We start from the raw sequence: 67,443 nt of genomic DNA, 5'->3' as shown, positions 1-67,443 counted from the left end.
TTGTAAAGCACTTTGAAAATGCAAGGCCAGTGTATTATTCCTGGTCCTCTGGATGCTTTCCACATTATTAAAATCAGGATTTCAGAGAGGCTTATAGGGGATCAAAACAGCATCCCAAACTTGAAAGACGCAAGATTGTTAAACCATCAGCTGTCCCCTCCCCCTCCAGCCAGCTGTTAAGCCCTAAAGAACCAAAGCAGTACAAGAAATTACTTTCCCAAGTTCCCCCAGCTGGGCTGACAGGCCTTGATCAATGGTTTTAGCCACAGTTAGTGCTATGCAGATGGTCTACCCAGAGCAAGGTTTCTATGAAGTACAAAGGGAAGTCAAACACCATTTCTAACTCAGCTTGTAGCATGGCACACTTCCTTTATCCTCTGCCTGAATGTAGTGAATAGGAGAGCAGTGTGGGAAACTCGAAGGAACTCCAAACTCACACAGTCTGAGGGTCTGTAAGACACTCCCGTCCTCAAACCACATCTGCCTGTGACAGAGAGGAGGAGAAAGAGTGACAGAATGAAAAATCAGATTATAAAAACCTGCACAAGAGGAAAATAAAGGCCAGGTGAAAGGAAAAAAGTGAAGGAAGCTATGGGGACAAATAGAAAACATGACAGGCTCAAGTAGGGAGCTGCCAAGCAGCAGAATGAGGAACAGCTAGGAGGAAATGACAGAGAAATGAGAGCTGCAGGAGCAGGATCTTTCTCAACAACGAGTAAGGCCAAAGAAAGTTGCCCCAGCGAAGGCTGAAGAGGTGCTTTCTGAGCCACGGGAAACAGGGACCCTTGACAAGTGATTGTGCGTTTATATAAACTAGTGCAACTAGTGAAGCTTGTCCAGTCCTAATGTGCCATGGTATGTTAATCTGATTTGCTATTTGTTGTGGCTTAAACATGGGTTTCATTACAGGACTGATTTCCTCCTGCCAGCTTGGAGATCCTCTACTGCAGATGAGGTATTACCACAGTTCAGCTTGGCCCAGAAGAATAATGTGCTTTTTCCCAGGACCATCCAGGCAGTCACTGGCAGATCCTAAGAGACTCTGCTGTCATGTCTCACTTGACATTCAGACACCACATATCCCAGGCTGGTCAATACCTCTGTCCCACTGTTTTTTATCAAAGGCCGGCCTGCTCGGATATGCTGGCAAATATTACAGGTCATTGCCAATAATGGGACAGGAAGACATTGACTGTCTGTCTCCATGTGTCAGTCAGTGGGCTTGTTTCCTCAAGCGAACTTGGAAATGTCAGGCTTTGAAACTCTGTCAGCGCAGGCCCCTTTCAGGTAGCCGTCACTGCGGTTCTGCAATGGGACTTTCGCATCCCTTTGGTGCATAGCGCTAAGGGCAAAAGATGACTCTTAAGGAGCATAGGGATATCACAATACTTCCACGTGACCTGTCTACACTCACCTGGGCCTTGTGTTACCTGAAGAGTTGATGCCAGCTTATGTGCAGATGTTACTCTGGTGCTTATTAAAGATCACATAGGGAACTGCATGTCAGTTGAGGCACTTGTGTCTTTAGTCCCCCTGATTTTTTTACTCGATGAACCTATAAGAGCTGGGCTTGGCTTTTAAGAAAATAAGGAGACAATCCCTAGTTCAGAGGTTATGCCAGCAATACCATGGGGAAGCTTTTCTCCTCGTTAGGTCATTATTACTTCTAAACTGTTCTGTGTTGTTTGGATGAAAGAAATTGGAAACAATAGACCAGATTCTGGTAATGGCATTTGGCAGGTGAAAATTCAGGCTGAAATAGACATTGACTTCTATTTTTTTTTTTTTTTTTTTTCTGATGAAACTTTGGACTAAATCCACTGCAGGTGAAGAGGTCATTTGTGTTTACCTCGTTTTACCAGAGATCAGAATATAGCCCTTGAAGTAAAAAAGGCTACAAGCCAAATTTAGCAGTCCTTTTCACCCTTTATGTAGGCCCATTGCCTCCAATGAGGAGTTGAGAAAGGTTGTCAGGATTGGACCCATTTTGGTTTTCACCTCAATATGGTCTTTAGGACTCAGTGCTGACAGAGTCTCCTAAATCGTGCTGTCTTTCCCATTCTACATTCAGCATCTTTGCTCTGCCTTTACTCCCAAGCATTTTGGCATTGTAAGTAAGTGACATTAACATAAGGCTATGGAAGTTTGTGTGCGTCTGCGTTTCCCACACCATTTCTTAACTATATTCATTCTTGTCACAAAGGAAGTGTGCCTGACTACAAACCACATTAGCAACGGTGCTTGCCTTTGCATTGTATTCAGTGGGAAACCCTGCTCCCAAAAGGCCATCTGGGCAGCAGTTATCAGGAGAGAAGCAATGGGAGCAATGACCATGTCTCACGACTTGGGAAAGCATCAGCTTCTTTAAGTCTTCCTACAAAGTTATCACCTGGCAGAGATTCTGGGGGGAAGCTATTGCTGATGCCATATTTTGGACATGTTAGCAAGATCCAAGATCTTGGGATCCCAATAAATATTCTGTCCAATACTGTGTATGTTTGGAATCATAGCAGAAAGTGACTAGTTAATTGCAGATTCACTATCCTTGCTGTAAACTCCACTGTCTCTACTAACCTTATATTAGGGATGCATTTTTGTTATTGTTTTTTCTTTGGGATTTCCAAGTGAAGCAGAAGTAAAGTGTTTAAGTATCTAATTTGGATAACTCTTCCAAAATGGTCAGTAATTGGATAGGTTTCTTTCCCTCACAGACTGCAAAACCACAGAGAAAATAAAAAACTATTTTAAATATATATATACACACACTTATCTGAGATACTTCAGAAGCCATGTGTGACAGACAGAGGAGCTAGGAACCTCAGTGGACTTATCCTCTGGGGGAGATTTTGCAACATTCACCATTTACAGATTGTACAGATTTAAGCCTCACAACAACCCACTGAATGTAGTAATTTTTATTACCACACACATTCTAAAGCTAGGAGGCCTCTGGCATGAAGTGGGTAAGTGAATTGCTCAAGGCCACAGAAGAGTGGCTAGCATTCAGCCTGCTCAGGGGCAAGCTTCGCGTCAGTTCCTAGTGGAGAAGAAGCCTTGAATATTGACATGTTGAGCGTGCCAAGAGCACAACCACTATCAGCACAGCCAGGCAAAGTGTTATCACAACTTTCTACTACTGTGTTTTCCATATGGTTGGTAAGTTGCTGTGGAATCTCTCCCAGGAAAGCGGATACTGCCTTTACTGTGTGACTATGTTTTTGGTAAGTGAGTCTGTGGCAGAAAGGCAGGAAGTCTGAGGGCTTGGGCTAGAACAGCAGTGCCCACCCATGTAGTTACTAAACAGTATGAGAAAAAAAGGTCCATCACATCTCAAGTACACAATAACCAGACGTGGAAATGGGGGGGATTTTTCCTCCAGGACTTGATGCTTAGGGTCCTGGAAAAAATCAAACAGACATTTTATCCCATATAATTCATTCCTTCAAGTAGCTATGTGGAATTTACTTTCTTGGAGCAAAAAAGGAGGTAGGGGTTTTCATCCTCTTTTCCTTTGAGCTAAATGTCACAATACTGAATGAAGCAAAATTTCCACCAAGACCAAAGAAGTAAGGTGGTTCAGATTAGCATGACTGGTCCCTTAGAACCGCCTTTGTAATTCCCCTGAGGACTAAGTGGAAAAATAAGAAGTTCATGTGGAAAACCCTGCTCTAGCGATCCCAGGTGGAATCATCAGTGGGAGACACGTGGGCATCCTGCTCACAGCAGTGCACACTGTCATCTGGCTCAGCTGAGGAGCAGTAGCTGGCTGCCCCGGCACAGGCAGTGACAGTCTTTCTGGGCTCTCACCTCCATCTGTCACAAACATCTCTTCAGAACTAATGCACAAATCCCAGAAACCTCCAGAGCTGACTAATGTGACAGAAGAGAGGCAAGTGCAGTCCAAATCACCTGGGCTTTACACACATCACTTCTAATACAGTTTTATCATAGCAAGGTAGTTTGTTTTCTCCTAAAATAAAAGTCCTAGATGCAGGAATGCTATAATGCAGAGATTTCTGAGAAGCAGGCTTAATTTTGTTGTTCTGTACTGGGGGTTATTGCAGGGAAGGCATCAGACACTTTAAGCAGCTTTGTTAGACTTAATCTGGAGCGTGTGTTCGTGTGAGTAGGGCTGGAAGGGGAAATTATGGCTCTTCTTATAGCTGCTTATTAGTGAGCTAATATGGAAAACAGAAAGTGTCCTAGCAAAATTGCTAGTGGACTCTGCTGATTGAGGGGTTGGCACATTTCTTCTTCATGCACTTGATTAATGAGCTCAAAAGATGAGTTTACAACTCAGGAGTTTCTGTTTCAGAGAATCGCCCCAAGAGAGATGCAGAGAGCGAAAGATTGGTTTCAGAGGGGCTCAAAGATAATCCACAAGCTTTGGGGAAAACATGTGAAATGGTGTCACAAAAACTTTCCCACAACTAGACATAAAAGACACAAAGCTCAACAGCTGCTGCTCTGTACAAAAAGAAGGGCGCCTATTCAAGGGCAGTACAATGAGAATGGAAAAGCAGATCCTGGAAGAGGTCATTTAAGCCTTACCTGGTCTTAAGAACAAATAAATTGGAAAAAGAGTAAGAAATGTATGCATGCATATATGTATTCACATTAAAATACATACATGAACACAAAAAATATATATATTAATATGAACACAAGCAATGTTTATTTAGAACCCTCTCCATGTCAATAAAGGATCCCTAAACACTTGACAATAATTTATCTAATGATTACTATTCCTGTATTGCATCTTATAGACAGAGATATCGTATTGTATGTTATAGGCAGAGATAATGAAGCTCACAGAGAAAAGTGAGTTGCACTCATTAGGTCACACAGCACCTCTAGAATAAATCTGGTACCAGAACCCATGGTTCTAGATGTTTGGTTCATGCTGCAGCCTGTTCACTCTGTCCTTTTTGTAGTATAACAAGGGCAACATTGCTGTCAGCCTTTCTCCATGCAATTCTAAACTGCATGTACAGAGGATGCAGAAAACACTGCAGCCAGTCCTTCTCTGCTTTGTGTGAGTTCATTTAGAGCTCAGAAAAGAAAGCAGTGCTTGTGTGGGCAGAAACAGGATAAATGTAGGCAGATCTGGCTCAAGTTTTCCCACATGAACCTCCTGGTGTGCGCTGATATGCTGCAAATCGTAACACCATTAACGCTCCCAGCTGCAAGCAGAGGCTCTTCATCCCAATACAGATAGTGGCCTAGTGGAAGATACCGACGACTCAGGAATTCTACTGCTAACGATCTCACCGGCTAAAGTGAATTTGTTCTGCACCCCAATTTTCCGGTGTGCACAGACAAAACAAACGTAATCAGAGTAAAATGAGTTGGGTGGAGGACAGGGGGAGTTAGAAAGCAGCATATGAGACTGAGCTGATGTTCCCAAAACATGCTGAGATCTTTCCCCTCTAAGACTTACCTTGCATTTATTTGAAAAAAGAAACCTAAAGTACTTGTGACATGTTTTGTGAGTGGCCTAAAGAGGTGCATAAGATCTCACGGGCAGAGAACAAAGATCGGAACAGAAAGCATTTTGAATACCTGTGTGTGTTTGAAATTAAATGTATGATATCTTTGTAGTGATCCAAACTGGAAGCCGTTTTCTGTTTCACTCAGGCAAAGCTGGTGTAGCAATCACCAGAGAGGGAACAACTGACTCTGGGTTACTGTGACAACAGGGCAAGGGAATTAATAGAAATTCTGCTCTTTAGTTCAGAAACCCAGAAACTGCTTGTGCGTGCGCACGTGCATCTGTGCACGCGTCAGTGCGTGCCTCTGCGGTCCTCAGGGAGGGAGGCATTCCCCCCCCCGCAGTAAGGCTGCGCAGTGGTTTATTTCCCGCCGTCAGCCACTGACCTCTCCCTTCCCAAGCGCGTGTGAAGTGAACGCTGTGTTTCGAATGCTATTGATCGGTGGCGCCGGTCAGCAGCCTTTTCTCACCACGGGCCGGCTCTTTCCCAGCCTCGGACGCGTAATTCTCGTCCCAGTCTTTCCCCTAACACACACTCCCCACCTGCTCATCTGGGAGAAGGTCATTATCGCCAGGCTATTCACTGGCAGTGGAGCATGCAAGACGAGACGCTGCTTCTTTTGCGTCGCCCAGCTCTCCGATTGGCCGCGGAGCGTGGGAACCTCAGCCAAGCCGGAGACCCACCGGCTCTCCAGGAGGTTTCGCAGTATAAAAGTGCGGCAGAGCTGGCTTCCCGCAACACGCTTCTCCTGGGCTTCCACACTTCTGAGATCTTCCTTCCTTGCTCCGGACAAATGGCTCCCAGCACTGTTTTCATGGCGCCTGACAATCTGCTGACAGCAAAAGAGAAGAATAAAGTAAGTACAGGCACAGCAAGGCAGCTTGGAGCCACACTCTCAGCTGTTGTGACAGCAGTTTACACTTGCTGAGAAACTGGTCCACATCATTTAGGAATAGTGATGTGCAACTAATAGTCCCGTGAAATGGCAGAGAAAAGATCCTTCTAATAATAAGTCTCTTTTCCATTGCTTTTTGCAGCTCAGGAAACCAGTGGTGGAAAAAATGCGCCGTGACCGGATTAACAGCAGCATCGAGCAGCTGAAACTGCTCCTGGAGAAGGAGTTCCAGAGACACCAGCCCAATTCCAAGCTGGAGAAAGCCGACATCCTAGAGATGACCGTCAGCTACCTGAAACAGCAGAGCCAGCTGCAGATGAAGAGTGAGTACTGAATTTTGTTGCTGTCTGTAGCTTACTGTAAATTCATTACAGTTAATGAAACTCTAGCCGTGAACAATTGCTCTAAACTATTCTTTCTTTCCTCTCCCTCTTTTCTTCCCTTTCCTAGCTGCAGGATGCTTCCGTAAAAGTTCTCAGTTTGACTTCAGAGAGGGCTACTCTAGATGTCTGCAAGAAGCTTTCCATTTCCTCTCTCTCCATAAAGTCCAAACAGAAACACAAACCAAACTTTTAAGCCACTTCCAGAAGAGCCAGTCAGCTGCTTCAGAGCTTACCTTTTCTTCTGGCAATCACAGCACCCCGAAGCAAGGATCTCCAAAAGACACCAATACCCTCTGGAGGCCCTGGTAGTCAGGGAAGTCCTTACTTAATGAACCTTTGCCTTTTAGAGTCCAGAGGAAGGATCTGACTGCATCTGATAGTCCAGCTCTGATCCTCTCTTCTGTAGGGAATATTATTTTCCCATGTATTTTATTTATGTGTGGAAAGAATGGAATACTTTTGAATTTTATGGAATCCTTTGGCAAAAGTTCAGGCATTCTGTTGAGTGGTATTGATGCTGTGTAGACACTGGTGACAGCAGCACACAGCATGTCGCCCAGTCAGAGGGCAAATGTCTTCATAATGAAGGAGGTATTTTTGTAGATGTTACAGCTGTGACAGACAGGAATTCCTGTAGGAGAGATTTCTCTAATATTGCTTGTAAGAGCCATCAGCTTTGCTCTGGCTTGACTAGGAACACTTGTTTGCTCAGTCACTCTAGAGAATAGGTTTACCCCGCCTTGGTTCATGCACACTTGATTAAACACTGTTTCCCCCCACTTGCTTACAACTTATAAAGAATCAAAGATCATTTTTGTTTTGTTATGGTTTTTCCCTAATGACCCTTTCATAGTCTTAGTATACAAAGCATGATGGATGAACAGAGGCTAGGAACTACGTGGAATATTTCTACTGTTTTGCTGCTTTTTCATTTTAGAAAAAGAATGTGTTACTGCTTTATGTTAAAGAAAGGATAGTAGATAAAAGGCTTGATTGGTTGATGTTATACATTTGGGGTATAAGCTATGCTTTTTCTAGCGTTTTCATATTAATAACGACTTTTGTCTGTACTGAGTGGTTTCATTCACTGTGGATGGAGTTTCTCCCATTACTGGGACAGCCCTATGGCTTGTATGCATACTGTGTATGTGTCTCAGTGTTTGTAGAGAGCAATAAAAATGCATTTGTGTGCAACTTCTGCCTGGGTCTTTTCCCTCTGAAGGATATGCAGTCACTTGGGCCTTTGAAAAACACTAATATGTTACCTCTAAAGAAGCAGTTTTTTTGTAAATTGAAAGGAGCTCTTATTCTTGTCTACTGTATACATTCTCATAACACCCATCACAAGAGTCCCTTAAACCTTTAACCCCATGGAGTAAGCAAGTGCTAATCTCACACAGATTCTATCAGCTGAATCAAATGAAGATCTTCATTAGGCATTGCCCCTCCTTTCATCAAAAAAAACATAACAAATCTTCTTACCTGAACAGTTAAGCCTTAAACCTGGCCATCTGGTCTTACTGCAGACAGCAGGTGGAATTAGAGCCCTCCTTTCATGCGATTTTTTTTTTCTTTTTCCACCTGCTGCTGAGAGGAAACAGACTAAATCACTGCAATGCTGCGACTCCTGTAATGCCTTCCGGGAGCTCGGGGGGGCAAGCGAGCTTTCTCACGGGTTGCTGGGAAAGAGCCATGCTGCAGCTCTGCTTGCTGCAGCACACAGCAGTGAGGGTATGGCCATGGAGGTCCTGCTGACATGGATGGGTAAGTGCTACCCTGGTGAGGACACGCCAACCTCTTGTTGCAGTTGCGCCTCTCTGAATTATGACTACTTGAGTGTCCCCTGTCAGAGCTTGTGCAGATGCTCCTGAAGCAGCAGTTGGTCATATCCTCTGGATGTCTCTGACCGTGTAGCTCTAGCAACCTGGACCTCAGCACCACCTGCAACCCCTCTCTGCTCCTGCGTGCAGACATGGGCGGAAAACAGGTGGGAGGCAGCTGGCCTGCACACAGCTTTGTGCTGTTGTAGTTCTGCTCTCTGCCAAAGGTAGCTATTTTAAAACTGTTTTGGGTATCAACACAGAAGCAGCAGACGCACCCGGAGCAACAAAATGCACTCTGTGTATCTACCTGGCCAGAGATCACAAAGGAAATCTGTAGTGAGGTGAGAAATCTGTCTAGCTCAGGCTCTCTCATCCTCCCTCAGCAATTTTTGTCATTAGCTTGCTTCCTCAGGTAGCAATGTGGCTGTGTTGGCAACACTAATGCACCATCCTGGGCCCTCTGACAACTCGGGACCCTGATTCTAATCCGTGATGGCAGCTGATCTCTCCCCTCATTAACACAGAGCGTTAGAGTGGAAAAAGGACTTGTGGTGCTTCTTCTTTCTGGGTAGTAATTATTGAATTGCTAAATGTTAGGCACCTAATATTAAAAAAAAAAGTCTCTATTGAGTATTAATGCAAACATATCTTCAGAAATGTCAGGATCTTGGTCAGCCGGAATAGCCAAGATCCTTGTCTTGGTTGCGTGTCTTAAATGAACAGCTCCATTTCTTTTGTGTGGTGGACAGGGACTTGCAAAACTGCAGTATCCCATTGGAGGAAAAAAAAAAAAAAATCTGTACACCATCGCAATAGGAAACATCCATATTCTGCCTCCAGGGAAATTATTTGCAGCTCAGTGCAAACTTCCCTCATGTAACATTAAACTGATTGTGATAATAAACTAAGCTTGTGTAAGTACAACTTGTAGATGAAAAGCATTACCTTTCAATAAAAGAAATGTGGTAGTTCTGCAATTTACATATGAAATTATAGGATGTCTTGGCTAGGAATACCTAATCCAGTTATGTTAGCTATATTAGTTATGTTAGAAGTAACCCACTGCTTGCTTATCCAGGCTTCTTGTTTGCTTTTTGTTATGACAAAGAATGATGGGTTCTGTTACATTTTATCACTAATTTGTCTTTTATATATGTATATATAATTCTTTATTATTATTATTATTATTGCACTAGGGAATTTGGGTTCTGTGGTAGGAGATCCCAATGAGTGACAGAGTCCCTGGGCAGTCTATTCCTCTGGAGTTCTTGGCAGTATCTTGTAAAATGATACCTTAATTTCATTTGGGTGTTTGAGATGTTACTGTAATGGAAATGGTAACACTAATAACAACACAATGTCGTTGTTATCCAGCAAGTGATTTGGCTTGCGATACTGAGATCTTGCTATATAAACTTCTGTATCATGCAAAACTATGGTCAGCATATTTATGAAATTAAGATGTCCTTACAGCAAAATATTCATATGATATAGAAAATTTTTATTAATGCAGTATGAATACAATCTTACGAAGCTAAAGCACTTGCAAAGTTTGTAAATGATATTTCAACTCTCTTTATATCCACCAGGGGTCACAATTACTGTAAAAACATTTCCCCTTGGGTCAGTTATGCTCAACTGCAAAAGCAATAAAGAAATCAGCTCAAGCAGTATTTTAGGGTTTTCCAAATATATGTTTCATGAAATTTTTTGTTTGCTTGATTTTAATGTTCAGATATCAGATGTCAATGATTGCTGGAGACTTTATAAACTGTCTTACACCCCCCAGTTTCTATGTATGACATTGCAGTTGTTTGTACAGCAAACAAATAAATAGGACAACTTGATGAGGCATGAAAATGACACACAGAGTTTATTTTTTCTAGCAGTACCAGAATAGAATTCTTCAAAAATTCACCTGTGTAATCTTGTATATAGTTCTTGTCTAAGCTATTTTCTATCACTTCTCACACTAGTATCTGAGCTGCATATATGCACGATAATTTAAGCAACTGCTCAATGTTGTAAAACTTGGGACTTTGTAGGTCTCTTCCTTGCACCTACACTTAAAGGTTTCGATCTAAGATGCCCCCACAACTCAACATTTCCACGTTTAAGGTCTTTTTGAAAAGACACCATTGATTAATACATTTATATCACAGCACTTTTAGTGATGCTCGTGTCCAAGTCAGAGCTTTAGAAATAATCAAAGTTGGCAGAAACACACAGTTTTCTGTCTGTTGCCTCCAATACCCCTAAAATTGGGGCCATTTCATTTCACTATGTATGCTAACTTTTTCTTTTTGTTGGCCACGTTTTCCCAGGTGGCTTACGCAGGTCTGTCATGACATTAGATAAGATATAAAGCACTGGAAAAACAAACAAATGGGGAATGAAATTTAAAAGACATGAAGGATGACCACAGACCAAAATTATATTGGAAATGCATTTAGAATGCCCTCCCCCTCTTTTCTGAAGGGGCAGAACTTTACATTGACTGTGTCTTTTTAAATGGAGGTTCGGCATTACCCACAGCACCTTTGTAGCTGGTGCATCCTGTTTTGGAAGATGAATGTCTGTTCGGTTCTCATGCTAGTCTGTATTCTCCAAACACAGATAAGCTGCCTGCAACCTGCTTGCATTAGAACACTGATGCAGAAGTCTGTTGTTCTTTCCTGAAGCAGCTAAGGTCTTCTGCAAAGACTTCAAGCCCAAGTGTTAGGCATTTGGATGCTAAACTGACTATACAACAGTGTCATGGTAACTGAACCAATTTCCATCTTCCAGCCAGAAAACTAAGTACGAGTCACCAGCCTACATACTGAGATATTGGTATCACAGATGGTTGTCCAAATCTTCCAGTGCTCTTAATGCAGAAAGCAACCCTGGCAGTGTTCTGTAACTTCTGTCCCAAAGCATACATGAGTATATTACATATAGGTCCAGAATTAGCTGGACCTTGAATTGCAGTGGATTCAGGACTTCTGACCTGGGATCAGAGCTTTGGACTGGAAGCAGCGAGAAGGTTCAAACAGCTACAGATGGGACAGTGGCTCTGGCCTCTGTCAGCTCAGTGACTAAGCAAAAACAGTTGGAGAAGCCTTACCACAAACAGATGAAGGTGCTTGCAGTCCTGTTCATTTTTAGTTCCCACCTGCAAGGGAAAACTTGAACCTTCCTAAAAGCGTCAGACCTGGGCAGATCAAATACAGTCTGCACCTATCAGAAACATAATTGGGAGTCTCTTCTAGGATGTTTTTTGCCCCCCCATTAACAAGGCCCCATGGAATGGACTTCCCTCTTGCTTAGTCTTGAACTAATCCCTTCTTATCCCCTGCCCAAGTAGTTTTAGGGGTACTTTTTTCCCCCTCCTCTTTCTCTTCTAACAATGAAATCAGATTCTAGCCTTGACTTGGGCTCTGCCTTCCATGTGCCAGAATGCCTTTGCTCTAATGAAGTTCCTAGGCAAGGAGATGCACAAAGGACTTCCCAAACACCAAACTGGAATTTCTAGTTACTGGACTGTGGTTGTCTTACCTCAGATATCAGATGCTCTTGTCACATGGCTGGGTCATAGGACCTACTGACTCCAGTGTCTTGTGAACTACACAGCGTGGTTCGAATCGGAAATTACTCAGTATTTTAGCTTGTTGCCTGAGAAAATAATGCATGTGCATCGGCAAGTAGGAGTTAAGACATTAGCATAAGCTGAGCAGGGTTATGACAGGCCTGTGGAACTAGGCAGTGGTTCTGGGGCAAGGAGGAAGTAGCAAACTGCAGTAACTACTTGCAAGAGTTGTTGATTGGGATGTTCACTGAAAAAACACAAAAGCAGGGGAACCGTCACCAGTTTGCAACTGATTGTCTGGTCCCTGCAGCACGCTGCAGCATGCCTCCCTTGCCCTCTGATCTGTCTAACAAAGATATCCTATCTGTCTCAGTCTCATGTTGTTTGCTTGGGGAAACTGAAATGCACAGTGCTATGCTGGCGCTGCTATCAAAACAGGAACAACAAAAAAAACCCGCTGAGTCTGACTGGCAATTTCAACCAAACCTGAGGGAGGGCTGGGGGTCTCAGGAATATTCTGTTTCCTGAAATAAATTTCAGGAAAAGAGGCTTCTAGTTAGAGAGGGAGATTCCAAGTTGCCATTTTCCTGAGGGAAAGCCTGAAACTGGAAGTCGCCTGTATTGTTATGTACTAAAGAATTCAGAGAGCAGAGGAAATGTTACAAGTCTTTCCACCACAAGAAAAGCTTTGATCAGCGCTTGTACCCAGTTAGGCACAAAATAATTCAAGCACGAGATATAAAGCCACAGGAAACTTGTCCTCATAAGTTCCACTTACAGACCTGATAGGAAATGTATCTATTTTTGTTCTCAAACAGAGGCTGCATCGAGTTTATTCATTTTTTCGCAGGAGAGATAGTTGCACTTAAAGAGCACAGCTGTTGAATTTTGCACCAAAAAAGCAAATAGGCTAATAAAATTACAGGCAGCTAAAAATAACCTGAAAGCATAAGAAGACTGCTGCTATGTTACCTTTCAGGTGCCCCATGTCTTCTACCAATGACAAAAAACCCTACAGTGTCAGACTGGTGGTTTTTAACTTCTTGTCAGTGATCAAAGACACATAGGAAGCTAAATACAACAGCTCTGTGTTGCCCTTCGGTGCACGTTTCCCTAACTGTGCACTTATGATGTTTCCTTACAGAAGTTAGCTGACTATTCGGATGGAGGTAAAGCACAGTTACGGTACGTAACTTTGAAGTGTGTCTTTGTCTTTAATTCTGTTGCACTTAATCATGTGGAGCCGGAAAGCATCTCCTCCTTTTCTTATGAGAAATACACTAAAGTCTTTGACCAAAGAAACAAAAGGCCTAACAGCTTTACAGTGCTAGCTGTAAACTAGCTAAAAAAGCTAAACAGTGTTTACCTTTTGCTTCCTTTTGCTTTTTTTTTTTTTTTTTTTGATTACTTATCCTGTTTTGTGCATTAAAACCAAGGAAAGAGAATAAGTTAAATCTTACTTAGTATTTTGCTAACCACAAAGTATTTCCTTTGAGACATAAGTGCAGCAGGGATGTTCAAGTTCTAGGAGGTTTTATACTTGCATTTGTTACAGGTCCAAGGTCATGTTAGGCGTTGTACACAGGTGGGGGAAGCTGCTGCCCTGTAAGGCATAAGATCTAAATGTACAAAAAAAGGCAAAATGAAGGAAGAAAAGGTGCGTTATCTCTGTTTTACAGGTGGGGAAATTGAGGAACAGAGATTGATTTGCCCAAAGTCACATATGAGAGCTAAAACCAGAAAAATGTAGGTCTCCTCAATCTCATTTTCATTTTTCCTCTTCAATTAAAGCAAACTCCCTTCAGAATCCTGGCTGGGATTGGAAAAGGTGAATGTGAACAGCCAAGCTGGCACTGTTTCTTGCCAACAATACTGCCAAGAGCAAAACCCCTCAACCTCCTCAGTTCCCTAGGGTGTCACTGTGCTTGAGGTCTTTATGGTGCAGCAGATGTTGTCCGGAATTTTAAGAGCGGTGCTCTCTTTCTGTCCCTTGGTTACGACTTTGTCCCTTACACTTCCCGTTTTCACAAACTATGCCAAATATCTAGGTGGCTTCTACGTTTTGTGGTGTCTGTGTTATCTCTGGCTGGGGTTTTCTGTGCTTGAGGGCTCCACCCACACTTTACGGATATTCACTTGGCTGGTGCATCACTGGTTCGACAAACTGCAAACGAATCCCAGTTGCAAATGGCTAGCCAAAGGCTGTGTGAGTCTGCATTCAGCCATTCACACAAATGGCCACCTCTGCTCTCTAGGCCTTGTCTCAGAATTGGCTACTGAACCAGACCTCAATTACTGCCCTTAGAATCACCACTGAAGCATTTTTTTGGTCTCATTACTTTAAAGCCATCAATTCCAAGTGGACTTTCCATGTCTCATCAGAAGAAAGGATGTGCCTTTTGAATAAACATAGACAGATCAAGAGGACAGATCAAGATCAGACAGATCAACATGTCCTTTCACCAGCTCGATGAGTGCGGGGTAACCCTCTGTATTGACCGTAGAATTTATTAAGCTGGTGACTTTCCATTTTTCAAAGTACTGCAGTGTACTGATGGTGTAACCCCCCAGTCCCGCCTGCCTCACTGGCTGTGCACTCAGACATGCTCTGAACAGGGTTAACTTTCCATCGATGCAGAGGCCATGTACCCTGCCCGGTACTGTACTGCGTTGCACTGAGCCACAGAAGGACATATAGAGCCTGAGACACTTTCACTGAGTTGCATCCCCTATGGAGTTCTGCGGGACTTAGAGGGATGGTCCCTGGCCTCTTTCCCAAGAGCTCTGGGATACCTTGGAACATCATCAGTACACATGGCACCTTCAAAGGTGAATCCTTGAATAAGGATCCTGGTGTCTTGTGTGAAGGAAGGGATAGCTGCGTGAAGAAGGGAAGTAAGGCCTTTGCCTTCCTCAGAGTCCGAAAAGGCTCCTCTCGGGACCTCTTCTTTCTTTTCACTTATGCCCTGCAAATCCGTATTAAATCATGTGAAGACAGTAAGTACTGTCCTCCAGCACTTTAATGCAGCATTTCTCTACCTTTAACATGGGGGAGACATGGAAAGAAAAGGCTAGAAAACCTTGGTCTGCAGTTAGGGAGACGATCAGGAATGACCTGATTGCTGGAATACTGCTGACCTAAATATGTACTTCCCAGCCAGCCATGGGGCATTTATTTAGGACACCCTTGGTTTTCCAAGATCCTGCCAGATCACAGTAGTAGGCAGCGTTACTGATTTCTTGCCTAAAAGGTCAGTGCTACGCTAGTGCTGAAAGCCACAGCCTGAGGGGATGCTAACACTGAAAACCCTGTTGTAAATACAAAAATACCAGTGAATTTCAACTGTGAAACTCATGCCAGGGCAAGGCTAAGCAGGCTCAGACCCCTCCCTGTCACCTGAGCAGCAGCTTTCATTTGTGAGAGAAGCACAAACCGCAGTGTCAGATGAAACCTGGAGAAGTGGAAAAGCAGTGATGCGTAAGAAACTGAGGAAGCTGCAGCACAGTAAAATCAACTCATGTCAAGAAACCACCTGTGATGACATTACAGTGGAGAAAAGTAACTCTGTCCCTCAGCTACCATATCTAGAAACCCCCAAGCTCTGTCATTATGTAAAAAGGGTTGGCATTAATATATTCATAATTGTACTTCTCCATTTTTTAAGTATAAGCAGATTTCACCTTCTTTCAGCTTACTTTGTCCACCCCAAATAGCAATACAAGTTAGCATAATCCTCTGAAAATCAGAGGAAAAGCTGAGCAACTGGTGTGTATGGCCCCCATCAACGCTAGGAAAAATCTTCCTGCAAACCACCTATTTATACAACTTGAGCATTCACCTACTGAAAAATTAAAATGGCAGCAACAGGATTTTGGCACATAAACCCTTAAGGGAATAAGTCATGACATTGGGAATGCTAGTAGTGAGCAGCCTATTCATAGAAATGTGAGAAAAAAGGTCTAAACTATGGCCAAAGAGGAAGGAACCGACTTTTTCCCTAAATGCTGTGCTGTCCTTAACTGTAGATTAAGGAAATCCTAATGGTGGAAAAATCCCTTTGTTGGCCATTTTCCCTTGTACTCTGGCCATCATGTGCAGGCCTATACTGGGTTGTTAGTACTGAAAGCTTGAGAAAAAATTTACATGTTTACAGAGGTACCTGGCATCCAAGACAGTTTCACCCATAAATAACTGAAACGGAGCTTGCCTCAATTCTCCCGGTTCATCAAATATTAGTATTTCTCATCTCATAAGGATGGCTTGTATTTGTACTGCAGACTGTAGGTTAGTGGGAGCACCACCACCACCACATGCTATGCCGCTTAAGGTCTTTGGGAGAAGTTTTAAGAATACGCGCTTTCTCTTTAAACGGCCTACGCAGCTCATCCTTTTCAAACCGGTCGGCAAGCAAACAGCAGAGTTAGAGACAGGAGTGACGAGAGTCGAACTAGGCTTGCGCCTTGCGCGCGGTACCGTCGGCCGGACACGCTCGGCGCCCTGAGCGCGTGCCGGGGCCTGCCAGCCACTGCGCTGCCAAAGTCACTCCGGTCTTCGGCGAGTCACCCCACCGGCGTGAGCGCACGGCCTCGGCCCCAGGCAGGCGGCACTGCCGGCGCCCCGCCGCTGCCTGCACCTCCCCGCTGCTCGAGCTGGCCGAGCGGCACCGCCGCTGCATGGGGAACCCGGCCTGGGAGGCCAGGACTGAAACTGATGCTGTGCGCAGCCCTCTGACCTCCCCACCGCAATTAATCCCAGCCTCGGGCGCTTCGCTTCACGTGTCCCTGCTCTAGTACAGCAGCACTGGCAGAGCGGGACCGAGAGGAGCCAGACCTCTTCTTTCAGTGGCGCTTTGGTTGGTGCCAGCCCAAACTGGCTGGGGGCCTCACGGCTCCGAGAGGTTTAGACAAAGGTGTTAACGGAATTACGAAACGCTAATAACGGAGTCTGAAGCCTCTCAAGAAAGCTGTCTTTGGTATCTCGCTCTTAAAAGGTTTGGACTAAACACGCAATCCATGAAACGTTCAAGCAGAGTTGGTTTTAGGTGCTAACCATCCTGGCAGAGGAGCAGGCGCGCGGCTCCCTCCTTAGCCCTTGCCTCCGGCGCCAGCTCGCCTGCTCTGAGAGGCTCACTGGTGGTCTGAACTCTTCAGAGCCCCCATCTCCGTCCTCACACTAGTCTCGCTATTCCCACGCTGCCTGCTGCTTCAAGAAACGCTGTTTGCTCATTTCAGAAACCTGTATTTCCACTTGTCTTTCTTTCTTAAAGAAAGAGGTGGAAATTTGTGTTTACATATATTGCATCCCTGTGGCATTCAAGGAACAATGACCCATTTCAACAACAATGCACGTTTAATATTTGCGGCAACAGCTGTTTTAAAATACTCCCTACACTTCTGGTAATCCAAACATCTGCTGAGAGGCTGAAGCTGACTAAAAGCAAGACCCTTAAGTGGTTCATAAATCAATCTTGCAAAGGCTGAAAAGCACATAAACAGTGCAAGAAGGAACTTGACCAGTCGTAACTGCAGTCTTTTCCTTTTGCTCTTAGGCTAAATAATTTATCAGTTACCCATCTGCAACTTCTTTTTTCAATAGCTATTTTCCAGTTAGTCTTGCATATATTTGCGAACACGTTTTCACAAATGGAGAGAAACACTCAGCCGCCTATGTCCCCGAGCCTCTTTCTGACAGGCTTGCCAGCTTTCGGGCCTGATGGTTTCACTGCCAAAAGCTTTGCTGGCTTAATCGTTCTGCAGACCGAGAAAACGGCGCTGCGGGAATCGGGAAGCGCAGCGGCCCAGCTGCTCGCTGCTCTCCGGTGCGCGTGCAGAGGCCGCCCGCCCCCGCGGCGCGCAGCCTTTCCTCTCCCGCCCTCCGCTCGCAGCCGCAGAGGGCAGCGACGCCGGGCTGCGGGCAGCGGCCTCCGGGCGCCGCCGCCTCCCCCCGCTCGCGTCCTGCCCGCCCCGCGGGGGCGGAGGCGACCCGCTGTCCTCCCTCGGCGCCCGTCCGCCGCGCTGCGCGGCCGGGCCGGCTCCCTCGCTTTCGCTTTCGCTCTCGCTCTCGCTCGCTGCCGCTGCCGCTGCCGCTGCCGCTGCCGCTGCCGCCGGGGCCCGGCCGCCGGGGCCGCGCGCAGGGGCCGCGCCGGCGCCATGGGGCGGCGGCGGCGGGCCGAGCCGGCGCCGGGAGCGCCGCGCCGCCGGGGCCCTGCGCGGGGGGCCCTGCGCCTGGTGAGTGGCGGCGGGCCGCGCAGCTCCGCCGGGCAGGCGCGGCCTGGCCGGGGTCGGGGGCGCCTCCGCGCGCCGCGGGGCTCGGCGCGCTGCGGCGGGAGGGGAGCGCGCGGGCGGCGAGCCGTCGGGGCGGCCGGGGCGGCCGGGGCCGCGAGCCGTCGGGGCGGCGGTGTTAGCGGCCGCCGGGAGGGCAGCGGGGGCCGCGGGCGGGAGGAGCGGCCGGGCTCGCTCCCGCCGGGCGCCGCGTTCCCCGAGCGGGGCCCTGAAACGTCCGCCCCGGATGTATCCTGCCAGGATGCGAAGGTTGGCTGGAGTTACGGATACGGTTGGCTGAAGGACGGGACGGGTTGTGAAGCGTCTGCTAGGAGCATTGGCAGTGGTGATTTTCAGGGCAGGGCGTTTCAGATAAAAGCGTCTTATTGCTGGTCAGTGCCATATGTTACCAAGAATCCCATGCTGAAGATGGCAGTGGTTTTGATAGGTGCGTGTTTTGTTGGCAACCTGCAAAGTGGAAATCCTTTCTTGTCTTGCCTAAAGGTTTTTGCAGTTTTCCTGGTAACACAACCGGATCGTGTGGATGCTCTGGACTGTGGGCTAGGAGAATATCCCATAGGTGCTGAGTGCTGCCCAATGTGTGCTGCTGGTATGTTCATGTGGGTTCTTTGTTTACAGTTGTATTCTCTGACTTTAAACTGTTCATTCACCATGTCCACTTCTCAGGAAGCTGCCCTGATCCCTGCTGTGGGTCATCGCGTTGATCTGCTTTCCTTACTGTAGCTGTCTATACCTGTTGCACCCTGACAATAATCTTGCAACTCACATCTGTGAGCATCACTCCAGAATGTCCTCTTCAAGCCTGCATTCAAGCTTCACTTGAAATAGCACTTTCATTTGGGGTTTTAGTTTGTTTTAGGATTATGTTTGCAATTGCTACTGCTGTTAGGATATTTCTGAGGTGCTTGCATTTTATCTATAGTAGTTATGCATGGTTCAATGCTGGTGTCAGTCCCTGGCAGTGTAAGCTTTGCTTACAGAGCCACTTTTTTGGGTTGTTTTGTTTTTTAGGACTTCGGGTTTTCAAGCATTGTACTGCAAATTCCAGCACAACATGCATACCTTGTGTTGAGGATACATACACAGATCATCCCAATGGTCTAGAACACTGCAGGAAATGTAAACTGTGTGATCAAGGTAAGGAGGATGGTAAAGGGCCAGTTGAGTTTGAATGGGTTTTTCATGCCTTTCTTGGGTATGTTCTCCCCTTCCCATTTCTCCCCCCATTCTCTTGATGCTTTGGTTAAAGTATGAAGAGTAGAGCGGCTCCTGTCACTGTGCATACCTCAGAAAGTTTTTTACCTGGGGACTGAAGGCAAAACTGGCATAGATCTGAAGTTGGCACCATTGGAAGTATGGTCTGTAGCCTACTTCATAAAATTTGAAGGCTGCTTTAGACTGAAGCATGGTATCTAAAGAGCTGTCTTGGAATATTGGGATAAGGTGGGCTGCTCCCTCCGGGACAGCTAATCTAAAAACCTCTGAATTGGGAGTATTTTGCTTTTGCCTTGCAAGTCACTTAGCACAGATGTAAATGTGACACAAGATGCTGTGTCTGTGTGGGTGTGAGGAATGGGGCTCCCTTTATACATCAAAAAAGGAGTTACCTTCACTAATTCTGTTAGTTCTGGTACTTTCCACCAGTAGATCAACGTGAGGCTGAATGTACACTTTTGTTCTTCTTCTGTCTGTTGAATATACTTACGTTAATGCTGTGGTTGTACGTGTGAATTTCTTTTAGGAGCCAATCTGGTGCCAGAAGTGGTATGTACCTCTACGAAGAATACAGTATGTGGCTGTCCCCCGGGATATTTCTGCAGTTATTTGGGGACTGAAGACTGTGAATTTTGCCAGCGCTACACTGTCTGCTTTCCTGGCACTATGGTAAAAGACAGGGGTAAGCCAACATAGCATCTGTAATGACCAAAAGCAAAACCTTTCTCTTGCAGAATGTATTTGGAGATTGATTTTGAGGAAGCTGGCTGTCAGTTGATCCAGAAAAGAATACTGAAGAGTCAATGAGAATGGGTAGGGCCAGCACATGCTAGGGATGATGTATACGAGTCCACTGTACTGACTGTAACTCTCTTTCAGAGGACCAGTGCATGGCTGAAAGCTTGCAGAATCCGTATAAATCCTAGATGCTGAGGTAGCTGATGTGGCCAAGAATCCTTTTTTCCATATGCAAAGGCAGAAGTGTGTGAGCTTTTGTCTATAGTGAAGAGTCTGCAGTAATCACTTTGTCATTTACAAAGACCATGCTGAACTGAAGCTCCTTTTGGTCACACATGCAGGTGGAAATCCTGTTGTCTTCTCCCTCATAGGCACAAAGACCACTGACAACGTATGTGAGACTTGTCCGCCTGGAACCTTCTCAGCAGCCAACATGTCGTATAGCTGTACACCGTGGCCCGGGTAAGTAGCTCTTACGCTTTGTGGGTGTGGGACTCTTTTCATTAACTGTTGAGTCTGCGTTGTGCTTTTTCTGAAACAGCAGTTTCCTGCTTCAATAAGCCCCTGAGTATGCAATGCTGTTCCTGTGTCCCTGCCACTCTTTCCTGGGGACAGCTTAACTTCTGTCTTACTTACAGAGTCACCAACACGACAGATTTAGCCTTCAGCCCCTTGTCCCAACTTATCACTGCAGAGAGGACTCTCAGAGAGCTCCCGCAGAGCTGGATTTGGACCCAGGAGGAGCAGTGCACTCCTCCAGGTACCTGGGTTTCAATAGACATGTCCCTTAGCTATAGTGGAACAGATGAGAGTTTGCTTCTGAGGAGAACCAAATTGCATTGACATGTATTAAAACGAAGAGGTAAAAGTCGGCTCCTTCTTTGATTAGCCACCAAGTCAGACAGACTTTGTGAATGTCCCTGGATAGGGGTGTGTGATGAAAATAGTGCAAAGTATGCTGATGTGATCCACTGTGAATTTCTTTCCTCACATCAGGCTTAAGGAGAATGGCCTGGTACAAGAAAAGGAAGGGATGCCTTCTTCAGGTGCAGTTTGTTCAAATTGCCTCCCTGTTATTGCTATTGTTGGTGCTGTTGCTGGAGTCGTGCTAGTTGCTGTTGCAAGTGGTCTTATATATATCTGGCAAAGGAGGAAGAGGAAAAATTATGTGCCACGTAAGTAAAAACAGCATATGTCTAAAGGGGTAGTTTTGCAGTAGTTAATATTCTGAAGAGTAGTCTTTGCTTCACTAGAAGATGTTGAGCTATAACCATAACCTTAATTAGAGATGATCTATAAGGAAATTGCACCATCTCTGTGTGCCACAGTTAACCTGTTGTATTGATGCCTCCCCTAGAGGCTGTGCCCATGCGGGCTCACCACTGAATCACTTGCACGTACATCTAAGGACAAGCTAACATGATTAGAAAATGCATTAGTATAAAATTCATCTTACTGCATTTTGATGGGACTGTTACCTTTTCTTTGCAGCGGTGCAGGAATCAGGGGTGAGTAGCTCTTTTTTTCGTATGTTGAAATCTGAAATAGGTTTTTGTTTAGTGTTTGCATGTGCTATGCGTTTTGTGGGCTCAGTGTGTCCTGGAGGAGCTTGTGGATAAGGGGAGTGTCCAGTTCCAGAATCTCCAAGGCAATGCAGTATAAGCTCATTTTATGAGATTCTCATTAGGGCATTTGCGATCTAGTCCCAGTGCTGTCATTATCTCATGACATTGTCTAAGAATGGATGTCCAAGGGGATTTAGGAGATGGACTCCTACTGAAAAATAGGAGTTTGTCTTATACAACTGTTTGTTTCTCTCTCCTTTCCTGACATTGGATATCCTCTAAAAGTTTGTAATAGCTATTTACAAGATCTGAGATTTGTGCAAAAGATGGGGTCATGTTTCGTAGGAAAAATGTTGAATGGACTGTATAGTTTGCACTTCTGATCTGAGAGAGGACCAGCAATAACTCTTGGTCTTAAGGAAGGAGCAAATGAGAACTCAAGCTGTTAGTAGTGAAAATAGCAGGCATTTGCCTGATAGAAGCTGACTCTTCATACTCTCTGTTTTCCTCTGTCATGTTTTAAAGAGTGGACAGCAGGGTCAGGCATTGATATTAACCGTGGAGAATGGGGATCAAACAACCGTTCCTGTGCAGGAGACCGGTGCCAATTCTGAAGAACCCAATTCCTGAATAGCCATTTTTGTCTGAACTGTTGTAGTCAATGGAGATGGCAAAGAAAATTTTTCCCAAACATTCATAGGGAAAAAGACAGCTTACTGGCTTGAAAATAAAAAGGAGGACCTACAAAGGAGCTAAGGAAACAGCCAGCTCTAATGGTATCTTCTGATGCATCAAAGCTGAGTGATCAAGGACCCAGCACTGGTCGATATCGCCAGAGGTTTTAAAGCTCCTTCCTTTTACAGCCTCACTTTATGGAATAGTGGCCTGTGTGGTGCTTCAGGCATTTCTTGATTAATATACCTGGAGTTTCTTTCTTTCTTACCAGCTTGGACAGTAATTACTTGGTATGCAGGTAATTATTCTAAAATGTCTCTGTGGGAAAATTTTTTTTTGTTTTACAAATGTAAATATGTACAATATGTACAAATGAATTTTGTACATATTTTACTTTTTAAAAAATGAAGATTGATGGGAAAAGGAATCTAGTACTGAAAGAAACAAGTAGCTTTTAGTGACCCTTCATAAATGAAATGTACACACTCACTGTCTTTTGCTAATCACTTCTGCTCAAATCTGTGATCATGTGTTACAAAAAAAGAATCTTAAGGTCTCACATGAACATTATGTCTAGAAATAAAGTTATTAACAATGAAATCGCATTGTCCTTGTAAAGGAACCTTCCTGTTAGCTGAACAAGTGAAAACCCTGAGTTTCTGGGTTATTGGCATTCTATTAGGGAAAAGTATTATACTTAGAGAAAAACATGATGGAAGTAGATTTCTGAGGAAGAATTTGGTGAAGATAATAATGCTTTATTTATCAGCTCAGCCTGAGGTGAAGACTTGCGTATGAAAAGAGGTGTGGAAGAGATGCAGAGTGGCATGGAGAAGACAGATGATGGATGCAGTGGGAGGCCTGGAGGAAGTCCTGGGGCTGATGGTGTGAGCAGTAGAGGAAGAGATACTGAGCTGTATTACGAAAGCATCAGAGTGACAGGGTGAGAAGCTTGTGTTACACAGAGTGCAAAGGGAACTACTGGCAGAATTACAGAGAGGCTGACATGGGAAATGTCTTTGTAGTTTCGTTTTGAATGGCTCTAAAGAAGAGTAGAGGATTATAACAGAGAGAGGAGAACAGCTTGCACTAATGGAAAGGGTTTGCCTGTGTTTTTGCTGCACTGAAATAATCTCTCTGAATTCACGTTCACCCATGCTGTGGATCTAGAGGCCACTGCTCTTCAACCAACAAACTCGCACACCACTTTCCCATATGATTATGAGGAATGGAAGAAAATGGGAGATGGTAGTCTATTTATTTAGGGAAAATATGTGATAGACAGCTCCCTTTTTTTTTTCTTTGCTAGTTCTTTCAGCAGAATTAGTTCTGTATCTTTTCATAAAACAATGACATTTCAGAAGTGCACTCAACATTACAATTTCTAAGAATGCCTATAGGTAGCTATACAAAAGTATAGCAATATTGTAAATCAAGCTGCAAGCAATAGACAGCTAAAGGTTTTAGAGAAACACTTTAAAATTCCTTAAAAATTTCTGCTCAATATGTGCAGATCTGTCCAATGAAGAAATTCAAATTCTAAGAATGAAAATGTTTTCCTGCTTTTTTTTTTAAAAAAAGACTTTTTAAGGCCCAGTAAAAGTCATGTTTATGCAAACCTTTGCCTTGCAGTATTCATGGAAGTGCGAACTGTCCACAATTTCTTTTACTCCAAGCTATTTTTACACAAAAAAGAATGCCTATGGTATATACAGTTCCAATGTCAAAGCTCTGAAAGTGACTAACATCAGAAGCAATACAGGCTCATTGATTCTTGTGTGTATGCTGCAAGCCATATAGGAAGAACTTGACTAGCCCTGACTACACGGCATTTGAGAGTCAGTCAACTACTTTCAGTAGCTAAATATGTGACTAGTCAGTAAGGCAGTTCTAACATACCATTCTGAATGTCAGTAGTATCTGACAAATGCATTATTAGTTTTGTATAATGTTTTGCCACTTTTGTGGCAGGTCTGAGATGACTTACTGGATAGGTCACAATGAATAGTAAGGATATTCATTGGGCAAACAGATTTTTTTTTTTTTTAACCTGACCTTATATCTCTAAATTACTTCTTTGGTAGCTGGTTTATGTTTCATAGGGTTAAATGTTTTCCACCGTTTGGCCCACTGTAGAATGTGCTAACTGTTAACCACTAGTAGGTCCTCTAATGCATGTGTATGAAGAGTTACTTCCACTGTTGAGTAAAAAATTTTCTTTAGCAAACTGTCATATAAACTCAAAACCCCAAATGGAAAGAGTTCAGAAAACAGCATCAAGAAAGTTTCAGCCCTGTCTGTGGCTACATGCCAACCATGGGGTAAGTACTGGCTGTTTTTCATCTTCTTATAACTTAACCTCACTATTAAAGACCTACTTTGGCAGTGGTAGCATCCTGCTTTTGCACATGTACTAGTGATATGTGTGGCTTTGAACAGACTTTATATCTTAGAGCTTTGCAACTCGCAGTACTACTTTCAGCTCATATGTAGCAGGTGTTACTCTGCACCTTGGTGGCTGACATGTAGGTTGTTTTCTTCCTTAAATGCAAATTGTGAAGTTCATTACCTGGCAGTAACATTTCTGACAGGATGCCTGAATTTTTGGCTGGCATAGATCTTGCTCAGAATATGGTGGTATTCAGGTCTGAAATTTCATTGCTGTTCATCTTTGTGTAATCCAGATCTGTTAATTCTCACCTTGGGTTAATTAGAGTTTGTAAATCACTTTGTAAACCTCAACTGAAAGGTGCTAGACATATGTAAACCTTTTGTAGGTGTTGCAGGTATGCTGGCAGGCTGATGGACTACGGGCTGTCTGGTTGCTTTACAGTTTGTGTGTGTGCGTGCGTGCGTTTGTTTGTAAGATGATCATGTTAGCATACACCAGATCTTAAGTTATTCAGCATTCCTTCTTCACTGAGATGAACTTTAATTAAAAAGTTACAAAAGCAGATGAAGATCTTCAGAAGGGAGAGGAGCTAAATATTGCTGCTATTCAGTGCTGTCATTTGGAGAAGGGATTTATCATAATGTTTAGGCAGCAATAGCTCCCATAATCTCCTTACAAGGAAATATCTATCCTCCAGCCCAGTAATTATTAGGTGGTCAGAAGCTGGAGACAAATAATAAAAGGGAGGATTTCCTGTGCTTCTTTCTCTCCCTTGCCCCCACCAGCATACTTGCTATTCTCTTACACAGGGTTCAAGTTCAAGTCCTGAATCAGCTGGAGGTGCAAAACACAGTGTCTCAGCCAGGCCCTCTCCACTGCTTGAGGCACTTGCAGCATAACTCTTCTGACCTGCTGTCTTTCAGTAACAGGTACTACACAGACTCTTATGCAGCTTGGGCATGCCTTTACAACATCTGACTGTTGCAAATGTCTTAGAATTCCTCTTGAACAGACATAAATTATGCCTCTCTTTTGCAAAACTTGCTGGATCTTTATTCTTGCATGCCCTTATTTCACAGGTACTCAGAATACTTCCTGATTCCAGTACAAATATTCCTATGTGAGCAGTCCCTGTTCATTCATTACCCTCTTCACTAATGATGTCTTTTTGCAACCTTCCTCACTGCTTTTTGTCTCATGACTGAAGTCCGCCTTAACTTACTCCAGGATGCTGCAGGCAACTTCTTCCACTGATTGTTCATCAGCTGCTCCTGCTTGTTTTATGCTGTCCTTAGGATATTGCATATGCCCTGCATGCTTCTAGCCTGCCCCAACTCCTGCATTCTATTACCTAGCTCTGCCCTCTCCCCTCACTACAGGGAAGCTCGTTGCTGTTTGAAGTGTTGGCTAACTTTTATCTCATACAGATGGATAAGGAGGTGCATCCTGGCTTCTTGACTCATGCAAGTCCTGGGAGTGCAGGTGATGGCCTTAGCAACCCCTGTGGAAATCCAGAGGGGAAAGGAAAGTGAGTGCCTCAGAGCTGGTGTGATTGTACCTGGGCATAGCTGCTGTGGATCTAGCCAAAATGGCAACTAATAAGCTGGAGCACCAGGACTATCAGGCGAAAACAGCTCACAGGAAGGCAGGGTCCTTGGGTCTCCATTCTGCAGAAGGGCAAGGGGTCCCTTTCATATTTGCTTCTCTCTATAGAGGTGAGCAGAGCTCTGGGACAAAAGTTCCTCTTGGAGTTGTTTTGGGGGTGTTATTGAAGTACTTACAGGTATGACTGTTGGGCATATAGCAGCCTTCTTCAGAACAGGGTTTCTGTGATCTTTCCCCTACCCCTTCTCTATCCACAGAACAGAGCTTATCATCAGTCTACAGTGAATTTTCTGGTCAATTGGGTTGAAGTGTGGCTCTGTGGTGTCTTTTCATTAAGTTGTGATGTGACAGGTGTCCTAAGCTTATTGGGTATATCTCTGGATCACCATTAGATGCCATCTTTAAAACAGCCTGGAAACATTACTCCTTCATTACTCCTGAGACTGGAGAGACAAGACTTGTAGGGAAAAGTAACCTATGATTAGATCTCTGGGACTGACACCACAAAGAACATTTCTGCTTGTATCTCCTTGACTTGAGAAACTAAGTTAGTCCTGCTGACCACTGGAAAGAGCCTTTAAGAGATACTGTCAGACAGTTGGGCCTGGGTAGGAACTCTTGATTTCTATGACTGCAGTGGAGACAAGACAATGTAGATAAGCTCAGAGCTTTGCACCAGTAACAGGAGAAGGGATGTGGCATCAGATGAGGATCAGCAAATAATCAAGCCACAAAAAGCGTTTTGGGTGCTGCCATCAGCGTGTGTAATATCTGAAGCAAACGTGTGTGTTTGATGTACCTGGAGTCTGAAAAACTTTATAAATGTTTTGCTGTGTCTTTTCATGTGTTCTAGAAGTTGGGGCCTGATGTGCCACCAGGTGGCAGCGTGGGAGAAGGAAATACTCCATTTCCTCTCATTCTGGAAAACCTGCTATCAGTATTTCTTCCTCCTAAGTGTGTAGCAAAGCTTCTCTAAGGCTTAATGGTTGCCTAAGAATCTAGAATGGAATGACATCTGTAGCCAAACACCTCCAGGTACAGAATTTTTCCACTGGGGTAGAATATTTTCTGCAGGAGCTTGAGATTTCTGTCTAATTGCATGTATCTGTCCACCACTTTAGTTGCTTGAGGTGCTATGTTGTGGCTGGGAGCGAGGGGCTATTAGAGAGAGCTAAAATGCAGGCTGTTCCCCAAAGTCTCTGCCTGAGGACAGATACAAACATATGTTAGGCATAGCTTAGCCTGGAAGTAACTTCTAGGAACAGGCTGTAAATGACAAACAAAGTACTTTGTGTGTAACTCAGGCTTGCTGGCTGTCAGACTTCTTTGGCTTGGGTAGGGCACAGTATATGGCTGGAGAACACTGTATCTGAAAGCTCTGCGGATTATGAATATGCATCTTGTTACTTCCTGGAGTGCATAAGCTGTTTCAGTAGTGGGAGCTCTGGATTATTGGGTATTCATTTTGAACCAACCAGTTGCATTCTTAACTAAACCTATATACACTATTTCCTTTGTAGGTGGAGAAAAGATGGTCTTGTAAAGGACTTCCCAAGTGACTACGTTCCTTCGAAAACAACTGTGAAAAGTCATGATAAATCTACAACAGCTGAAGAAAGCAGGAAACCTCAGGTAGGAGCAGTTGTTGCTTGTAGCTGAAATTGGTGTCCTGATTTAAAATGAGGAAACTAGTTGTAGCCTAAACTTTACCTGATTACAGGATAAATGATGATTAATGTCATATGAGCACAGCAAATGGTTCCTGTACCACCAGAATTGGGACTCAAACATAGAACGCTTGTAAGGCTGTGCTCTGCCCACTCTAAAGCTTGTGTTCGCAAGCTGGGGATGTACCTGCTGCCACCAGTAATGTGTGACATAATTGTCAGATGCTAGACTGTCCATTCTGCTCATCTGGATGTTTGATTATACCATGGGATATTTAGCAAGCTGTGCTGAAAAATTTTATGCGGCAGACTGGAGGCTTTTGAAGCTCGGTCAAGTCAGCACAGGCATCTTGCTAGAAAGGCGTTATCTTTGCTCCAAGTTTTGAATTGGCAGTTGAGTTAAACTTATATGCAAGGGAAGCTTGCAGATAGAACAGATGTCAGACACCTAGAAACCTGATGCCATAAAGTGAACTAAGCACACAGTAACAGACCTTGCTTAACAAGCCACTGTCCTCATTTGGAAGAGCCCTCTGCATTTATCTCTTTGTAGATGTTCACTCACTGATAGTTTAAGGTCAGTGAAACTGCACTGCTGACTCTGTCCTCAACTCGAATCGTTTCTCACTTACGGTAGCAGATCTCCTCTTCTTCTGACCTTTGTTCTCTTTTCAAGAGGCCTCTGGACAAACCTTTCCAGATATGCAGCTTTCATTTTGTAAATAGAGCTGTGGATATGGAGCTTGTGTGTCAGCTTTCTAGCCTTTCGGCTATTTGGATTTGCAGGGTGGACTCTTGTCATTTTAGTGTTGAATTCTGTATACATATCTGTCTTAATACTACAATATGTAATTAGCACTGTTTCAACCTACTGCTTAAAAGGAAGTGCCTCTTCAGATGTATTTGTGCCTAAAGAAATCCTTGGTAAAACTGGTTTAACAAAAGCATGCCTTGTGATTTAGCATTTCTTCCCCCTCACCCTTTAATCTTTCCCCGGAGCACTCAAACAAGGCTTCTGAGACTTGTCAGTTGCTTGACAGAAGCTGAAGAGGAAATGTGTCAGGGACGCTACAGTTCTTAACTGGACCTTGTACTGTCTCCTTGCTTCTTCTGACTTGTGCTCTGATGTCTGTGCTATGTAAAAACATGTGAATGATGCGTGGTTTTTTTTACGCCACACCTATAAGGCTGCCAGTCAGATACTACCTCAGTCTTGTGTTCAGTCTTCTCTGTCCAGAATACTGTGGCATGTCAGACTTTGGATTAGGAAAAGTTGTTGCAACTACTGAAGCAATGCTCTCCAAACTTAAGAGAGGAGAAACAGCAGCTTGTTGGACTTTGTATGTATATTCTTTATTGCTCCTCCGAAAGAGTGTGGTATGTGTAAACAGCTCCTCATGAATCACTTGAACAACAGCTTTCTAAACTAGTAAAATTATCTGCAGTTGTCCTTAGCTGCTCACTTACACATGAACTGATTTTAAACTAATTGTATACACCTCCTGAGGCTGGGGGATGTGGGAACAGGACAGTAGTTAGTGATGTACCCTTGTCTTTATTTGTCATTAAATTTAATAAAAGTCACTGACGTTTTGCTTATCGAAAAGGTAAGGTTTTTTTTATCAGGTTAACTAACATTCTTAACTCCGAAGGTAGAGGAGGAAAATCTGTTTCTTAGTATCAGAACTAACTGTGCAAATGCCTGGGAGGGAATGGGGGTAACTTGAAAAGAAATTTGGGGGGGGGGGGGGGACTCTTTTTTTTTTCCTGGCTTCTCTTCTCTTGCATTTAGATGTAATTTGAAATAGTAGAAGTTCTCCTTAAATAATCTCTATTTTGCCTTGTAGAATTAGAAACACCTCTGATTTACCTTTTGACTCTGGACACGCCACACAGTCTTTAAGAGAAGGGTGTGGACATCACAGCTTGAAATGACTTGGGCTGTTCTCTTCCTTGCTAAATTCTCAGATAACACAATTGTACCAGTCTCAATGGTGTACACAGCAGAGAGGTTAGTAAGGAGTGAGAACAGTGCCTTGGCAGTGACTACTGGGGCCCCAGAGAAGTGCAAAAGGAGCTGTTTTTTCAATTGCTTGGTCTGGGAGAATGGGGCTAAGCTTCTGGAGGAAACATGATGAGTCTCTGTCTTATCTTTAATAACTTTGTAGCAGGAAATAACTGACCAAAAGGAGGTACAGGGGTTTATCCTATATCTGTTTAAATACTTCTGCATATAAGAGCTGTATTAATTGTGCTGAAGGAAATGCTTTTTTCTCCTCTTCAGCCTGTCGTGTCACTGGCGTGCTGGCTTTTTGTGCCCTTCTCAAAATTTTGGAAAACCTCCAATCCTCAATCATCTTAAGTGCGGTAGCATCCTACCAGCTTATGCATAATGCTGTGGGGCAGTAGGACTAGCACCAGACCCATCTCTGGCTGGTACCTGATAGCAGAATGCACTGAGGACAGCAGGATGCTCTCCTTACTCATCTCTAGACAAGTTACTCTGTGATCCATTAAGCATCAAAGTCTTATCAGGCTTTGCAAAGGCAACCTGCTGTAATGCAGCTGATGAGGTTTGACAGTGGATCTCTAGAGTTGTCCTAGCATTAGTACCTTGCTATAGAGCTGTTTCAGTGTCAAGGATCCCTGCTTGGAAGCTCAAACTGAAAGTTTCCCTCCCTTTGAACCCAAAGGGACTGACATAGCAATACAATGCTTGATTTCATTTAATGTGTGTTGCAGGAGGACAAGACTGTAGGCATGAAGTGTCATTAGCACATGGCTTACAAGCTTTCAAGACTCCTATTTTGCTGGTTGCTGCCTGCACATGATTATATGCCATGGAAAAGTAACACAGTTGTCAGTAGGGAGTGCCATTTCCTAGTTTATTTAAACCAACTGTGAGCTTATCTCTGTTCACATTTCATCAAGGTCACTGGCAGCTAGTGTGATGTAGGGGGCTTTAAATGTGGAGGGGAGGCGTGACTGTGGAGCCAGCAATAGGGATAAAGTAGAAGGGCATGTGTAGGACTTTAAAGGGAGGTTTTAACTTATGCACTTAGGTTGTGCTGGCACAGACACAAAGTGACAGATGGAAAGATTCTTCTGCAGGTGGGAGGCTTAGTAAACTTGCATGAAAAAATAAGTAACTTCCATGTGCTGTAATAATAACTTGGAACAAACCCCCCCAGGCACATTTTAATTATCCCTTTAGCAGTTGCATGTGCCAGAACTTCTAATGGCACATCTCCAGAGCTTAGTGATTTTGCAAAGTAATTAACTTATCAACCATGTGAACCTCCTCCACCTGACCTCTGCACAGTTGTATGCTCTTTCCCTTTCTTGGCATATATGCAGTGTTGTTGCTTTCCTGAGTTTCCTTGTAGTAGGCAGCTACTGCCTAGCAGTCTAGTATCAGAGAGTTTTATAGTTCCTCTGCTAAGACTTAAGTGAATGAATACAAAATATGTGATTCTCAAGGACAAAACTGTCCCATGAATATGGTAACAAAGAACAATAGCTTCTACTTTCAGATAAGGCTTATGTGCACATCTTACTAGCCCTAGGAGCATTTCTGATAACTATATAATAAATCCTAGGTTAATATTACTGTAGTAGTTATAGTATAATTATAGCTGTTATAGTATTGTAATAACTGTTAATAGTACTGTATTACTGGTCAAAACTTTGGTAGACTCTTCCCCTGTAATCTCATGGTTTTGCTCTTTCGCTCATGATGCAGTTCAGACCTATGCACGAGACCTTTCCAGCATGTTAGGGACATCCTGGGCTATATTACCTGTTCCCCAAACATAATCACTTCTGTATTTCTTGCAGTGCAATGAAGAGGTCTACATCAGATGAGAAAAAACAACAGCATGAAATATCTAAGCAAAAATGAAGCCACAAGGATGCTTTTTGTTCGGTTACTCTCTATTTGCGGTAAACTTGCCTTCTTGCATTAATAGTCTTGTATCATAGCTGAACCACTGCAAATATGAATAAGTATTATATGTAACAAGATACTGTGCCAGATCCTATCTATGAATTTTTGATATTGTTTATATTGGCAATCAACAGTGTTATTGATTTTTGGGGGGTTTTATTCATATGTTGTCTCTTGGATTTTACATTAAAAAGCTCCTCCTCAAATTCCCTTTTCTTTTCAGATCTGTTGCTAAAAGATATAGGCTACCTGATATTTCTGTCCATAAAGAATTCTAATTGCTGTTTGTCCATAGGTGCAGTTACTGGTGACTTATTAGACATGTTACACTACTGAGCGGTCTAGTACTTAAAATGTCACTCTCTTCTTAATAACATCAGAATAAAACCCATTTTCACAAGGGCAGGCAAACTGCCTGAACCTGTTACAAAAATCTGTGTTTGTCAGGCTAATCTGGACCTGATTATTAGGGTGAATCTCTAAGCAGAAACTGGCAAAAGGAACAGTATGTTCACAGCATAGCATGACTCCCTTGAGGAAAACTCTGCAATACCTTTTGCTTCAACCAGAAATGATGCCCACAGGGTTTGTAGCTCAGACTCAGTCCTTCGGGGTAGATGTAAATTAACATCATTTAAACTTCACATAGACAACACACTGGGGAAAACTTAATCCTAGGATAACTTTTTTTTTCCTCAGAGAAAGCTGAGAGCATAGGTGTCTATTACTATGATAGCTAAGGGACAAAGATTAAGGGCATCTCAAAGCTAGGACACTTTTCCCTGAGAGCCCTGTTGTGCTGTGAACACCTGGCTTTTGAAGGCTTGTGAGGACAGAGGAAAGAAAGGCACTTTAGCCAACTTAGTTTACTGGAAGAGTCACATGAAAATATCAGATACACAAGGGAAGTGGTCTTTAATTACCTGAATATGGAATTTACTTATATTGTGTGCACACAAATAATACAGCATGGAAAATCTGGGTAAGTGAAGATAGTGAAGTGAGGCAAAGCTAGTGAAGATAGACAAAATGCAGTTAAATACACTTTATTTTGCCTGCAACCATACACAGATAATTAAATAATAAAAGCTGATTTATCAGAGCACTTCACTCTCTTGTAACCAGTCATTTAATGTTTAAAAAAAAATTAAACTCCTTCAAGTAGGAAACAGTAGTCAAATGATCTTTCTGTGAGCATCAGATTCTTGTCAGATGTGATAAGAAAGGTAAACCTCACTTAATGGTCAGAATAAAATTTAGACAGCATTTCATTCAAACAAGGGTTGCAGATCATATTGAGTGTTGTAGAGATACAGAACACTTTTGAAATACAAAGTTCCTACCTCAATATATGTATGATCCAATCCAGGAGGAAATGCAAACCTAGTCTGTATGACAATCAGTTTTACAACGCATGGAACAGGCACATTGGGTTAATTAAAGAGCAAAGCCACTTTTGAAGTGAATAAAAACCAAAATGGAATATAATTAGACTTCTCTTGAACATCCAGGTTCAAACATCTTATAGCACAGAACTTAGTCTTCACAATTCTCTCCAGATCCTTGATATGTTGACATCTTTCCTCTTTAATGGTTGTACATAGAGAATAACATAACTGGCATGAAGCCTTATAGGACATCAGAATCTTACCAATCCACTGCTACATCTGTGATCTACTTACATGGTTCTAGTTCTGGACTGAGTCAAAAGCTGGTGGTTAGTCACAGTTTGAATTGAACCTGGATTATTATCTAAATTAGGTACTGTCCATTTCTGCTTTACAGAGTCTGTGTTATCTCCTAAACTAGCCTTTTCACTTGTATCAGTTTCCTAAAACTTTAAATAGATGATTTACTATGATATTGCATGAAACTGTTTCATCTCTTGTTGTTTTGCTAGCATCCTTAAGGAATCTGACTTCAAATGACTTTGGTGGTCAACATTAGAGAGAACTGGAACTTAACCAAAACTGACAAGTAGTAAAAGTAGTGCAGCTATTGTGAATTTTGGGGGTTTCGTATCCTAAGCTAATCTAGCACTGAGTGAAAGTACCAGGAATGCACAGTACCTTATCCTACTATCCAACAGGAAATAAACATCATCTTATGCATCTCAGTAGAACCACAAGGATTAACATATGAAGCCCTTGAAACTGTACGGAGGCATGAGCAGGACACCTACGTTCCAGGTTTTTTACCTCCAGGTTTCTTTTAAGAGCTTTTAAAGTCACTTAGCGTGAGCTTAATCCTAGTGCAGAAAAATGTGATTTTTTTTTTTTTTTCAAAAGAGGGCTCTTGGAGCTTGTTAGTGCACTCCCCTAGTCATTTCTTTTTTGTTTCCAGTGCAGATCAGTTCTTCTAATGTCATCAGGCACTTACAGCAATTCCTGTCTGAATCCTTTTTGCCCACTTATCGGCCTTGAATCTGAATCTTTGTTCGAATTAATGTGGTCAAGTGCAATTCTCCTCAGTTAACAGATCTAGCTGCAATTAACAAAAAAAAAAGTGTAATTCAGGTAGCATTCCCTTGAGGAGGTCCATGTATATAGTCATCTGAGGTGCACCACAGAAACAAATTATGTTTGAAGCAGTTTTTGTATTACTATTAACTGAGGTGAAGGCCAAATTATGTCTGTGCTTTGTGTAATATTTGTTTGCCATAGATAGCACTATTGGTGGGTGCTGAACAGTCTGTTCAGAGTCTTTTGGGGAAATATTAAATGAGCATTCAATAAACTTGCAAATAAACCCTATGTACTACTTAGTCTCTCTTCCATATATCACTCAAACTTTGAAGGGCATAGAAGAGAGGTTAATCCCTGAGGTAGTGCCAATTCTTTGAGAAAATAATCCTCTAAGATTACTTCTAAGATAGAAATTAAATGTAAATGAACTATATGTTCTCACCTGCAGTAAGTGCTGTAATTAATTTACAGATTGATTTCACTTTAGCTGGTAAAACTAACATTCGTGCAAAAATTACAAGGACTTCATTCAGTGATCTAGCTAGTTCTTATTGTCAAATGGCCAGAATACTTCAGTGGATCCTCTCTTGTGGGCCAAGCTGTTACCGTTAAATGGTCTTCATTTCCTTCCATGGTGTTTAGATAATCACACATTTTGCTAGTGGTGCACTAACTAAAAACTTTAAGCACTTGAGTAATGTGATTTGGCACTTCATAAGCTAAGCACTAGTAGTGATCATCTTGCTTTCCAGTGATTTGTGTGCTAGAAAGAAAAGCATTTGCAAGAAGAATATTTTTAATCCACTATTAAGGACTGGCAGTTTAACATAATATCATTATATTAGAGCACTTACTGAAGAAAGCCACCTAAAGTTTTCTATAGTAAAACGCTTGCTGCACTGGTAACTGTGATTTTTTTTTTAAATTAAAAATTAATACTTGTTACATTTTCAAGTATAAATATTGAAAAATAGCCTATGGCAAAATGAAAAGGCACAGGTTTAAAAATAGTGTAGTTGTTTCCATGGATACGTTTGCTCTTTGGCAAAAGGTATATTATACACTTCTACAAGAATAAGCATCATCTTAAATATATCTCTGACGGGAGGGACCCTGTAATTTTAACCATAACAACAGAATTTGTACTTTTAAAAATGTGATCTTTCTACCTCACTTCAAGGTCATGTTACAGTTGCTCTTTGGAGCAGAAGAACTCAAGTGCAGTAGGAGAGTGCAGCTTTGTGTTAAGTCAGCAGCCGACAGGTATTTTAACATACAGCTCACTTTGTAAAATATCAAGACAAATAGCTCTCTCTTACAACAAAGCAGTAATCAAAGTGAAAGTGGACAGTGTTACACAGACAGCACAAGAATTTAAATTACGTCTAGCCTGAATTTGGGAAAAAGCACCAGAGACTGAACCAGACAACTGAAAAATAGTTAGGTGAAACACCTCAAACAAGTTTGCTGAGTCTCAGAAGGTGTAACTGAAAGACACATTAAAATTATTGTTTCTTGCTGAAAAATAGATGTATAGGGTTTGTTTGTTTGTTTTTAAGAACTAGTCTTTGTAACCCTGATGTGGTGACTTAGTAACAGTCAGAATGTCATTTGAAACAGTCATATTTATTCTGGAGCATACTGTGGCTTTCAGCACAGCCCATCAGTCACTGAGATACTTGCATACTTCCCAGCAGAACTGTAAGAGCTTCAGTGCTGTAGTTTCTTTGATTCTCACTACAGTAGCTGCACTGTTAGCCTTGGCTGTGACTGAACAGGAGACCATCAGGCACATCATTGGCATATTTTATCACCAGAATATCTGTCATTCTTGCCAGTTTTCTATTTGGCTACCACACTCTACATTTCTCTGCAGGATGCATGGCTGTACCCTTTTTACAATGGAACGCCTCTGAGAAGGCCTCAAAGTTCTGCAAAGATCCCATCACCCTAAACAAAAAGAAGGAACTTATTTACATGGATGCAGTGCATGGAGACCATTGCTCTGGAAAACAGTAAGCCATATCCATGAAGTGAATTAGAATCTGATACTTCAATTACAGTCTCAGAGTATGGGACATTCTACCTCTATGCAAGGAGAACACAGCTAATATGACTAATGAAATCCTAGAACAAGCAGACAGCCTATTAAGTAGATTCTGGTGCATTCTGTGTAGTTTGGCAAATTTACTAGGCCAAGTAAAGGAATGTACCCTTCATCAGTTTCCTGGAAGGTATCAGAGAAGTTCTGAAAGTTAGTGTAGTTTTACCTTGCCTGTTAGAATACAGCTGCTAGCAGATGAGCCACTCTATCCTTTTGCAGTATATTGGTGCAATGGGTTGAGCGAAGTAATGTCATCTGTTAGTAAACCAGTTAGTAAAACCCACCTGTATTTCAGAGGGCTGTGGACATCTGTCTTTATTGACTGGCTAGCATATTCTGGTCTGTAGGAACCACACCAAACCTAGACAAGGAGGATTAATAATTTGTGGGTCAGCATTAAAGGGAATTCAATTTGGGAACCATCTCCCTGTTTTTCAAAGTTTTTTCCCAAGAGCCATCCCAATTTGTTACAAGATAGTTGGAGTTATGTTTTATAGAGGAGGCAGACAAAAATACAATTAGTTACTAATTAGTTTAGTTTTTTGAAGTTCTTGGATCGGGATCTGGGCTTTGTGATAGATATATTAGCTCATGGTTAATGTCACCCATGTGCCTGCTGTCAGATCAGACAGCCTACAAGCTGCCAGGCTAAGTCCCCTGCTGAGAAGTATTTCCTACTCTAAGAGTGTAAACACACAGGTGTTTCTTGTCCGGGCCAGAGGGTGAAATTCAACTCAGCAAACTCATTGTTTCTGCATTGGAATAGAATGGCATAGAGGAAGGTAAGTGGAAACTGTGGCAACATCTGTTACCTGAATATGAATTCAGATTTCAGGGTTGCTGACTTGGTATTTCTCAAGCATAAATCTACTCCAGCACATATACATAACACATATGGCAATAGCAATTGCAGAGAATGGATGAAACCCTGCCTTCATTGAAAGCAAAAGCATTTTTTCAATCAGAGTTAGTGGAAAGAATGCTTTACATGAAATGACAAGCCCTTGAAAGTTGATGTCCCCCATATGTTGTTGTCTGAGAGTCCTTTTGGTTGCTAGGTGCCCTATTTTCCTGTATCCTCCCTCCAGCGGGTTTCAGTAATGCCCTCAGATAAGTTACTGAAAAAATGTTTCCTCTAATCATTAAACTGTCTTTCACTTCTGTCTTGCAGACCTTTTGATGAGTACTGCTGATGGTGAATCCCTTACCAAGTGGAGGTCAAGACTATGATTTTCTCCCTAACATTAGGATAATCTAATTTATATTTTCATGCATCCTGTGGTGGGTATCCATGTGTTCTCACCTGGGCAAAGTTGAGGAAGAAAAGCTGTTTGTGGGACAGATTCAATCCAGGTAACTTTGGTTCCATCCCTTCCCGTTCAAGCCATTTCAAATAGGCCTAGATATGATCAGAGAGTCAATTCAGAAGAGCAGCAGGTTTGCTGGTTCAGACACGATGGGTTTTTGAATATTATTTTTGGGGTGAGAAATTCCAGTCACAAGGTATGTGAACCCAACATGTTTTCCCTTCAGTATTTTTATAATTTTTATCTGTATAATGTAACTGGTATGGCTAATTTTTTGAAGAACCTGTCATCATAAGTATTTTGTTGACTTTTCCATTAAAAAAATTAAATACACAAGTATAATTTGCACTCATGTTCTGAAGTACAGCACTCTGAACTAAAAACTGTTCAGAAAATAGTAAAAAAAAACCCCATAATCTAAAATGAAAGTGGAGGTTTAGATTAGTGGTTGTTATTGGCCAGTGGATCCCCATTGCAAGTATCTACTTGTGTTCTTTAAGGAGTCACTTGGAAATCTATTCTGAATTTCTGTAGAAAGGTGGCATACACTGTTTTTCCAAAATATAAGACAGTAGCAGTCTGATGGACCATTGGTTTGCTATTGTGTCTCAGCAAGCAAGCATAACAAAGCATGACAGCTGTTGACAATTACTATCTTCTTGAAGTATCAGATCAATAAAATAACAGAGTGAGTGCCTGTGATCACAGTTTGAAGGAAAATCATTAGCTTGGATATGACTTTTTCTGTAAAAATTTGTATCTGGTAGTAAAGTGTTAAGTCTTCTCCACATTTTTATGGTGATGATTTCTGTCTCTTCAGGTAACTGCTCATAACATAGCTGATAATAACCTTGCTCAAAGTTAAAACCATTACCCTTTATCGTTAGACATTAATTGGCCAATTTTCTTTTTTTAGAAATATCAATATAATGGAGACAAGTTAATGTGTCCTCATGCTGGTTAATTTCAAATGTTTTATTACCTTATCCTCTTAGTTGCTGAGATAGTCCCAAAGCATACAAAGCACAGGAAAGGGTAAAAATACATTCAACACCATAGAGCCTCAGAGGATTATGTATTCAGGCTATTTATGTCATACCACACTACTTTTCCACATTTGTAATACGTTTTAGAGCCAAGTAAGTATTCACTTGAAAAAAGTAATTAATTTTAATGGTATCCATCAGAGTCAGAATTGTCATTTTAGATTTCTGAAAATTAAGGATGTTCTTCTATAAACACCCTTAACTGTTCCCACATTCAAAACCCCAGAGGTAAAAAGTTTTACCATGACAACTATTAGAATTATTCAGAGAAAAGAACATTCCATGCTCCCACCTTAACCCCACATGGAAAGAACCTTACTGCTGATAAATACTCTGTTCTTATTCAGTGTGAGGGTTTGTAAGCCTGGAGGATTAAAGGTATTGGGCTTCCCTGAGGCTGGAAGGTGACTTCCCCTGTTATAGCAGGAGAAATAAGATGACATACCATAGTGTTTTTAAAAGATAACACCAAGATGGACAACACAGTTTTTCAACTTGCAGCATGGAGGTGGTGCACTGAAATATCAATTGCATTTCTCTTGTTTTGAAAATAACTGACTAGTTGAAACAACCTTTTACCTTGGGAAGAAGCAGCACTTCTGAGATTATCACTCCTTGCACTTTTATTCTACTTACTAGCTGCATGGAAATAAATAGTAGCAAGCTAGAGGAAACTTCTTTGTGTTATTTTCCTGTAGCTTATAAGACACATAAAGAAAGCAACAAAAGGAGCCAGGCTTTCAGAGGCAAATGTTTTAGTAGATACAATTTGTATCCCCCTTGAGGAGATGGTATATCCATCAATTCTTTTCATGTCCTACCTTACACGTCACTTTTGAGATCAAAGATGAAAAGCATGAGAGAAGTAAACTTGGAAAAAAACAGCTGCTGTGCTTCATAACATCGTCAGACTACGTTGCCAAGAAACTAGTATTCTGTTGCCATGTGAAAAACTGTTTGAAGCTGTAGCTCCCATTTTCAGAATTAAAGGCTTTTAAAAATAGAGGGTCTTTTACCCTTTCTCCTACATAACACTGTGCCTGTTTATGAACACAGCCTTTGTTTACCTGAGAGATACATATGCAGCATCAAGCAATGTGGGGCACCAAACTATAGCTAGGAGAATCAGGTGGTCTTCTTCCGAGTGCAAGAATGCAACAGTTCTGCTCTGTGATTTGATGCGTGGGGACATAAGTTTCCAGATATACAACTGAGGCTTTAAGTTTTTGAATATGGTAATAAAATGTTAATTGTGATATTTTCTATGATCTGCGATGAACAGGTGACCCCGCTGTTGAATCCCAGGGAAAAATTAACTCATAATATATTTGAAAGTTACCTTATAAGCCTGTCGGACTCCTCCATTATCTGCAATATTTTCTCCTAATGTGCTTATTCCACTGACCTGTAACAGAATAATCATTCATTTAGTCTATAATCAGTAACTTCAGTCACCCTAAGAATCACAAGTTGAAGCACAATCATAAACCACAGATAGACAGTCACATCTGGAACAGAAGGCAACAGTGACTTTGTGCTAGGACAAAGAAAAGAAAGAATAAAAGTAAATAATAATTAATAGCTTTAAAGTTGTAGATTAGAATAGAAAATATAAGAGGAAACACCAGGTTTTTCTCCTCCACCCTCCCCAACCTAACAGGGTCTTTCAGTAAAGCACACATAGGCCCAATTCACCATTAACCCAATTGCACACATATATTATTGTTTTTCTAGGCTATATTAGCATCCCTGATTTAGGGCAAACAACCTTTGTATTGCATTTCCAGAACACTTATCATTTTAGTATTTGGGGCTTTATGCTTACTGTCTATAGAGATTCTCCATTTTCATTCACTTTTTTTCGTATTAAAATCCAGTAGCGTGGAAGTGGTTGCTTTCAAAGGCAGCAGCCTGATAAGGCTGGAAAGGATGTTGATGAAGCAGGGCAGGGAGATGCCCTGATTCAGCTTTTACTTTGTTTCCTTTTTCTGAGTCTGAAGAAGCAATATGGAGAACATTTCACAGCAAAATCCTGCTTTTAAAAATGTAACTTGATGTTCTGCTATTTAGGTTTACCTTTTCAGCAAAGCATTCTGGAAAAAAGTAGACCTATAAATATGTCTGCTCAAAGCCAGCTGGGGTAATTGAGGCTGAGGGTGTGGATCCCCCTGATCCAACAGGGGATTTTAGCATTAGGATTAGACCTCAACTTAAATTTATAGCTTCTATCTGTAAAAACCTTTGGCATCTCTCTTCAGAAAATTTATTTTAGCCTTGTTTTCATATTGTGTCAAGACAATTGTTTCAAATCAGCCTTTTTCTAAAATACAGTTTTGTTTCCTTTTTTTTCAAAAAAGGAAGCTTTTACTGTCTATTTTACTCAGTGGCTAGCACTGAGATGATTCTTTCTAGCTTTCTCTTTCATCTCTCAGTACTTTTTCAGAAACTATTATTTTAAATACTAGAGAAATAGGAATCTGTCCCTCACTACCAAATTGAACACATTGTCTTTCTCTTATTTTTTTTAGACAAAGCTATTTAATTGCTTTAGTGAAGATAAGATTAGAAGTTTTTACTTCAAATCATAGTGGGAACTACTGAATTATCATCTTATCTCTAGGGACTAGTTTAAACCCTGTATTACAGAATTTGAACCAAGTGTTTGAAGCTCTGTTGTTTTCAAAACCAGCAGCAGCTTCTGCTCCCTCTGAATGTTCTAAACAGTACTGTTCCTGGGGACTATACTTGCATTTTGTCCTCCAGCCAGCTCCCATGTGTAGTTCCCATACTGATAAACCATGCAACGAGACTGCTCCTTGAAATGCATAGCCGAGAAGTTGCTCCACCAGTCAAACATATTTCCATCTTTATCAAAATTCCGACCTGTATGTGAAGTCAAGAAAAGTGGAAAGCTTTGAATGACAGCATGTTCTCTGAATCTGAGCAACCACTCTTCTACAGTAGCACCTGTTTCCTTTTAATGTTAGAGCTACATTTCCTCCCACTCTTTCTTCCTTTGATTTAGCTGATTTAATGCACCCTCTTGTATTGTCTGTGTTCCAGAGATTTACCAGAAATGTTTTTGGTAAGGTTGGTATTGCTACAGGATAAGGGAATGGACTAGATCACTTGTGGTCCTTTCATTGCTGCTCTCTATTTTTCTATCATTTCCTCTTCAGTCAGCAGTCCTGACTTCACTTATAGCACTAAGGCCTAGTTGTAGTTTCAATTAGATTATGCAAACATCATATAATAAAATTCACCACCTCAAGTGTCTAAGGTACTTATTCTGTGTGTCCATGTGAGCAAAATGAAGATCATAGAGAAATAATGACTTTGCCATGAGAGGAGAAAGCTGGAAGTACAGTTCTGGTGTTGCTTTCTCAGCCATGTGGTTAGAGCATACTTCTTACTTGCTATGGATCTAGATTCCTGAGGCTATATTGTGTGCTTATATATAAGCTGCACAAGCTTAATTAATGTAAAAATATTCAACAAAACTCATGTATAAGAAATTACTGACTTAAGGTATCAAAAGCGAGTTTTTGCCCAAAACTATTTTAGATAGTGTTCTAGAGGAATGATGAAGTCAATTTATTTTGAAAGTTTGGGTTTAAAAAAGCCTCCTGCGATTTTAAGACACTACTGAACAGCTCTTCTATCCCAAGAATGCAGTTCACACACTTCATTTTATTTTAGGAGCTAGCATATCTGCTTGCACTGACAGTATTTCTGGTCTAATGATGTGGCAAAAGTAACAGGTTTTCCTAAGAATTGTCATTAACTCAATTTATTTTTAAAAATCTGGTCACTTCTTGTGTGACCTGCTAAGTTCATGAAACATTCACTGCAAATTGTACAAAAGAATGTTAATACAGTGTGATTGCATTGTTCCCCGATAGTGACTTATTGGGCATCTGTACATGTATGCATGCATACTTCTGTCACAGCAGTGTGTAAATTTAATTTCCTACAGAATAATGAGTGCAATTGTAAAAAGAGTATTTCCTCGGATATCTTCTCACCGTTGTCATCAAAGCCATGAGTAATTTCATGCCCAATAACCATCCCTATTCCCCCAAAGTTTAGTGCTTGTGGTTGATGTTTGCTGAAGAAGGGAGGCTGTAGAATCCCAGCAGGAAAAACTGCAAAGAGAGAGAGAGAGTGTGTGAGACAGCTTTATTTTTGCATGGTGGCAGACAGTTTGGTTGTTCGGTTTAAGGATCAGGAAAGAACCTAAAATATGAGGTGACTAAAGACATCATCATGTCTCCTTACGTGAAATTGTTTCTCTCTTGGTAAACAATGACAAGTTATTAGTGGTTTAGTTCAGCACATCTGGAACTACAGCATCTGCCTGTCTGAGAACCAAGCATCATCTACATTTCAGCTTTAGCCTAATTTGGTATATAATGTATGCTGAAGTGAGTAAAAAGCAAAATGTTTAGTAACTGTCCTCTGAAAATATGTACAGTTTGTGTTTTAGAGGCATTTTATAGGGAAGCTAATGGATGTTTTATTGCTTTATTTTGTTTATGTTAAATAAAGGTTAGCAATCATATGCAGGTCACCAGCAATACTCAGTGTGTAAAAACATGCTCAGCAGTAATGCGTAAAGACTACCAACTGCACTTGGATGCCACTCTTGGATGGGGGGGAAGGGGGGAGGAGAGGGAAAGAAATCTCTCTTCCTTCAGCGTACTGAAAAAAGCCTCAAAGAGAGTCAATAGGGTTTAGTCTTCATCCTATATAAGTAAGATGAAATGCAAACAAGCTTCTAGAGAAATTAAGATGCAAACACTTCATTCTAACAAGACATTCTCTAAAAAGTGAAATATTGAAATTATATAGCAAATATTCCATTCAAAGACACAAGGTTTTTGACTATATAACAGGTTTTATCCATGGGGTAGTGGAGTGTAAAGCCAGACAGATTCATCATGTCTTACCATGTCTGAAGATCTTTTTGCCTGCTAAGAACAACAGAGGTCAGGCTAGCAGCTCTGCAAAATCTCACATATCTGACATCCTGTCTGATGTCCTGCAGGTTTCTTTAGTCTAGTGTGCCTCTTATCAAAATAATTTCAGTTCTGTCTGTACAAATGGCAAACTGGGGAGCTGCTCACATGATTACCAGGAATGTGGAAACATGAGTATAAGTAGCTCAGAATACACTGTGAGCACATACTAGTGTCTGAAGCTGGCACTCATATAATACCAGTTAGTGTCTCAAGGTCTCAAACATAAGGCTGTTTCAGTTACAGTAGATGAACTGTGCCTGCCAGGTCGAAAAAAGCTGAATTTTCATCAACAAAGAAACTGCTCAAACAGAACAGCCTGTCTATCTTGCTCTGAATTTCCATAAGGGCAGAGGCAGGACTGCCTCTGGGTAGCAGATTCAAGCCCTTGTGGTACAACAAATGATTAATTAGTTCCATGCAGCTGTTAAAATGGTTGTAAACCTACCTATCTGGTTCCGATTGGGGGAATAGAATGCATTGACCACTGCAGCTCCAATTATCCATCTAAAAGTAAATATTGAATGCAAGTTAGCCATGAATTTTTATAAGCATTCTTTTCATTGAGTTATTCTTGTTCAAAATTGCAGGTTGCACATAAGGAAAGGATTGGGGTAAGGAAGAAGGATGCTACTGGACACAGTCATAAAGAGATACTCATACTAGGAAATAACTGAGCTCTCATTTATTGAGATCCTTCATGCAAGAGAAATCCAAGTTAAAGCAAGATATATTTTTGTGTTTCAGTGTTGAATAGCCACATTAGGGTGAAATGTGGTAGCTGTTTACCAGGTCATCTAAATGCTATGGGAGAGAGGAAATGAGTAATATTACATTCAAAACAAAAATTGGCATTTAGAGGACATTTTGAGGGGCAGAAGGCAATTACTCAAATTGGAAGTTAGGACCAAGCTTATCTGTTGAAAAAAATATCAATTAAAACTGAAAAATCATAATCATTGCAAATCTGCAGTCAGAAATACGCAAGTGTCTATCTATGAAATATCTGGATTTCAAATGTAATGAGTATTAACTTTGATAAGTAATTTTTGTTTGAAGTAAGCCACTTTGGGAAACTCTCTGTATTGGCTATCAGATAATTCTTTGTCCTTGGTCTTTCTCTCCCCTTCCTTCTCTTCTGTGCACCTCAAACACTCACAGCCAGGCTGCTTTACTAAACAGTTCAATAACAGTCTGAAGTCCTAAACTCAGGATACATGTTCAGCAGCATTAACATAAGACATTCCTCTTCCCACACCTCTTGTCCTTACGGTACCTTGTGGTGTGCTGGTTGCTGTATCCACCATTATCCTGACATAACTGCTTGTGCACTGCTCTGGAATTGAATGAAGTTCCCTGCTTAAAAAATACATAGCATGTTCATGTCTTTCAGGAGTTTTTGAAAAGCTGTTTAAAGCCTGGACTGTCTAGCAAAATAGAGAGGATGGCTTAGCACAGCCTGGGAACAGGAATAAGTGGCAGGAATAGGTCATTCTGATACTGCCACTGAAATAACACATGCACAGAGAGGCAGCAGGAATCAGCACCTAGGTTTGAGGGGGGCCTTGGGAAATTTTCAAGACAGTTTTGCTCTGAAAGCCAGTCTGTTGTCAGAATACTTTCTGTCTTGGTCCATAAGCTTGCCTTGGCATGCTTGACATGAAGTATTTGTAGCTGGCTGGGTAGCTTGCAGTAATTAACCCTTCCTCTTCTCCCTATGAAAGAAGGGTCTATGACTGTGAATAACGGCTTCTTTTTCTTAATTGTAATAATTAGCTAATAGCATCACCAATATTAGTTGTACACTCTCCTTCAATTTAATTAATTAAAAAAAAAATCTGGAGTGATAAGTGGTTTTATGTCTTCTTGGGGAAACCTTTCAAGCCTCTGGGTAGACATCTCTAGAAAGCTGCAGATCATTATATGAGAAAATGCAAATTACTGATATTTGACATATCACCAAACTACCAGGCAAAGGCGGCCCAATTCAGAGCTAAGAGAAAGCCATTAAAAGACTCCTACAAACATGCTTTCAACCACATCAGACTGTAAAAGGCACTGCTGATCTAGAACAGAGTTCATGGATGAATAAAACCAAGGTTATGCAAGAATTTTTGCCATGAAGAGCCTTGGGGTTGGTTCAGTCAAGTAATGAGGAAGTATAAAAAAAGTGCTCTCTTGTTCAGCTGACTGATCAGAAAACTCAAAATGTGAGCAACAGTATAGACACTTAAAAACTTCCAGTTAATTACTGATGAATAATTCACCAAGAGTTAACACCACCATCACAGGAAGAGGGACAGAAAAGACAAACAGGCTTTGCAACAATTAACTTGACCAGTGCTTCTCATAAGCATCACATAGGCTTGGAGCAACACATCTAGTTGGTGTTAGCTCCCTTGCTTGTCATCACAAGAGTCTCTGTCACTAATGCATTCAGCAGTAGCTTTGCTAGATAGCTGTGTTGGAGGTGTTCAGGTCAAGATACCAATTAGACTAATAAAAATTCAGACTGGCTAGCTCATAGCTCAGAAATCAGGTCAGATTGCAAGGCATTTGTGGTTGAACATGCAAGTCAGGGCTTCTGGATATATTCCTGCCATAGACTTGGCAGGAACTCATCTACATTTGAAGGACTGGAGGGGTGGTCCTGGTGAAGCTGTGCAGTAATGCTTCTTACTGGCTAGCAATGCCTACTCTTCTCTTTGGAGCTGTTTGTTATAATTTATAAACATGCTACTTTTATTTGATTGTTTTAAAACAGAAACAAGCGCTAGCCTAAGGCTCTGTCTAGGAGTAGTGAACTGTGAGGCAAGAGCCAGGCAAATACAGGCACAAGACCTAAGATTCACTCAGGATGCATTCAGGGAGTCAAAAAAGGGATCATGAAACAGCCAAAACTGCACCTATGACAATCAGTTCCTGAAAAATACATTTACACCTTACTAAGTGCAGACGGTGAAGTGATTGGCTGGAAATGTAGCTATTTAACTTGAAGTGCTGTATCACGGGATGCTGCAAACTGAAGATGGTCCTGAACTGGATACAGTGCTCAACTTCCCCAAGATTGGACATATTTCCAATAGAATTTTGGCCAGAGTATTTTAAGCTTTTTTTCCTCCTAGTTATTAACTTTAGGGTCGCCATAATACTGGTTATCTCACCTCCTCCTTGCTGAGTTGCTGGAAAGACCTGTCACTGCTTTTGTGTTAAGTAACTTCAATGCAATATATGAATGTGAAGCAGCTTGATGAAGGATTAGAGAGAGTGAGAGAACTGGATGAACCTTACTGCTACAGGCAAGCGAAGAACTGTTTAATTTGAGGAAAAAAAATGATTAGGAAATTTAGGGAAAAAAATAATTAAGAGATCACAAACATAAGCATTCTCAGTTATCCACAGCATATTACTTAAACATATTAACCATTATTTCAGAATTTAGGATGTGTATGCAGTGTGCAGTCTGGACACTCACATATCTTGGTCAACTCTCTCTCGAAGTTTCTTCAGGCTCTTTTGGGCTCCAGCTCTCAGGTTTTCCAGGATGTTTTCAAAGTAGTTGTGCTCACTGAAGTTTAACTGAAGAAACAGATAGCCCAGTAGCTTAGTAAGCTGTGTTGAATGAGGAATTCCTTGTGCCACTGAATGCATCTTCTAAAAATGTTTTGATTGCAGTGTATCACTTAATAGTCAGCACTTCACAGGCATTTATTTATAAAACATTCAACACAATCAAGTTTGTATGCTGCCCATCCATTTGGAAATGACAATCACATAGGTATAATTCAAGTAGCAAGGCAGTATGTTTATGTTATTATATGCACTTACTGAGGTGCACATAGCATACTTACATTAGCATATTCCTGATCTAATTTTTCATTGTGATCTTCCAAAATATAATCTGGATAGCCAATTTGTTCTTTAATTGCCATTGCCTAGAAGAAAAGAGAGTTTAATTTTTTAAAGTTTCAGTGCATATAGTGGTTCAAATTCCTTTTTACTGACCACCCACCTGTTTGTGAGAATTTGGATGCAAATATCTGTTGTACTCAAATCTTGATAAAATGCACCTTATTGCCTAGTGAGACACTTTTTTACATGGAACAAACAGTCTTCCTCTCATCTCCAAGTGAGTCTAGCCACTATGGCAGACCTGCAGATGGTAAAGCACCATACGACAGGACTTGGGCTTAACCCTCATTTAATGCCTCTTCTCTTGCTATTACAACAGTGCTGATAGTCCTAAACTCAGTGAAAAGTTTGCTTTGGGAGACTGGATTAGATTCAGTTGTCATTTTAGTTGATGCATTGGGCATCATTTTTCTCCTCATTTCTGACTTGGTTCAAAAGACTCATTCAAGGAAATAAGAACATTTGTGAGCTATTAAAGGATTAAAAAAAGAAAAAAGGACAATTTAATAGGATAATGGATAACAAAGGATAATGTCCATAGAATGCTAATGTTTTTTCTCTCATTTGAAGAGGAACTGGGAACAGTGATACTACAAAATTCCAAAGATTTCATATTCACAACAGAATACTGAAGTTTCTTGTTATCTCTGACCTTCTCACGAGCTTTTTCTTTAGATGTTTCATCCATCCACTGTAACTCATCTAGGGTCTCAATGAACACTTCACGGATTTTGTCTATTAAATCTCGGACCTAAAAGAGAGGCAGTAAAAAATTAATCATTTACTTGCTATTTTCTCCAGACACAGCTAAGGAGGTGAAAGGCTTCCTACTGAAAGCTGATCTCCCCATATTCTTTGTTCTAGAATATGGTACTCAACATTTAAAAGAGCATCCCAAGTGTGTTCTTATGCGTTGTAACTCCTGGCTGAGGGACACTCCTTTATTTGTGAGATGCTAACTAGAGGTATTAATATGGAGGCAAGGGAAATACTGATTGAAATAGAGCAAATTAGTTTTTGGAGTATATATTAGTTTTGGGGTTTTTTTCAGGGAATTTGACCAAAGTTACATGATCATATGGTTGCCTATATATTTTTGTTCTTGATGGAATATATTGTGTACTGCAAAAAGTGGAGGAGTATTTTTCATAAGTGGAAAACATCCTGGTACTGCTGATCAGAATATTGAACAAAAGGAATTTGCCTCCAGCCCTGATGAACAGTAGCTTCTCTGGAACATATAACAGGACAACACGTTGGGTTTTTTCTGTCATCATATGGCTCTGTTGGTACGTATGCCGGGAGAAGGGGTGAATAACTCCCACAAATATTTCTTATGAGTTTTTACACAGATGTTCACATGAAACAAGTAGCGGTAGTTCCAGAAACACTGGCCCTGTAATGTTCAATTTCTTTTTGCCATTCACCCGTTGTTACCTTTTCTCTTGTGAACTGTCCCAACAGCAAGCTTTTAGAAATGAAGAACCCTGTGAGGAGGCAGCTGAATGGATTGTGCACCCCACAGCCTGAGCCCATGGTTCTTGCCATTCAGAATGACTTGATTACAGATGCCTTTGGAAACTATACTCCACATCTTCAGTGTATATAAAGGAAATAGAAATGCATCCTGGAAGATCTGGACAAGGTCCTGGGCAACTTGCTCTAGGTGACCGCACTTGTGCGGGGGGGGGTTGGACTAGATGAAAAGTGTACAATAGAATGAAGGGTAAACTACATACCATCCTCTTACTCTCACCAGCAAACGTCTCCCTGACATACAGTGCTCCCACTGCATTCTCCATGTTGTTGTTGACATAGCTCACACACTCCCTCCAGCGGGCTTCCTCCAGTGTTGTCCCATAAAGTGCCTGGAATATACAACATCATAGCATTAATTATGCCTATACAACTTTTTTTTCCAGATCCTCTGCCAAGTCACTGCCTAAAGAGGAGGCTAACCTAAGACAAAGGTTTCCATTCTTGTGATTGCTATTTTCTCAGAATTATGTTTTGGGATTACATGACATAACCATATCATTGTATTGACAAGGGCTGGATTTGGTGACTGAGAGAGTCTCTTTCAGTACTATGCTCTACAGTCTCTTTAGGAAGAGAAAAGATACCTTCCTGTAGCTGGCCCGAGCATCCTTGAAACGCTGACTCAGGCTGCTGACTCGATCAATTACCAGCCGCCAAATGAGGTAGTTCTGGATGGTGCTGTGTGGGAAAGCAAAGCTGACTTTAATTCCCTTTAAAAAGCAACTCTAGTGCAGTCAGTTGGAGAGAAATCTTAATTTTGAATAGAGATGACAAAGCAAGCAATTGCTGCCAGTCATCAGTTTCATAGCATCTACAGGTGTCTGCTGTTATTAGCACAGGCTGGTTAACTGTGAAGGCATCCAGACTGAGGACTGTGCTCCCTGGTCTGTTCAGGGACTAAATTTCTTATTTTTCCCCATTTTTTCCTTCTGGAGTGTAAAAAGAGCTAAACCCCATGCCCTATTTTTTATTCCAATGTAACCTTTTCTAAGCATTCACCAACTAGATGAGATGCCTAGTACATGAGATCTCAGGAGACATGAATGGAATTTTTCTTCTAGTGCCCTTTGGAGAAAGGGAAGCATTACCCCTGTTTTACAGTGAAGTGGTATGATTTCTTTTCAGAGAAGCTCTGGCAGAACTAGAAGGTGGATCCAATAATTTACATTTCCACAATACTTCTGTGACTCTTGTCCTAGATCTTCCCCAGTTTCTTTACCTTGCTGAATACTTTGAGATAATTGCTTTCAGCTCCTGCAGGTAGGGCATGCCATATACAACCACCTCCTCTTCTGGGTAGACCTGAACACTTACTGAAGACATGACACCTTGGATGAAGAAGGTCCAGTTAAACTCCTAGGCAGAGAAAGAGACAGATACACAGATGCCAGGTATTTCAGTGCCTCGTAACTGTCATGCCTTTCTACATTCTCTGAGACTGTACTTTCTACTGTTGGCAGTAGACCCTACATATGAGTAGAGCGAGCCTACTGCATATACACATCCTTGCTTACTGTTCTAGCAGCACTGAGGTCCAGCTGCTCTTAGAGTATCACGGTAGAAGAATTTACTGTGTTCAAATTAATGTTGACTGATTATTTGGAGGCTTGGCCATGTTATTTCCAGAATTTGATACGGAAACACTATGAACCAGAGATTTGGTTCACTTGTTTCTTTTAAGCATAGGACTTTCAAGCATTTCTTTCTCCTTGGGATTCATGGATTTCATTTCCTGCTTCGTGTAGAGACAGAAAATACAGCAAATGCTGTAGCTGTAGTGTTGTTCAACAAGAAAATGATTTTTAAGAGACTTTTAAGATTAAGAATTGAAATGATTTTATAGCCATTTTTGTTGCATCATTGTGATGAATTCACAAAGCCATTTCCAACTGAAGTGATAATAAGAGGAGGCTGAAAGTGGTGGACTACTCATTAAACACTTACATTCAATGCAAACTTTTCCTGTAGCTCTGTTAGAGTCATTTTGTTGTATAACAAGGTCACATCATGCCTTTCTTCTGCAGGGGTAGTCGCCTGAAGACATTCACAAAGTTATTACTAGAATCAACTGACACAAGTGTCAATGGCAGGAATCACATGAATGCACATGCACATGTACACACTTAAACAATACTGAGAATAAACCAGTTTCTTTTGGAAAAGAAAGCTCATTTAACGGTGTCCAGTATTGCTTTCTACATTTCAGTATGGCAATTCATGCCCCACTGATTAACTCAATAAGAAGTTTCAGTAGTATGTTGAGCCAAGAGATTCCCTCCATCCTCTTCAGAATGGAAGACAACACTTTTAGGAGTCTACAGAACCCTAAAATCACTGGGGATGCAAGGAAGTTGGCCCTGGGGTTACCATAACATATGCTTAGCAGAAGGTAGGTCATCCAGCTTTAGCAAGCTCCCAAGAATAAGCATGGCTGGAACTAGAACAGACACAGTAACAGTGCATACAGTAGACATAATTTTAGACATAACTATACATACAGAAGCTCTGATTTCTGGACTGCCCAAGCCATAGCAAGTCTCCTTCCTTCTGCTCTCTTCTAGGCTATGAGTTTTGTGCTGTGTTGAAAAGTTCTACACAAAAGAGCAAGAGAGACTCTTTTTCCCCGTGCATCCTCCCAAGTTCTTGATTTCTATACTCACATTTGCAATCTCGGTTTCAAGCTGCATAACTTTTGCCATTTCATCTTGGACGAAAGAGTCATCTTTAGACATATTCTTGTCTTCTCGGATCATTTTGGCAATGGTGATCATGAACTGCAGGTAAGCTTCTCTGACCTGTACACACAAGAAATAAAACTTGAACATCTATCATCATGAGGAAAAGGTATGCTGCCTGTCATTCCTCATTCAGCAGTCAATTCATGTTATTTTAGCTTTTACAATGTCCTGTGGAAAAGTTTGGCCCAGTGCAAACGACATGGCACAGCCTTTGTCCTCACCTCCAATGCCACCTTCTCCACTCCATTTTCTTGTCTTTTTTCTACTGTACTGGATACTACTGCAATACCTAGGACCTCAGTTGATCCTTGAATACATCACAATGCAGTTGCCAGTTTCTAAATACGTAGTGAATGTGACACTTTATGTCTCCCTATGCAATCCAGCTCTCTGGAGTTCTGGGTTAAAATTACTACTCAAGCAAGTACAGAAGGCTCTGTGCTTTGAAATACACTATGGGAATAGTGATCGCTCCTAGCTAAAATATCAGAGTAAAAAACGAAGTTTAAAGTTCTCTGATAGTAATACCATAAATCCTCCAAATCCTTTGTTTTCAGTGGCTGAAAGAAAAGCGTTCTGTCTCATGGTTCCCAGAGATGCCTTTGCTTTATTTCTAATAGGAAGGTATAGCTGTGATCTATGCCTCAGAATGGGCCTTGGAAAGATATTTGGCTGCTGAGGGAGTACAGTTTTTTTGATACAGGAAGGCTTAATATTACCTATTATTCTTTCCTCCTCAATAGGCCTTGGAAACCAGATAAACAGAATAACTGTTGTGAAATGGAGTCTGGGCAGTTACATGATGATGATTTATGTTTTTAGTCTGAATGCTGAGGCCTTAATCAAGCCAGACTCCCACAGGCCTCCGTAGGAGTTTTGCCAAAAGATGCTGGACTAAGCACAGGGGGAGTATAGGTCATCAGAGTTTGGTTCATTATTTATGGGAAGTGAGCTGTTAAATAGCAAATAAAAGGGGGTTGTGTCTCCTCTTTATTCATTAGGGTTAAAAACAAATCCTTAGCACTCCACCACCACCACCTTTTTATAGCTTCAACTTTTAACTATATTAAATACTATTTGTTTTCTTTTGCTAATTTAGGATCCTCTATGTATTGTACTTGATTTTCTACTTCCTACAAGTCCTTTTAAGTCTGACTTGCATCCAGGGATGCATAAATATCTCTACTTTCTAATATAACTGTTACTATAAAAGTGAAACTTGCAGAACAGAATCCTGCTTCCAGCAGCTAGCAGCAGACTTCGGAGCAGCTCTCTGCTGTTCCCAATGCAACTATATGTGGAGATTGTTAATTTGTCTCATAATGTAAAACCCACAGAAAATGACAGTTTACAAAGGTAGCCAGAAGGAGAAGGTGTTAAAACACAATCCCATCAAAATTTCATAGCACTATATTTTAGACTATATTATATTTGGAAATATATTCAAATACATTGGAGTCAGTGGAAAGACTCCCACGAGTCTCACTGGCTTTTGGATCTATCTTTACAACCACTAGACAAAACAGAGTCTGAAATGCTGACTGTTGTCTCTCTGTATTCCCTTCCATTCATGTTATGAAAATTATTTTAATGCTAGGTTGCAAATCCTCTCTGTTAGCATGACATAATTAAGAAAATAAAAAGTACTAAATCTGTATTTTCAGTTTGGAAACTGATAAATTTTCTAGCTATGCTTGCAACAGTTTACTAATTACAACCTTCCCCCTCCCCCCAGCAGTTTTGCTGGCAGAGATGAGCAACTTGAACATAGTCTCTCACAACTTCCATGTAATTGTGAATGTCACCGTCTAATTCTGATTGTTATGTAACATGAAGGTTCATGTATTTGAGTTTTCCAGAACACAGGGATAAGTAATAAAAGCTGTTTTAGTAGCATGCTGTAAACAAATTACAAGGAATACTTACCCTTTGATAGTTGCCCCCATTAAAGTAGTAGTCTCTGGAAGGCATTCCTAAACTCGGTTGGTCAATCTGAAGAAAATTATATACATTTCTTTAGTTAGTGTTGATCAGGGACTGGTGTTGTCAAGGGGTCCTTGAAAGGCATCATGAAACGCTGCACATGCCATCCTTTCAGTGTCAGAAGGATCAAGAGTACACTCTTACCAAACAATCAAGGATAATTTTAGCCTTCTAGAAACTGGGGTGAGATGGAAGCTACAACCTCTCTCTCTGGATTTCTAAATAAGGACAGGATGGCTACTTAGTATGAGTTATTAAGCAAATCTTTCAGTAATCACTGAGGTTTCAGAATAAATTTGAGCAACTTAGAAAAGAAGCTGCTTCTCTCCAGGGCTAGATTTCAGGCATAAGAATACATGAATGAGCTCTTAAATATTATTTATGTACCTATTTGAAAAACATATGATGTCCTGCTATATATTACACTGCACCAGCATTTTGCAAGTCACAAGAATTTACAACCCTTTAATGTTGTAAATTAGCAAAGGTCCATTGATTTAATTGAAACCAAAACAAATTATGCTACCACAAAATGTCTCCCAATCTGAATTTGAGACAGATCTGCAGCTTGGGGTAGGAATTGCTGTGTCCATTTTACCTGTATTGTGCATACCCATGGATTTATGGAAAGTTAATCTGTGTGCAGTGCAAATAACTATCCAATATGATTTTGGGATACATAAATAATTCCCTGTAATTTTTTTCTTACATAAATGATATGTCTGTTGGAATCTCGGTCATCATTCCATACAAACATGTCAATCAGGACACGTTTGTTAAATCTGGAGTTCATTATGGAGAGTTTTTCTTCCATGCTCCAATTTGGCTCTGGGAGATAAAACAGAAAATACACATTATACAGCAATCTATCTATCTATCTATCTATATCAGGACTGATTAAGCTGTCTATCTATCTATCTATCTATATCAGGACTGATTAAGCTGTATAGCCTGCAAGCCTATTGCTGAAATCACTTAAAACTAGATGGGGCATCATGTGAAGATATTTGATTTGTAGAAGACATTCCTAGAGCGGCTAGAAATGGCTAGACAATGTTCTCACAGGCGTTTTCTATCTCAATGATATATTAATCATTTACTGATTACTTTATGAATGCCTATATGTAGCATAAATCACCATGACCTTGCCTAGTTAGGCAATGATGCTGCAAACCCTAATTAGTATGCAAGTATTAGAACATAGTTATATTGGTTATATTCCTTTTCTTTTCCATGTTCATCCTTCAGTTTTCCTAATAGCATCTTAAGATGTCCAGTGCTCATGAATGAGATCTAATATGGGTATTAAATTTACAGTATCCTATTTACACGGGTCACTGCATGCTGAATGTGTCCGATACTCTGAACTTCTGTTTATCAAGAAAAAAATAAAACTGAGGATGTAATATAATGACATCAGCCTAGTTAGTGCAATAAATAATTCTGACTAAACACTACTGAACTTTTTTGGGCACACCATTACCTTTGGTGTTATGCCAGTCTGCAGAAGCCACTGGCCAATCTCCAACCATTGTTAAGACCTCTAGTAGGGGCAATGAATCTCGCTGTTCTATAAGACCTGAGAGAAGAAAAACAAATACTGTAATTTTTTTCATTGAAAAAGATGAAGAAAAATAAGTAATGTCCTTAACATATTAAATCTGCAACTGAAACTGTCATAGCAGAGAATAAGAGAATAATCTGCATACCATGAAATCATCCGTCTACTTCTGAAGACTACTAGTCTTCAGAAAAGCAATGAAAATACTTCTGTTCACTTCAGCAGGGACTTAGATTGAAAGCCTTTGGAAAGAATGAAATGGGACATATTTCTTCATTCAGAAGAGAAGGCTTTGCATTGTTACCAGAGGTAGATAACCAACATCCATCCTTTCAGTGTCCCAGAATGCATATACTAAGCCTTATAGATGTACCAAGGTATCTTCATTCACCTGAATGAAGATTAGCTTTGCTGGCAAAGCCATGTGGGTTAGATAGATATTGACTGGACTTTTGCTTGAGCTGTAGGTTTGATATTGAACAAGAGTACGAATGGAAGAAGAGACTCACTCTCATTCATGCATGACTTGTAAAGTATTTTAGCTTTCTGAAATGCTTCTCTGTCCCCTTGATCTGAAGTCTCCAACACACCTGGGGAAGGAACCATCGCAGTGAGATTTTGCCCTGAAGAGCTTTGATCTTTCCATAGAACTAACTGAGAATTCAGGGCTATGATAAACACTTTTTATCTGAGGCTTTAATTACTGTGAAACCAGAGTACTCTTTAAAGGTGCTATTAACAGAAAAAAAGTGTCAAGAAGGACTCGCACACCGCTTGTCCTGCTCCCTCTGAAGTCAGTACCAGATCACCTATGGCTAATATTTTAGTGGGAACAGGATGTTTCCACAAAATTAATGTAGTAAGAGATTAAGAGATTAAAAGGACTAGAGGATTTCTCTGTATAATGTGCAGTAGACAACATCTGAAACTAAACACAAGTGTATAACCACTTCCTCATTCTTACCTTTCAGGATGATCTCCAGCTCATCTCTCAGGATGTCAAAAATGCTGTATCTGGAGCTAGTTTCTGGGATAACATGCCGGTTGAGCCAGCCCCCACAGGCATACTGGTAGAAATCCTTGCAAGGTTCAGCTGTTGGGTCCATATTCTGAATTATTCTAGCAGCTATATATCAAAATCAGAGAGTTGAGTTCCACAGACTGCCCAATAACCTCTGGGATTACCAAAAACTGCCAAGAAGGTGCTTGGCAAGAAGGCACCTTGCATATACTGCTCATCTTGGATAAGACTCATTCTCATTGTGAAGACTCCAAGAATCCTATTCCCCATTTATAGATGCAGGGAAGCGTCTGACATCAGACTTTTGCACTGGGATCATACTGCTTGCAGAGGGAGCCTCTGAATGGCAGAGCAGTAATTCTCCCATGGAACACTGCCTTATAAGCATGTTCATGGGGCAAGGCACCTTTCTCAGCCTGAGCTCTTAGTTTAGGTACCTAGCTGTGAAGTCAGTGTTTCCAGGGGGCAATTGAGAAAACCTGTGTTGCAGTCTTACCTCTCTTGATTGCATGGGAATGTAATAGTTAGATGCCAAAAATGAGACGGTGAATAGCCCTATGTGTATAATGCATTCTCTTTGACAGAAAACTAGGTCTAAGGGCTATTGTGCTACTTTATGGATGACTTATGTTGGTTATCCACATCCTTATGGCTCAGACTGAAGCCAGAGGACTGTTGACCACACTGGAAATTTTCATGTACTACTTCTTTATGTATGATATTCCTGCAATAATGGAAGTATACAATGGAGAAGAAAAGACGACAGCTATACTCGCTGCCTGAGACAATAATAACAACGTGCATCTGGCCCAAGTGAAAGTTTCATTCATTACAAACTTCTTCAGTCTTAGAGCCTGATCTATTGTTTATCCAAGTTAGAACTAATCCCAGGTAGAACTAATAACATGTAAAAAAACATCACCTCTGCAGCAATCATTCATAGCAAGAATCATTACCTGCTGTAACACATCCAGGTGTGGTGCATATGCTGCCTGAACTGGTGACATAGTGAGTGTCTGCAGGGAGAGGAATAAGAAAGCAGATAAAATTAGTTGTTTAGGAAAGATATCGCTGCCAATGCCATTCACCAACAGCCATTCACCAACGTTAGTGACAGGTCTGTTTAATTTTAGAGCAAATGAACGTTACTGCCAGTAAAAGATCCAGTGACAACTGTGAAGACATTACTTATTTTCAGATTTATGAGGAAAATTTCTGTGAAAGCAGTACTACAACAGCCCTGACACTGAGTTTCAGTTCACCTGGAAGGAGGATAAGAACAGGTTGGTTTCCTGCTAACTGTCTCCATAGTCTCTCTGACACATATTGAAAGTATGATGTCAACTTCTATACAATATACTAAAATGCTTTGAGCATCTGAGCTTTTTCTCGACTTTCAGAGCCACAGTGACTGAGAGATTTAAACAGGGTAGAAAAGCTCATAGCTGGATTACTGATTTCATACTGTTTTTGAGTCACAAAAATCAAACTGAAGCAAAATTATTTTCACTTTTTTAAGCATGAAAAAAACAGACCTGCAGCATGGCCAAAATTTCAGGCATGCCCTGTAAGGATACTCCTTAGCTGTTCAGCAGGAAGGTTGTTCCCTATTCAGTAATGCTTAAGGCTAGTGAAATAGCGTGTACTGGAGCTCTCCCTTGGGAGACTGTGGACCCACGTTCAAGTTTGTGTTGTGCCTCTTGTGAGATGAACTGAAAAGCCAATTTCCAGTGATTCCAATGCAACTCAGCACTCCAGAAAGCATATCTGACTAAGTGTAGAACAAGCTGTGCTAAGAGCTATGATCATACTGGTATCTGCTATTTCAGCTGTGACAAAAGCAAACCCCTCTGATAAAATAGGAGTTTTGTTCCATTAAGAACTAGGATCAGCTCCATTTATCACTTTCTTCAATAGTCTGAAAGCAATCAAACTTAGGAATTCTAGAGATCTTTATGATTTGCCAGTTTCTGCCCATACACAGGGAGTGAAAGAAGGAGAGTGAGAGGGAGCTTGAGAGGGAGCACAGTCAATGAAACCTCAGCAGAAGCATTTTGCTGTAACTTCTGGAAATGATATATGTGTGCCTGTATCACACAGGGAAATGGGTCTCTCTCCTCATTCCAGCAGAAGCTGAGAGGCGTAACTTGTTGGAGTCCTTTTCTCCTTTTGACCACTCAGTCTGTGAAATTCCTCCAGTAAAGAAGATACACAAAAAGCCTATGTGCTGCTAGTGCATCAGTGGTGAGTTGAAACTGGAACTGGAGAAGTATCTAGCTCTTAACGCTTAGTCCTCTATACTAAAGGTACTGTTATGAGTTCGAAGGCAGTGATACAGAGGGTCTTGCTGTGAGTTCAGAGTCTTTCAGAGTGAACTGATGCTGAAGCCTTGGTACATGAATGCATAATTTTTTTAGGCAGAGTACTTAAATGAATGTATTTGTGATGTTGGTCATGTCATTCCCTTGTGTGTCTTTAGCTATAGAACAGGGATGGGAGGTATCTAAGCATCCCAGCATGATGAATGGCCTTGGTCCTGAGCACAAGAAAATTAATTTTGCTGTCTTTATTTCCCCTCTATGAAAATGGAATAGTTCAGTATCTACTTCTGTTATGTTAGATAGAGCACTACTTCTGTCCACACTGGAAAAGAAAAAACCTGCCACCATCGCCTTCCAATAGGATTAGCATGTTTTTAAACTTTTTTTTTAATATCCTTACACTAGAGTGTTTGCAGAAAATTTACTCAAAAAAAATTTCTTCCAATGAAAACAAGTGTTTTACATGAGAGCAAACAAGATTACAGTAATTCAGACAGAAAAAAAACAGTAGGGAAGAAAAGAGGGCTTTGAAGTTCTTCAGTGGAAACAACATAAAAAGCCCCCACTGTGACTGGGAATGTAACATTCAGGGTTCAGTTCAGTGCAGTTGTGTTGTGTGAGGGTAGATCTGCATTAGAATAACTGCATGCCTTATTATGGTTTAGTGGCTAGCAATCTCAGCTCAGGGTGAGCAAAATATCTGTAATAATTCAAAGCTTCACATACAGAAGTTTTGCATTTTTTTATAGGATGAAACTATGCCCAGTTTTTGAAGAACTTTCCTAAACTCTGTAATAATTACTCCCCCCCCCCCCAAAAAAAAAAAATTAGAAGTCCAGGGTCTTTCCAAGGAAAAAAATCTCCTTTGGAGAAAAGGAGCTAGTAGTTCAAATCCATATTGAAATTTTCCATAAAGGGAAAATAGTAGAGGGCAAGCCAAAAAAGAGTTAGCTGCACTACAAGTATGCCGCATTTCTTCCATCATTTCTCAGGCACCAGACAGAACCCATCTGAAGCTTTTTTAATCAAAGCTTCCCCCTTTAATATACCCTGAAAATATATAACTTCAGTTTCTGGAACCAAAGTGCTGTCAACAAGATTCTAACTGCCCTCATTCAAAAAGCCTTTGTGATTGGGAAAATGTAACTGAGCCGCATAAGCAGGGAAGCCAAATCTGTTTTGAAACCTTCGTTGCACATACAGAGCTCTGAAACTATGCCACAAAAACAGATAATTAAAAATGGCTGGTGAGGGGCTCAGTTTACTTTGAAAAGTGGCTCCTTTGTTTTTCTATCAATTATCTCTTTTATGCCTCAGTACCATTCCTGACAAAGAACCAAGCCAACCTGACTCTGTATGAGATATGACCAACACTGCCCTGTTTTACTTCACGATGTGTTTACTGGGACTTTGCTCACTTGACTGAGGCTTTGTCACTGCACCTCTTGAACCTCAAATAACTAGAAACAGAAATGTAAAATGCACCCTGTGAAAGTCTTGGCTGGACTACTCTATGAACTTCACATTCTCAACCTGCTGTGCTAGAGAACAACCCCCTGGTTTTCAGTATAAACATAGGTACTTCTTTATACATTTGTTTTTCTTGCTGGTTAAATTTTGGTGACAGGTTCAGCTATAATGACATAAATAGAGACTCCTGCTTTGACATCCACAGAATAAAGCTGCTGCAAATACAGAGATGGGGAGGATAACTTATGGGTTAAACAATGTTCTGTAAAACCTAAAAACTGAAACAAAGCAAGTATCTAGTAGGATTTAGATGGACGTGATATGAAATTTCTGAGCATAAAATTATAACAGTGAGGCATAAGCTCATGTTTGACTCTAATGTATGGCATAAAGATAGCAATCTGTAGCAGGGGAAAATTAGTACAATTTGTTCAGTTCCTAATTCCATGTTCCCCCTGATGCACAGAAAGTAAACACTTGGGTGGAAGAGTTTGTGGGGAATCAAAACTTGTCTCTTCTCATATCAAACCTTAACTCTCAGCCAACTGCATACTGTCATTGTACTTCTTTCCAGTACTCTCTTATCTTCACTCCAAGATGGACTGAAAAAAATGGAGAAATGTCTTCCAGGAAATCTCATTTGGCAGTCTCAATAAATATAAGGTTCACCCACAGATGCCTGTATGCAGGAGGGGCTTTATTTCTAGGTGTATGGTCCAAGATGGAGCCTACATACTCTGAGCACAGACTGCTGCTGTACTATTTCAGGATCCAACCTCTTACAATATTTTTTCTGTCTTAAAATTAATCATTCAGTTTTCCCACCTTTCTCTTCATAGATACCCTTCTTTGGGCACACTTTCTAAGGTGATCAGGGAAAGAAGTCAGAAGAACAGAAACGGGCCAGAAAGATTTCATCATTGGAACTACTTTGTACAATACTAGGTTATTCCATGGCTAACAAAATTCAGGAGCTCAGCTTTGTTAACCTTGCGTTTATTCCGTCAAGAAAGCCATACTCTTTTTCTGCAGATAGTCTTGTAAGGAGAAAAGAGCCAATGAATTCTCTGCAGCCTGAAGACTATATCCTCATCTGACAGAGCAGCTGACAGAGCACCATCTGAGAACTGACAAAGGAGGGTAAGCTTTAATCTAGCTAAATAAAAGGAGTGGCCAGCTGCTCACCAGAGAAACGGCAGAATTCAGCTGGGACCTGCTTCAGACCCCAACAGATTCACTCTAGAAAATCCCATTGTCTTAACTTGGCTTTAGAGGAAGCTATAGAACAGTATTACATTTGCTGGTCAGCAGCAGGTTACAGGAATAATTTCCTGAACACTCTAAGCACTGTAATTCCCTTCAGCAGTTCCTCTTTTGAATGCCTTTTTTTAACATATAAGACCTATATTGCTCTTCTCAGCCTTAGTGAAGTTTCTTTTTAGACAACAAAACACAAGCAAATCACGCTATAAAGTCTCGGAAGTACACTGTGTTTAGTATTTTGCCACTGTATTTTTTGAGGATTACAGATGGCTAGAGACGGCACACATTGAAACAATTAGATCCACAGTTGTCATCACGCAGTCAAGTCTGAGCTTCACCTTTCAGCACTTTATCAATTTCTCACACAGTTCTCATCTGCAGAAGTGCTGTCAACATTGCAGACCGCCTTTGCTGCTATTATAGCAGAGAATTGTTTGCAACAAATAACGTAACTACCAAATTTAGCTTCTTTTTCTCTGAGAGGACTGTCTCTACCAGATGCCAGTATCTTCAAACTGACTCGATAACAAAATGCTTTCTTTTTTCTTCAGTCTTTCTTAGGATTTATTATATACAGTCTATCTGTAAGTTTGGCTAAAAGAGATGGAATTAGAATTTCAGGCGAGGATCAGTAGACTTAGAAGACCTGCCTACTTTTGAGGCCCTGTGTTTCCTCTCATTCCCATTGGTTTTACATTCATATAGCTACACCTGAGTAAAACTGAAAAGAGTCTTGTCACCCAATGTCATTTCATTGTGAGTTTTGTGTTCGCTGCCACTTCTTTAAATTCTCCATCTCCTTTGAAGAGATGCCTTATTAATGAACATTTACAGAGCCAAAGAATGACAAGGCATCAGTCTAGGAAACAAGTCAGATCTTAGCCACAACCTTTTCTTAGTGTGCTAGTGCCCAGTTTAGGTATTGCCCTCAGTTAGCATGCTTTTGCGAACCCATTCTTCAGTGCACATTTATTCCATTCACAGCATATGAGATATAGGGGCATAACATGACTTTGTGAAATCCACTCCCAGGACAAGATGCTCCCCAGGGGTACAGGCTCCTTCAAGCAAGGGTTGTATTTCTCTTCTTTATCTGTAGACTGCTTAACAGGATAGGGTCTAGGTGCACGAGCATGCCCTGACAGCCTCTATAATAGATGTGAATAGTGACAGCCTGTGGAGTGCAAACAAAATATCTGCTGTCTGTGAGAAATTCTACAGCCTTGGAAGCCAGAAAGTGAATTTAAAAAAACCAACTAAACTAGTAATCTGACTTTCAAGTAGACAGGACTGGCAATTAGGTGCGAACGTGAATCTTTTTACTGAGCTGTAAATGCTTCGGAATAGAGCGAGCTGTGAAAAGGCTGCCAAGATACATGTGTGGGTGATGATGGAAAGATGTAATAGAGAGTGTGGCATATTCAGATTGAAAAATGAATGACTGCCTCCCTTTCTGTGTTCACCCAAATACTATTCTGCTGTTGTTACTGCACTTACTTTTAGCTTATTTAGCCATGTTTTTGGGGGTATGAAAACTTCTTTGGAGGGCCAAAATCCCTTTCTTCCAGAACTGCATAACTGCATTGCTGTGTGAGTTGCAGTGTTTTTGCTGTCTTGGTATATATATAAAATCATGGTCATTATTAACATCTATTACATGTATTGTTGCTGTAGGCAGAGGGCCAGGTCGTGTACCATGACTCTCTTCTGCAAGCTATTATATGAACAGAACAAAAAATATACTCCCTGAACCACAAGGCCTACATATACATTCATATATTAAAAAAAAAAGATAGAACATAAGGCAGGAGAGGTAATGCTTTTAATTTTCCATTAGCTAAATAGCATTAGTTTTTAGGAGCCTGTGTGTTTAGTATCATTCTGATAAAGGATGTATGAAGATGGAGTGCAGAACTCTGTGAGCTGAATCAGCTTTTAATAAGCAATCCAGTGTCCCATTCACATTTCCAACATTAACATTTGAGTGAAATTAGAATGCTGCTCAGCTGCATTTTCTATTGCTATGTGGGACTTACATTTATGCTGCCCAGCTTTGAGCAAAAAACACTTTTCTTTTGGTAAGTTTAAGAGAGACTTCAGCCTTTCAACTGAGCGCTGGGTATGGGCCTAAATGTAGCTTCAAAACAGAAATGAGTGGAGTGTTTGGCAAAACTTCTCAAAGTACAAAAATTTTTCCTGTTCTGCATTGGAACATCCACAGGCTGCACTGAAGAGCTCCTGCTTTCTCAGTTTCTTAGACCAGAATATGCATACAGGCACTATGTTCATCTAAAAGATGACACAGACTAAAGCTCCTGCTGCCTGACTCCTACCTGTGAATTATGTAGAGCTAGCAGCTATTCCGGGGTATGACTACATCTCAGTGTCTCCTGTTGTAGCAGTTCAGCTGTGTATACCTAAATACGAATTGAGAGAGGAAGAAACTGACGCTGGGCCAGTGCTGAAGACATTTATCTATCTAAAGCATGAGAAAACAGCCAGGAGGGGCTGTACACTGTACAGGACAAACAGGTTATCAGTTATGCTATTATTTTGCACTCACATTGTGCTAAGGAATGTCTGTCTGTCATTTCCCAAGGAAAGTTTAATGGCAGCTGATACAAGCCTGCAAAATGTTTACATTTTGGAATTGCTTTTTCTCAGATATGCCTTTCAGAAAAAAAGAGAAAAAAGCATTTGCACTGGCTTTATTTTTGAGGGAGAACACAAACTCTTCCTGTGGATGTTGGATGAGACCTGCATTTGGGCAAATTTTAATAATCTTGCCTGAATTTTGATTTGCTCAAATCCAAGGAGCAAGATGTCGATTTCTCAAGCAAGAAGCCAGATTTCTCAAATCCTTTATGGATCCAAGCAGCAGAAGTCAGTATAGCTCAATATTCTGATAAAAGAATTCCTACTCTAGGACCTAATTCTGGGGATTTTTTTTTTCTTCTGTTTCCTGGGGTAATAGAAAAAATAGGAGGAACTTTCTGCTGAGTATTATGAATACCTGAATTATTATGAATATCTGAATACTCCAGGATTTCTTCTAGCAGTAGAACAAATGCTGATAACATTCAATTGCTGGTAGCACACGAGTAAAAACAATAAAAAACGTCTTTTCTCATGAATTGGTACTTGGAAATGCGCAGTGCTGGTGCACTTACAAGTGCTGAAGAAAGGAGTTCACTGCAGGCAGGGGATGCAGAGACAATGTAAGGAGAAGACAGTGCCTTGCTTTAGTTTTATTATTTGAATACATTAATTTTATTCTCTAATATTTCAACAAAGCTCTGAAACTAAGAGGCATTCATGGAAATCACAAACCTGAGGCAGGTGCTGCTACCAATCCTGTTTATTGCTTCAGAGAATTTTTAAATAGGACTTTGCATTTGACGTGCTAGTGAAAAACTTAGTTTTGGGAGTAAGCATATTCTCCAGTTAATATATTTAGGCAAAACACCTGGAAGAAACATGCCTCGTTGTCAGGTTCCTGGCAAGACATTTGCATGAAAGTCACTGAACCACACATCACCTAGAGTTGAAATAGCCCAATGTAATATAAAGAAAGGTATCTCTCTCACCAGTAGCTCACAAGCATTTAAAAAAAAAAATTTCACATTGTAATAAGCAATCTCCCATGTAGATCTGCTAAGCAGTTGTTGCTTTATAACTTCTGGCTATAACAAATCTAGACTCAGGCTTCTACAAAATATGGAAATCTCAAGCCTTACACACACACACACACACACACACACATACACTTTGCCCTGTTAGTGCAACACTTTTTTTTATCTTTGTCAAAACAGTGTTGGATTCAATAAAATGCATAGAAATCCTAAAACACCCAACTTGCATCACACAGTTTAATAATGAAATCAAATTCAACATAATCATCTCTGTGCATGAGCTTGAACAAGGCAGAGGTAGGAAAATCCCTCACATAGGTGAAGTCACCTTCTTCCTGTAGTTTTCATTTAGCGCTGCAGAAACCCTTATATGTTGCTTGCAGGGGGAGGAGGGGAATTATTCACAGGTTCCTTACCTCTGCTGCTGGCATACAGGATCACCAGGGCGACCGCTGCACAAGTCATAATGAGCAGCAAGACAGCCAGACCGATTGCCACAAAGCTCCAGGATTGCCTTCCAGATTTTGTTGTTTTTTCCACAATATCCATTTGACTTTCTGATTTCCCCATTATTGTAACTCTAAAATGAGGAGGGGAGGGTAAGAAATCATTAACAGCACACCTAATCAATATAGGGGTAAATGCATGACAAATCAGGGAGAAAAAGGAAGCAGAATAAAAGCAAAGACAAAGAAAACTTCCAAATTATTACATGTATTTGTCCATTTGATTGTCCACAGATTTGCCAACCTCATTCTCCATCTCCTGTGCCTACCAGATTGATTGCACTCAGGGTGTGCTGCTGGGGGTGATGCTCTGGGTTACACTATCCTAGGCTCTCTGTGGTGCAGTGTTATAACTTCAAGAGCTCTCTTTGGGAAATGTGGAAAAGTCTCATGATCAGGTTGGGCAACTCCTTTCTCCCAAAAGCCAGTCCCCAAAGGGGAAGGAGGGGAAAGACTGCCTTCGTCCAGTGTCGATTTCAAGTATCTTGCTGTTTCAAAAAACTTTCCTCTTTTCCTCTGTGGATGTGAGTAGCTCTGCTGGGCTCTGTTAACAGCGGTAGAATCCAAAAAGAGGTGTCAGTGTCTTCAAGCTGTGTCTGCTCTGTCCTTAGCAGAGATAAAAGGTTTGGAATGCAGAAGACTCCCAGAATATGTGTCAGCTTCCAGGTTTGCAGAAGCTTCCAACCTCCAGCTTCTCAGTCTTCTCAGAGACATGCCCAAACTTCTGAGCTCAGCTGTGTGCAATTCCTAGCTTCAAGCAAATGCTCCTGAGCAGCAGGGGGAGGAGAGGTTGCATCACGGAGGCAGATTGAGGGCTATGTACTCAGAGCCTGCAAGCAGCACAAGCTACACTGCTGCAGCTTCTGCTAAGTTTCCTTTAGCTTCTGAAATCCACTTCATCTCAGCCATCAGATTATTTGGCTGTTGTGCTCACAGAAGGAATGTGAAGTGAGAGAGGTGCAAAACTATTGAAATCCCCTCGCTCTGGCTGTGCTGGCAGGTTTTGGGTGAAATAGATGGAAACAGCTTCTTCTTTGAAAATACACTGGTATATATGGATTGTTGCACAGAACTGCTCTTGTATGCTGCTACTTGGAAAATTATTAGGTGACAGCTGTGAAGGGCAGTAAAAGCAAGGGCAGAATGGGCATGTGATTTCTTCTGGATTTTATTTTAATTTATAGTGATATCCAGAATTAACTTTGGAATGAAGGGAGTAGCAGGTTGTTTTTGCCCTGTAGGCTGCTTTATTGAGCTAGTGTAACTCACTGCCAAAGCTAACACTATATAAATCTTAAGGTTGATACCTCT

At 41.2% G+C, this 67,443-nt stretch overlaps 3 protein-coding genes and 1 long non-coding RNA gene across 11 annotated transcripts; 3 read left to right on the top strand and 1 right to left on the bottom strand.

Annotated features, from left to right (window-relative positions):
* The first annotated feature begins 6,079 nt into the window (after window positions 1-6,079).
* Window positions 6,080-8,001, top strand: LOC112981118 (transcription factor HES-5-like). The gene is made up of 3 exons (XM_026096496.2): window positions 6,080-6,348; window positions 6,530-6,710; window positions 6,838-8,001. The coding sequence occupies exons 1-3, from the start codon at window positions 6,088-6,090 to the stop codon at window positions 7,077-7,079; spliced, it is 684 nt and encodes a 227-aa protein (XP_025952281.2). The 5' UTR covers window positions 6,080-6,087; the 3' UTR covers window positions 7,080-8,001.
* Window positions 8,002-18,025: 10,024 nt separating this feature from the next.
* Window positions 18,026-38,912, top strand: TNFRSF14 (TNF receptor superfamily member 14). 5 transcript variants are annotated; one of them, XR_010392781.1, is made up of 13 exons: window positions 18,026-18,389; window positions 18,927-19,032; window positions 19,455-19,580; window positions 20,185-20,340; window positions 20,768-20,858; window positions 21,393-21,571; window positions 21,888-22,934; window positions 23,406-25,957; window positions 26,456-26,556; window positions 27,487-27,668; window positions 28,154-28,265; window positions 32,138-36,726; window positions 37,987-38,912. XR_010392781.1 is itself a non-coding variant. In XM_064525421.1 (8 exons), exons 1-8 carry the CDS (start codon window positions 18,312-18,314, stop codon window positions 22,589-22,591), a joined length of 858 nt encoding a protein of 285 aa, XP_064381491.1. In that variant the 5' UTR covers window positions 18,029-18,311; the 3' UTR covers window positions 22,592-23,241. The 5 variants fall into 5 exon arrangements, 3 of the variants coding, with proteins under 3 accessions (XP_064381490.1, XP_064381491.1, XP_064381492.1); XR_010392782.1 differs by having other exon boundaries at window positions 18,028-18,389; window positions 21,888-21,904; XM_064525421.1 differs by lacking the exons at window positions 23,406-25,957; window positions 26,456-26,556; window positions 27,487-27,668; ... (1 more) ...; window positions 32,138-36,726; window positions 37,987-38,912 and having other exon boundaries at window positions 18,029-18,389; window positions 21,888-21,904; window positions 22,487-23,241.
* On the bottom strand, window positions 33,830-67,227 carry MMEL1 (membrane metalloendopeptidase like 1). Of its 4 annotated transcripts, none has more exons than XM_064525419.1 (23): window positions 66,339-67,227; window positions 66,043-66,206; window positions 57,897-57,956; window positions 56,884-57,045; window positions 56,429-56,509; window positions 55,842-55,937; window positions 55,068-55,186; window positions 54,302-54,367; window positions 52,298-52,432; window positions 51,582-51,671; window positions 50,857-50,993; window positions 50,222-50,315; window positions 49,838-49,966; window positions 48,751-48,849; window positions 48,038-48,121; window positions 47,662-47,840; window positions 44,635-44,693; window positions 43,194-43,313; window positions 41,918-42,051; window positions 40,508-40,573; window positions 38,119-38,214; window positions 37,100-37,176; window positions 33,830-34,730 (listed from the first exon to the last, which is right to left on the bottom strand). In XM_064525419.1, the coding sequence occupies exons 1-23, from the start codon at window positions 66,386-66,388 to the stop codon at window positions 34,727-34,729; spliced, it is 2,301 nt and encodes a 766-aa protein (XP_064381489.1). In that variant the 5' UTR covers window positions 66,389-67,227; the 3' UTR covers window positions 33,830-34,726. The 4 variants fall into 4 exon arrangements, with proteins under 4 accessions (XP_064381489.1, XP_064381487.1, XP_064381488.1 ...); XM_064525417.1 differs by having other exon boundaries at window positions 33,830-36,661; window positions 66,339-67,226; XM_064525418.1 differs by having other exon boundaries at window positions 33,830-36,661; window positions 66,402-67,226.
* On the top strand, window positions 50,907-57,022 carry LOC135330722 (uncharacterized). The gene is made up of 3 exons (XR_010392783.1): window positions 50,907-51,028; window positions 52,199-52,417; window positions 56,891-57,022. It is a non-coding gene; the product is annotated as an uncharacterized LOC135330722 (long non-coding RNA).
* Window positions 67,228-67,443: the final 216 nt, after the last annotated feature.

The sequence above is a fragment of the Dromaius novaehollandiae genome, chromosome 24 (assembly GCF_036370855.1).
Source record: "Dromaius novaehollandiae isolate bDroNov1 chromosome 24, bDroNov1.hap1, whole genome shotgun sequence".
NCBI classification, from domain to species: domain Eukaryota; kingdom Metazoa; phylum Chordata; class Aves; order Casuariiformes; family Dromaiidae; genus Dromaius; species Dromaius novaehollandiae.
Note: the sequence above shows the minus strand (reverse complement) of the source record. Positions and strands in the feature narration are given on the sequence as shown.

Bases quoted from the DNA above. Each gene is read 5' to 3' on its own strand.
- LOC112981118 (XM_026096496.2), top strand. From the start codon at position 6,088: ATGCAAGACGAGACGCTGCTTCTTTTGCGTCGCCCAGCTCTCCGATTG. The intron at 6,349-6,529 runs GTAAGTACAGGC...TGCTTTTTGCAG, and splicing joins CAGCAAAAGAGAAGAATAAA to CTCAGGAAACCAGTGGTGGA. The intron at 6,711-6,837 runs GTGAGTACTGAA...TCCCTTTCCTAG, and splicing joins GAGCCAGCTGCAGATGAAGA to CTGCAGGATGCTTCCGTAAA.
- TNFRSF14 (XM_064525420.1), top strand. From the start codon at position 18,312: ATGGGGCGGCGGCGGCGGGCCGAGCCGGCGCCGGGAGCGCCGCGCCGC. The intron at 18,390-18,926 runs GTGAGTGGCGGC...TCTTGCCTAAAG, and splicing joins CGCGGGGGGCCCTGCGCCTG to GTTTTTGCAGTTTTCCTGGT. The intron at 19,033-19,454 runs GTATGTTCATGT...TTTGTTTTTTAG, and splicing joins CTGCCCAATGTGTGCTGCTG to GACTTCGGGTTTTCAAGCAT.
- MMEL1 (XM_064525417.1), bottom strand. From the start codon at position 66,388: ATGGAGAATGAGGTTGGCAAATCTGTGGACAATCAAATGGACAAATAC. The intron at 57,046-57,896 runs GTAATGATTCTT...TTTGATATATAG, and splicing joins ACCTGGATGTGTTACAGCAG to CTGCTAGAATAATTCAGAAT. The intron at 48,850-49,837 runs GTATGTAGTTTA...CCTCTCTTTTAG, and splicing joins CTGGTGAGAGTAAGAGGATG to GTCCGAGATTTAATAGACAA.